A 72,089-nucleotide genomic window follows, 5' to 3' on the forward strand; every position below is an offset into this window, starting at 1 on the left:
GTACCAAAGGCAGCAGTATGATGATGTTGTGTGTGGATACATGCAAACAATTTAGCTTGCTAAGCTTGTTTGAATCTGTAACTGCTTTCTGAGTTGTTAAATCCTGCAATGATGTCTCCAGCATTGGAAGACAAAACATTAGGCATAGGATTATCCTTCGGACCATGGCCTAATGCCCATAAAAGACATATCAGTAATATCACAATTACCAGACCAGCTGTGAAAACCTGCATTCTATGATAAAACTGAAAAGAATCATATCACAATATAATACTAATTTTTGCCACAGGGCCCACTTAATCATTTTCTCAAGGTATGTAATTGTCTGTCTTCAAGATGAGACAGTATCATGGTAACTTCACAAAAGGAAGTATCAGTACAGATGTGAATACAGGAGGTCCTAGCATCACTGGACCACTTTATATGTATTTGTCACAGTAGTTATGATACTTTCTCAGATAAACAAACTGTAAATGAATCATCAAGCATATATATTTGTTCTGTGGATAGGTTTCTATGTAGAGGTTTCATGTTGGATTTTATGATTTGATAGAAGTTTGATGTTATCTGGATGATATTTTATATGTTTATGCACAATATATGGTTATAAATGTGAAAGATCTTCATACGAGGGTCGGAACTTTAATAGTGGCAACTATTTATTTACGAGCTCGTAAAAAATAGATACATGTTTCAAAGTAGTCACCAGCATTGTGTATAACCAGTTGCCAGCAATGTGGAAGTCGTAGGAGACTCTTAGCAGTGCCAGTTGTGCTGACAGTTTGAGCGGCACGGTCTATTGCCTAACAAATTTTTAGCAGTTCTGAAGTGAATGCCGTGAAGTGTTTCCTTCAGTTTAGAAATCGAGTTGAGTACACAAGGGCTTCAGTCAGGGGAGTGAAATAGGTGGTATAGGATGTAGCAACCCTATCAGTCAAACAAATCAGTAACAGCTTGCACTGTACATGCTTAAGCATTGTCCTGCAAAATTATGGTCAGGTCCTGCAGAAAGTGTCATCACTGCTGTCTCTAAGCTAGGTTGTGTTCCAAAAATGAACAGTAATGACACTTTCTGCAGGACCTGACCATCATTTTGCAGGACAATGCTCAAGCACATACAGTGCAAGCTGTTACTGATTTGTTTGACTAATGGAGCTGCTACATCCTATACCGCCTACTTCACTCCCCTGACTGAAGCCCTTGTGAGTTCAACTTGATTTCTAAACTGAAGAAAACACTTCACGGAATTCACTTCAGAATTGCTACAAATTCGTCAGGCAATAGACTATGCCGCTTGAACTATCAACACGACTGGTACTGCTAAGAGTATTCTACGACTTCCACATTGCTGGCAACGGGTTATACACAATGCTGGTTACTACTTTGAAGGTCAGTAACACTTTGAAACACATATCTATTTTGTACGAGCTGTAAATAAATAGTTCTCAATATTAAAGTTCCAATTGTATACTGCTGAAGAGAAGTTAGACTAAAATACTGAATTTCGTTACAGGCATAACTATACAAGGAGGAGACAAATTCTGTCATAACCACACATAAGGCCACAGTCAGGCAACTAAAAGATAAGGAAGAAACAATACTAAATCTTCATTAATTAAATCATGCAATGAAATGCTACACTCCCTCTGTCCCCCTCCTCCATCCCAGCCCCCAGCCTCCCTCTCACATCCCACACATCCCAATCATCTCAGTCAATTCCCTTTTCCTTATTATGTAGGACTTCTTTTCTATTAAAATAGATGACACACAGTGTACAATGAACAGTAAGCAGCACTCCTACACTGCAATGTAATAATCTGATTTTCTGCATCTTCTGTACAATTACACAACACAAGTTTCACCAATCATGTTAGATATTCTGTCAAATTGTGGAGTGCATTGTAAAGTTATGGGTATTGTTAAGTCTACAGTCATATTTCTCCATTTATAACCTAGGTAAAATAAGGAAAGACTTTTCCGTAGTGAACACAGTCAAGAAAGGAAGAAGGAAGGAAGGAAGGAAGGAAGGAAGGAAGGAAGGTAAAATAGTGAAAACTGCCCCCTAAATGACAAATGATATTCTCAGATTGGAGAGATGTGGGGTAGAAAACTGGACATTTACTTCTCAAATAATCAGTCTCAATATTTGCCTTAAGTGGTTTACGAAAAAGTACAGAATATTTAATCTTGAATAGTAGGATGTGAACTTTAACTCACCTACTCCCAGTTGTGAGTCTGGTGTCTAATCACTAAATGATATCAAGAGATGATATGTTAATGGAGGTAGTCATTGAAAGAAGAATGTACAGTGTTTGCACATGTAATATAGTACTTCAGTTATACATTATTACCCTCGAGAGACCCCACCTTGAGAATGATATCTTTAATGTAATTTTGTACAGCACTGTTTGATTCGTACAATTTTTTTTTGCTTAGTGCAGTATGCCAGTTATCAAAACATGCTTCATGCTCATCCATTTCCAAACAATTTTTTTTTGAAAGAAAGATATTTACTTTGTGTAGTATGCTCTAGTAGATGTAACTCATTTATTGAGTCATTCACACATTTGTACATTGATTTCCATAAATACTGTCATGAAGTTGAGACTTCAGGCACATGGAACTAGTCAAGTTTTGCACCAACAGGCACAAGAAACCACTGCTGGCTACTTCTGTACAGTATACAAACGAAAAATTAGTGTGACTAGTGCTAATCTACTCAAACTGATAATTCTACACCTCCATTTATGTACATGATCCACAATCGACTGTAAAGTGCATGGCAGAGGGTACTTCACATTCTACCAAATGTGCATAATCTTGTCTTCACAGTCCTTATGCAAGAAACTGAAAAATATATCTATACTCTACACTTTCATAATGGTTGTAAATAAGCTTTCATATGATAACTGGTGCCTATCTTCAAGTGTCTGACAACTCAAGTTTTCTCCTTGACACACACCTGTAAGTCATACAAACATACGAAAAGCTTATTCATACACATTTGATATCCCTTGTTGCTTCTATTTCATATATGCCCACACACTTGAGTCCGCAGCTTGTGGTCTTGCAGTAGCATTCTCTCTTCCTGCGCACGGGTTCCTGGGTTCAATTCCCAGTGGGGTCAGGGATTTTCCCTACCTTGAGATGACTGGATGTTGCTGTGTTTTCTTCATCATCATCATTAATCCCCATTATGGTTGGAGGAAGGCAAAGGCAAACCACCTCCATTACAACCTTGCCTAGTCGGCAATTCGGGTCTCCCACATCGTTCCCTATGCTCCTTGGAGTATGGGACCTCATCATCATCATCACACACTTGAGCAATATTCTAAGATGAGATGCACAAATGATTTTTAAGCAGGCTCCTTTGTAGATTGTGCACATTTCCACCGTATCCTGCTCATACACCAAGTCTGCTACCTGCCTTACCTATGACTCAGCTTATGTGATCGTTCTGTTTCACATCCCTACAAGTTTATTACATCCAGGTATTTGCATGCGTTGACTGATTCCAATTGTGACTCATTGATATTTCAGTTATAGGATACTATTTTTTGCATTTTCAAATGGCCACACTTTTAAATTTCTGAATATTTAAACAAGTTGCCAATCTTTCCACCATGCTGAAATCTTACCTTTCTTCAGGTAGTTCTTTGTTACAGATAATTGCATCATATTTCTGGATTACTTTATATGCACCGTTTGGCAAAAGAAGTTAAACACCCAGAAAGGGAGGAGGAAATAAAATGAAACTCCATGCCTTAAGAAGGTTGTGACGGAGCAAGCTGGAATATTTTTACTTCCCCTCTAGTTTTACCATCTGCATATTTAAATTCAATTTTTCAGTTTTAACTAATTACCATTAATATATGTGAATATAATCTGCATTTCCATAAAAGAGAAAGGTTGGCCCTCAGTTCTAAAGAATATAACACCAGATTTAATTTTGTGCTTAGTTTTATGTATGTAATTGATTTTCTAATTTTTTTGACTGTTCCTATTTAGTATCTTTTGTTATAGGGTGAAATCAAAAATTGTTTCATAACTTAAGTTCTATTGTTGACATATAAACAAATATAAATTCTGTTCTAATTATAAACATTTGGAGGTACAACTTATAGTATTCTTAAAGGATCAGTTTGGCTCTATTCGAAAACATGTTAGCAAAGCCAACCCTTAATTAATTCCAGAGTAATTAACAGTTTTGTCAGAAGTATTGTTTGCATTATGATATTTGTTAATTTCATTAGTTAAACAAATAATTTGTCCTAATTCTTGTAGTAGAACAAACTGTTATAAAGAACCAATTTTTTGATGTATTCAGTTAATTTAATGAGTTAAGTTTTACTTATAGTTTCTGTAAATTTAACTTCAAACAATGTGTAGTTTCAGTATCTATTATTGTGAGGATATATAAGGGCCCTATTTTTGGTCATGAGACAGTCAGTCCATGCCAAGTTTCAGACAAGAAACCTGTGTTGGTTAGAACAACAACAATGCTTCAACTTTACTGTGAAATAAATGTTACACAATTAGGCCTTGTGTTAAAACAATGACAGCGTCTGCTCCACATGTACCTTTCTATTCTTCAAGAACTGTGAACTTTGTGGTTAGGTTTTTACTGCCCATAGATGTTCAATAGTAAACAATTGCAGCAGTATGTGGAGGTTTTCCTGCAAACTATTAATGAGGCTTATGGAAAGTTAAAATAATAGTGCACTAGCCATCTAAAACTGTGTATTATTGGTGGTTGTGAACAGTGAAAGTAAACTATTGTGGAACACAGCTGTGTACCTGTTGGCTACATTATTTAAAGTAGTCAGCATTTTACTTCCACACCCCATTTTTCAGCCAATATCACAATGCAGCACCTCAACACCGAGGACAACAAATGATGAAATAAAAGAAAGTGAACCGTCACTAGGTATGTGAGGTTATTTCAGTTAGTACAATATTGAGTCAAATTTACGAAGAAATTGGCAGTATGAGCCTCCTTATCAGTATGACATTGCACTCTCTCTAACCTGGGTGCATGCAGTGATTCAGCTAGAAAGGATACCATAAAGCCACTGTATCCTCTTCTGAGGCAAGATGGCCTACAACTGTTGTAACTGGTCTGTGATATCCTGGATACTGACACTAGTATGGAATTATTGTATGAGCCGATCCCATACATGTTCTGTTGGAGACAGATCTGGGGATCTTACTGGCTACAGAAGTACCTCAACATCATGCATACAGTTCATAGAGACACATTCCATATGTGAACAAGTATTATCCTGTTGAAAGAAGGCACCACAATACTGTCACATGGGAGATAATATGTGAGGGCGCAGGATGTTGGTGATATACTGTTGTGCTGTCACAGTTCCCCCATTCACTACCAGTCATGACCTGAAGTTGTATCCAATGGCTCCCCACACCACAACACTGGGAGTAACACTGCTGTGCCTACCATAAACATTGGAAGAATGGGACCTCTTCCCTAGCTGCCATCATACTTACTATGATGGTCATCCAGGGTAGTACAGAACCACAATTCACTGCTGAACACATTGAAATGCCATTCATCAGCAATCCACACTTCCCAGTCATGGAACCACTTCAAATGTAACCATTTGTGTTGTTCTGTTGATGGCATCCTATGCATGGGGCTGTAATTCCCAAAAACAGTTGTTGCTAGTCTGTGACTAATGGACTCATACAGAATGTTGCAGGAGGTCCGTTCTTGGACAGTGGGTGCAAATGTGTAGGGGTTATGACGTGCTTGGTGCACACTATGGTGATTCTGACTTGTGACGGCCAGACGTGGTTGGACAGAACCTTGATGATGAGAATGCCTGCCCTCATGTTCCTGTGGAGTGCAAACTCAGGCAATTGTCACATCTGAATGCCCCACAAATATGGATATTGCACAATTCTAGCAGCTGGCCAAATGGAGATGCACAATGAGGCCCCTTTCAAACTCTGAGGTGCTCATAATGCCATGTCACAATAGTGGCAGTTCTACCTGCCATAGAGAGCTCTTAATCATTTACGCACCTGCTTATGGTGTGTTTCAGCTAATGTTGTTATGTAAGACTTCAAACAAAGCATTTATTTTTAAAAAATCTACTCACCACGTGGGAGCAGGGGAACACACAAACAAAAGGATTTAACTTTCACAAGCTTTTGGAGTCAGTGGTTCCGTCTGGCAGAAGAGTTGAAGGGAAAGGAAGAGGGGTGAAGGAAAAGAACTGGAGAGGTTTAGGGAAAGTGGTACAGTTCAGAAAAGTTACCAAGAACCACAGGACAGGGGAGACTTAACGGATGGATTGAAACTATTACAAAACACCAATGATAATTTAAAGAAATTTTTTAGAATTTATAAAGGGGTCTTGTTTTTTTTCATAGTGCTTTAATGATTCTAAGAAAATATGTATAGTCTTTTTTCTGTATTGCTGCTCAAAGCATTTACTGTGTACATTTTTTTATAACTATGTACTCAATGTCTGTATATGCTATAATATTATCAAATTGTATTTGTAAAAAACTGACACGTTCCATGTCCTTGTGAACCCAATACAGTTGGACCTATGGAACACGAAATAAAATCAATCACCAGATCAAAGCCAGTGGTGTATTTATTTAACAGAAGACTATGTGAACGATTTTATATTGCAATATTTGGGATCACTATGGCATTTACAAGTGCACTATTGCCCACTTCACATAGGATGTTGCTTCCACGCATAGGTGCAGAGTGATAGGGAAGTGTGGAGGGGATGAGGTTTGTGCATGAGTGGTGGCAGAGAGTGAGCAAACAAAATCCATGTTGCTGAATTGTGTTGCAGTGGACAACAGTCATATTCATTTGCCTTCAGTACATTGTATTATACGTTCAAATACAGCAATTGTCTGTGCGAAATCAGAAGGCAAGAACAGCTGATACAGTTTTGTGAAGACATGAAGCACAATTTTTCTCAGAACGGAAGTTGTATAATGACATGATCATCGAAAATAATTGCCATTTATTGTGATTTGAACTATATTATAAGTAAAAATGTAACATGTAACAAAATAAACTTCAAACTGAAATCATTATATCGATCGTTTGGAAATATCCATCCCCAAATTGCTTTTCAACAGTGTGAAGCAGGAGGGTCCTTAAAACATCAAAGTCAGCCTGTGCTATGATAGTGCCACACAAAACAGCAAGGGGTGCAAGCCCCATGAAAAACAAGACCACACCATAACACCACAGCTTCCAGATTTTACTGTTGGCACTATAGAAGCTGGCATATGACATTCACTGGGCATTCGCCATACCCACACCCTGCCATTGGATTGCCGCTTTGTGTACCATGATTCAAAACTCCACACAACATTTTTTCAATATTCAATCGGCCAATGTTTACGCTCCTTACACCAAGAGCGGTGTTGTTTGGCATTTAATGGCATGATATGTGGCTTACGAGCAGCCACTCGACCACGAAATCCAAGTTTTCTCACCTCCCACCTAACTGTCATAGTACTTGAAGTGGATCCTGATGCAGTTTGGAATTCATATGTGATGGTCTGGATAGATGTCTGCCTATTAGACATTATGACCCTCTTCAACTGTTAGCAGTCTCTGTCAGTCAACAGATGAGGTCGACCTGTACACATTTGTGCTGTACGTATCCCTTCACGTTTCCACTTCACTATCCAATTGCAAGCAGTGGATCTAGGGATGTTTAGGAGTGTGGAAATTTCGTGTACAGATGTATTACACTAGTGACACCCAATCATTTGACCACGTTCAAAGGCTGTGAGTTCCGTGGAGCACCCGATTCTGCTCTCTCATGATGTCTAATGACTACTGGGGTCACTGATATGGAGTACCTGGCAGCACAATGCTCCTAAATGAAAACCATATGGTTTTGGGGATGTCCGGATTCTTTTGATCACACAGTGTACATACTAGAGAGTGAAACAAAATCATGTACAAAAAAAGTGAATGATGTTTTATGGTCATTTGTCTGCACTTTACTGTGCATTCATAATTAATGTCTTTGTCGATTTTATTTATTTATTTATTTATTTATTGTTCCGTGGGACCAAATTAAGGAGAAATCTCCATGGTCATGGAACGAGTCAATACATGAAATTATAACACGATATTAGAAACAGATAAAATGAAATATAGAAAAAAAAAAAAAAACATATTCAGGTGACAAGTCATAAGTTTAAATGAAGACAATCAACAATGTAACACTGGAATTTGCTTAATTTTTTAGCTCTTCCAGGAGCTCCTCGACAGAATAGAAGGAGTGAGCCATGAGGAAACTCTTCAGTTTAGACTTAAAAGAGTTTGGGCTACTGCTAAGATTTTTGAGTTCTTGTGGTAGCTTATTGAAAATGGATGCAGCAGAATACTGCACTCCTTTCTGCACAAGAGTCAAGGAACTGCATTCTACATGCAGATTTGATTTCTGCCTAGTATTAACTGAGTGAAAGCTGCTAACTCTTGGGAATAGGCTAATATTGCTAACAACAAACGACATTAAAGAAAATATATACTGTGAGGGCAATGTCAGAATTCCCAGATTTTTGAATAGGGGTCGACAAGAGGTTCTCGAACTTACACCACATATAGCTCGAACAGCCCGTTTTTGAGCCAAAAATACCCTTTTTGAATCAGAAGAATTACCCCAAAAAATAATACCATACGACATAAGCGTATGAAAATATGCGAAGTAGACTACTTTTCGTGTTGAAGTGTCACTTATTTCAGATACTGTTCTAATGGTAAATAAAGCAGCATTTAGTTTCTGAACAAGATCCTGAACATGGGCTTTCCACAACAGCTTACTATCTATCCGTACGCCTAGGAACTTGAACTGTTCCGTCTCGCTTATAACATGCCCATTCTGTCTGATTAAAATGTCAGTTCTTGTTGAATTGTGAGTTAGAAACTGTAAAAACTGAGTCTTACTGTGATTTAGCATCAAATTATTTTTCACAAGCCACGAACTTATTTCATGAACTAAATTATTTGTTACTGTTTCAATATTACACACAAGATCCTTCACTATCAAGCTGGTGTCATCAGCAAACAGAAATATTTTTGAATCACCTGTAATACTAGAAGGCATATCATTTATATAAATAAGAAACAGCAGTGGCCCCAGCACCGACCCTTGGGGAACGCCCCACTTAACAGTGCCCCATTGGGACTGAACATCACTACCACTCTCAATATTGCGGATAATTACCCTCTGCTTTCTGTTCTTAAAGTAAGAGGCGAACCAATTGTAAGCTACTCCCCTTACTCCATAATGGTCCAACTTCTGCAGTAATATTTTGTGGTCAACACAGTCAAAAGCCTTCGTTAAATCAAAGAAAACACCTAGCGTTCGCAACCTTTTATTTAATCCGTCGAAAACCTCACAGAGAAAAGAGAATATAGCATTTTCAGTTGTTAAACCATTTCTAAAACCAAACTGAACATTTGACAGCAAATTATGTGAATTTAAAGGCTCCAGTAACCTTGTATATACAACCTTCTCGATAACTTTAGCAAACACCGATGGCATAGAAATAGGTCTAAAATTGTCAACATTATCAATGTCTCCCTTTTTATAAAGTGGCTTCACTACCGAGTATTTTAATCGATCAGGAAACCGACCACTCCTAAAGGAAAAGTTACAGATATGGCTAAGTACTGGGCTAACATACATAGAACAATACTTCAGTATTCTGCTAGATACCCCGTCATATCCATGAGAGTTCTTGGTCTTTAGTGATTTAATTATTAACTCAATCTCCCTCTTGTCAGTATCATGGAGGAGCATTTCAGGTAACAGTCTCGGAACACTTTTTTCGAAGAGCGCTATATGATTCCCTGTTGGAATTAGGTTTCTATTTAGTTCACCTGCTATATTCAGAAAGTGATTATTAAATACTGTACATATATGCGACTTATCAGTAACACGGACATTCCCACTACGCACTGATTCTATATCCTCGACCTGTCTCTGCAGACCAGCAACTTCCTTTACGACTGACCATATGGTTTTAATTTTATCCTGAGACTTAGCTATTCTATCTGCATACCACATACTTTTTGCCTTCCTAATAACATTTTTAAGCACCTTACAATACTGTTTGTAATGGGCTGCTGCATTTAGATTTTGATGGTTTCTAACATTTTGATATAATTGCCACTTTGTTCTACAAGATATTCTTATCCCTCTAGTCAGCCACCCAGGCTGCCTGTTTGTGCTAGTACCCTGTTTTAAACGTTGTAACGGAAAGCAACTTTCAAAGAGCATGAGAAAGGTCTTTAGAAAAGCATTATATTTATCGTTTACTGTCTCAGCGCTATAAACATCTTGCCACTCTTGTTCCTTTATAAGGTTTACAAAGGTCTCTACAGCAACCGGATCAGCTTTCCTGAACAGCTGATGACTATATTTAACACGAGTTGCAGCATAAAAATCTTTTAAAGTTAAAATTTGCGCATCATGATCTGAAAGGCCATTCACCTTTTTTCTAACAGAATGCCCTTCTAGTAATGAGGAATGAACAAAAATGTTGTCTATGGTTGTTCTACTGTTCCCTTGCACTCTCGTTGGAAAGAATACGGTTTGCATAAGATTATATGAATTAAAGAGGTCTACCAGCATCCTCTTCCTTGCACAATCACTTATACAATTAATATTGAAGTCACCACATATAACTAACTTTTTGTATTTCCTATAAAGTGAACCAAGAACCTCCTCTAGCTTTAGCAAAAATGCTGTGAAATCGGAGTCTGGGGATCTATAAATAACAACAGTTACAAGTTTAACTCCGTTAAATTTAACCACACCTGCACAACATTCAAACACCTTTTCAGTGCAGTACTCTGAAACATCAATTGACTCAAATGCGATGCCGTTTTTCACATACATGGCTACTCCCCCACACCGCAAAGAGCTCCTCGAAAAGCAGCCAGCCAACCTGTATCCTGGTAAAGGAAGCCTCTGAATTATCTCCTTATTTAAGAAGTGTTCAGATATACCAATAATTTCAGAGTCAACATCTATAAGCAGTTCACTAACTTTATCCCTAATACCTTGTATATTTTGATGAAATATACTAATTCCCTCATTACTCGGATACCTAAGCTTTGTCAAAAGTGATTCCCTTGTTAGAGAGACTTCCCTTAAGCAGGAATACCTATCAGCTGACTTCAATCTAAAAAAGGTGCAGCTCTAACACACACTACTGCAGGAATTTTCCCATGAGTGCTCCCACCAACCCCACCTATGCTGTCACCTATAAGCTTTGCCAACCTCCCCTTCCCATACCTGTTGAGGTGCAGGCCGTGTCTAGTGAAACCCGTCCTGCTGATAGACTCCACCGACACCACTGAAATGTGACCCATGCTTTCTGTCATCAGCGCACCCCTAAGTCTCATGTTATTACGCCTGACGGCTGTATTAAGATGAGGCCGATCGTGACGCTGAAACAGTTCCACTAAATGCACATTCGTGTTGCCAGTCTGAGTGGCTATCTTTTCCAGGTCACCATCTATGTTATACTCTTATAATCGGTTTTTGATTAGATAATTTTTTAATAAATTTTAACTTTAACATATCCGGTGGTGGGGGGCATCTTTCATCATGTACCTACACATTGCCCCCACACTGTAAGTTGACATGGTATGAGATGTACAGTGTTTTTGTATGCACCTAACTTATATTTACATTTGCTGATAGGGGTTGATGTCCTTTATTTGTCGGCTTCTCTTTTATTCAATGGAATGGATATGTCAGGTTTTCCTAGGTATTTTAGAGTTCTACAAGTAATTAAAACATTATATACATGATATGATAGTTCATTACATATTTGAATTTATTACACTGACAATAATGTTCAGTTTGCTTCGGCATCATTGCCAGGTTTGGCACCTGCACACTAGCATGTTTGTCGGCTAAGCATGAGCCGCTAATGGTCAACATGCTAGTTGCTACAGTAAAATGTGCATGCACTCATTTCTTAGTGTTAATTTCACATTGAGTGTCACACTTTCACCTGAGTATTACATATTAAAGGATTGCCATGGCGCCTGTCTTAATTCTGGGTGGAAAGAAAGAAATAGAGAGATAGAGAGAGAGAGAGAGAGAGAGAGAGAGAGAGAGAGACCTATGGCCGACATTCCATCCATTGCTTATACTATGGTCATAAATTTTTCATTAACTGGTTTCAGTTTCTACAGTTTGTTTGTTAGTTTCAACTTGTCTTCATTCACATCACACATACAAATTAATTACATAACACATTATTATGGTACAATACGTGCATATTATAAATTTATATTTCATTTTGCAGACATGCTTTTATCATTTATTTGAGCTCATTACTTCCTTAGATAGAGGAGGGAGGAAAAACATTCAAACATTATGCATTGCTGGCCTAACTATGCTTGGTGCCGCCTCCTTTGTTTGGGAGGGAAGACAGGAAATACTCACCTACTGGTTCAAGGATTTATGAGGAAATGTTACTTGTACAATTATGGACTAGTTGCCAAGGAACTCTTATTTAATGGAAATGATGTGTGCTGACTAATCATTCATGTACTATCACATTTCTTCATGTGCTAGTGGTGTTTACTTCTATTCACATGTAGCTTAGCGTTAATTATGAAGGAGTTTCAACCATCTTAGATGTATCTTTCTCGAATACATGGAAATGTCATTATTTATTTTTTCATGTGACATGATAAAAATTAATTGGTTTTTGTAAAATCACATGCTTAAATATTTGTGTGTACTTTGCAGCGAATAGGTACTGATAAATGTCATAGAGCTATACTGCAACAATGCATATTTTCATTTTTCATTTGCCTTATGACCTTTGTATAAATATCCTTATAACTAAATTGTTTACTTGAGGTGTGGTCCATTTCTTCATTTGGTACTTGCTATTCTTGATGGAATTCTCTTCTTCTGCAGTGTGACAACGCACTGGTTGCTGAAATAAAAAGCTTAAAACTAATTACATTACACAGCTGATACATTTGGTCATGACATCTGTCCACATATATTTCAATACTTTGGTTAAATTCATAGACATCCATTTATTCTGTTACCCTTTATGATCATCTACTCTGCAAAGAGAATTATTTGCCATTACCTACAGTATTTTATTGTATATTTCTTCATACTGCTTCCTTTTGGTTAGAAATATGTTGTATATAGCTTAGTATTTAATTAAATCCCTGTATACATATATCAATAGGTTTCCTAATTCTTAGCCAGTAATTGTAATTGCTTAGTATTTCCATTTACTTTGTATTTAAGTTAGGTACTTGTACATATTGCATTCCTATTTGATTGTGCCTTCTGCAAATGCACAGAGGTCAATGCCTCCTCTCCTACTACTGACGTCAGCATGTATTGTTGAGCGCGCACAGCTGAGCCATAAGCTCATTCTGTTTACACGTTCACTTCGCGTGAAGCAGTGTATTACTTCTCATTCTTGTTGATTTTATGCTTATGTGTACAAATCAAAAGAATTATTTGTAGCTATACACATTACTTTATCCTAAAATGTAATCCAGAAAAATTTACACTTAAAGATATGTACATTATGTACAATTACCTTGTGATAGAAAGAAAAATGTTACCTTGCTTCATCATTCTATAAAAGCTTTTATATCTTTGTGAGGGTGGAGACCCTTGTCTTTCCCTGTTTTCTCATAGACTAATCTGAACGTTCCAGGATAAGGTATTTTAGAAATTATATATGGTCCTGAATAGAGTAATTGCCACTTCTTATTTAGTTTGCCAATTTTTGTCGATTTAGGGCTGTAGGAGGACTCGTTGCCCTTAAAAAATTGTGTAACACATTTCAGTTTCTTACTATAAATTTTCTACCTATAGTCAGCCCTGTCTTTGAGTATAATCATAGCTTCTTTGACTTTGTCTTGTAGTGGCATTTCTGTAGTGGGTACTTTTGGTATCAGTTACTCACACTCATCCGTTTGTTTTGTCTGGAAAAGTAATTCATTAGGTGTGACACCTGTTGAAGGATGTGTAAGGTCATTGACAACTTGCATGAAAGGAGTTACATATTCTACCCATCGGGTGTGTTTGTGGAAGGTGTATGTCCTATTATACCAGTTAAATTCTTTAAAGACTCATTCTACTGGACTTGCTTCCAGGTGATAAATACTTACTAATACATGTTTTATGTCCTGTGAGGTCATAAATTGTTTCCAATTTTGCCCAATGAAATATGAAGCATTATCCATTAGTAGTACTTTTGGTTTACCTATTCTTCTCAAATAGTGTTCCTCAATTCTTTTTCTGATATTTGTGGCTATTACATTTTTAATGGCATACATTTTGATATGTTTTGAGAAAATATTGCATAGTGCCACTACGTATCTTACACATCCTTTACTTCTTGGATATGGACAAGCTATGTCCAGGGATACTATAGCTAGAGGGTTTTTTGCGAGTATTGGGTGTAGTTCAGTATTTTTTGACGTATTGGACTGTTTTGATTATTGACATATTGCACACTTTCTTAATACCTTCTTGAATATGGAAAATAATCAAGTGTTGCAATTTTTTCAGTACATTTGCCTACTCCATAATGTCTCCATACTTCATGTGTGTGTCTTATAAATTCGCTGATATAATCTTAAGGAATACATACACACCACTGATCAGATATTTCGTGTTGCCTTTGAAACAGAATGCCCTTGTACTCCTGATACCATTTACTTACCTTTCCACCTTCATCCTGATTAAGGTTTTCCTTGGCTTTACTCCATCTGCAACCTTGCTGTTGTATAATTTTCATTTGCTTACAAAACTAGGGTAATCAGACTGTTCTGTTGTACCTTGCATTAATAACGCTTTGATTACTGCAGCTTGCTCTGTTAATTCACTAAATTCATCTAAACCTTGTTGTGATCTAGACAAAGCATCTGCAATAACATTTTGATTTCCTTTAATATAAATGATCTTGAAATTGAATTCTTGTAAATATAGACACCATATAGCTGATCTATGGTGCAATAGCTTACATGTTAAAAGAAATGACAGTCATAGTAAACTTTGGTATTCTTACCCCACAAAAAATATTTAAACATTTTAAATGCCCATATTACAGCTAAAATTTACAATTCTGACACAGAGTAAGATCTTTCTGCTCCTGATAATGTTCGACTAGCAAAACTGATGAACTGGGTACTTCTTTACCTTCTTCTTCTTCTTCTTGCATCTGGAACAAGCATGCCCCCAGCCCCTGAGATGAGGCATTTGTGCATAGTCAAAAATCCTTGGACATTTCAGGGTGGCTAAGAATGTTTTAATTGACTAATGCCTGCTTAATGTTATTAAAGTCCTCCTGACACTTATCATCACATAACCAAGACCTATTTTTTTGTAGCAAGTTGAGTAATGCATCACTGTTCATCAGATGCTGTGGTACGAATTTATGAAAAAAGGATGCTAGTCTTAAATAAGCTTTAAGTTTTTTTTATTCCTTCGAACAGGACAATTGCTTATGGCATCAAGTTTTTTTTCAGATCAGGTAATAGACCTTGTTCTAACATATGTCCTAAAAATTTGACTTGCTCCTTGCCAAAACATGACTTTTTAAAATTGGCTCTAACTCTGTATTCTGCAAATCGTTGAAGTACATGAAACATCCAGGCAGATTAAAACTGTGTGCTGGACCGAGACTTTTATTGAAGCACCTGTTCAATCAGCCTGATATGTTTTAATCAAGTGAGTGTGGCTATTAGCATGTCATCTACATAAGCCATGACCTTGCTAAGCAATTCTAGTCGTAGGACCTTGTCCAGGGCAGATATAAAGCCACCTGAGCTGATGTTCAGTCCGAAAGGTAGAACACTGAATTCGTAACTTCTGCCACCACAAACAAATGCTGTATATTTTCAACTTTGTTCATGGAGCTTTATTTTCCAGTAGGATATCTTAAGGTTGAATGTGCGGAAGTATTTGCTATTGTAAAACTTTAAAAGATGTTCATCCAAGTTGTCTCGTCTTATGCGTACAGGTACTAAATCTTATTGATACCTGTAGCATTGAGAACTAATCTTACAAATCCATCTGGTTTACCTACTGGTAGGGTGAAAATGAAGGTTGTATAATTCCCCATTTAATTGTATTATTGATCTCTTCCTTTACTGCATCTCATTTTGCCCATGGAATAAGATATGACATTACACAAAATGTTTCATGTAGATTGACTTCAAATTTATATTCACAGTCTTTGATTACTCCTGGCTCCTTATTGAAAACATTTGCATACTTAAACAACAAGTTGGGAAGTTCTTGTCATTGCATATCAGTTAGTATCTGTGATTCACTTAGTTTCTGCTCTGCAATTTCGGATCTAACATCAGTGTTTGCTTCTTGTTCAGTATCAAATTTGTCTGTGAAATATGCAGTTGGAAAGGAATATTGTACAATTACATTTGACTTTGGTTTGTTTTTGTTACTTTTATAACATATTTTGACTAAATCAATGGAAAGAAATCTGATCCTTTATGTAAAAAGTGGCATTTACCATTACCTAAGTAAATCTGTGTTTTTTATGTTCTAAATGTGTCCATTCCAATAAGACAATTAGATATAAGTTTGTCAGTTAAAAGAAAATTGCACCTCACTGTAAAATGTTCAGGTTTAATGGCATAAGTGCCTGATGTTTTACCAATTTAGTCTTACTGTCTGTAGCAGTTCATACCTTACAATTCTGGACAGGAAATGTTGGAAAGTTGCTCCTCTTCTTCAGTTCACAGAAAAGTGCATTTGACCTGAGGTTGGTAGTTGAACCTGTATCTAAAATTAGCTGTGTGTCAATATTAAATACACTACTGGCCATTAAAATTGCTATACCAAGAAGAAATGCAGATGATAAACGGGTATTCATTGGACAAATTTATTATACTAGAACTGACATGTGATTACATTTTCACGCAATTTGGGTGCATAGATCCTGAGAAATCAGTACCCAGAACAACCACTTCTGGCCCGAATAACGGCCTTGATACGCCTGGGCATTGATTCAAAAAGAGCTTGGATGGCGTGTACAGGTACAGCTGCCCATGCAGCTTCAACACAATACCACAGTTCATCAAGAGTAATGACTGGCGTATTGCGACGAGCCAGTTGCCCGGCCACCATTGACCAGATGTTTTCAATTGGTGAGAGATCTGGGGAATGTGCTGGCCAGGGCAGCAGTCGAAAATTTTTTGTATCCAGAAAGGCCCGTACAGGACCTGCAACATGCGGTCATGCATTATCCTGCTGAAATGTACGATTTCGCAGGGATTGAATGAAGGGTAGAGCCACGGGTCATAACACACCTGAAAGGTAACATCCCCTGTTCAAAGTGCCATCAATGCGAACAAGAGGTGACCGAGACATGTAACCAATGGCACCCCATACCATCATGCCAGGTGATACGCCAGTATGGTGATGACAAATACATGCTTCCAATGTGCGTTCACCGCGATGTTGCCAAACACGGATGTGATCATCATGATGCTGTAAACAGAACCTGGATTCATCCGAAAAAATGACATTTTGCCATTCATGCACCCAGGTTCGTCATTGAGTACACCATCTCAGGTGCTCCTGTCTGTGATGCAGCGTCAAGGGTAACCGCAGCCATGGTGCCCGAGCTGATAGTCCATGCTGCCGCAAACGTCGTCGAGCTGTTCGTGCAGATGGTTGTCGTCTTGCAAACGTCCCCATCTGTTGACTCAGGGATCGAGACGTGGCTGCAAGATCCGTTACAGCCATGCAGATAAAATGCCTGTCATCTCGACTGCTAGTGATATGAGGCCATTGGGTTCCAGCACGGCATTCCGTATTACCCTCCTGAACCCACCGATTCCATATTCTGCTAACAGTCATTGGATCTCGACCAACGCGAGCAGCAATGTCGCAATACGATAAACCACAATCACAATAGGCTACAATCCGACCTTTATCAAAGTTGGAAACATGATGGTACGCATTTCTCCTCCTTACACAAGGCATTACAACAACGTTTCACCAGGCAACGCCAGTCAAACACTATTTGTGTAAGAGAAATTGGTTGGAAACTTTCCTCATGTCAGCACGTTGTAGGTGTTGCCACCGGCGCCAACCTTGTGTGAATGCTCTGAAAAGCTAATCATTTTGCATATCACATCATCTTCTTCCTGTCAGTTAAATTTTGCATCTGTAGCACATCATCTTTGTGGTGTAGCAATTTTAATGGCCAGTAGTGTATTTTCACCTTTATGATTGCTTGTACTTGTTCTTCCTGGATATTATTCGTTGTATCTAACTCATGCTGATAAAGATCATCCTTGATGTCACCTTGTTTGTCAAATCTTATGAAGCATGGTTGTAGTTTTGCTTTGCCCCACTCCCTGAGAGGTCAATAGCCTGGGCTTTAACTGCGACCGTTTGGGGTTTTCCGATGGTGTAGTGTGACTTAATTCATTACTTGGAGTAATACAGTTAGTTACACAGTATTGGTACTTCACCATTTTGTGTCATTGGCTGCTCGTGCAATTCCTTCATGAGTGCTCATGTTGTTATTAGTAAAAGCTGCTGTGCCGTTATTTTGCTGCCCAAAGGATGGCTGCGGTACAGCGTAAGGCATGTAAGGCATGGCATTGTTGCCAAACGTCAGCCACTGCTGCAGATGACTGTTTCTGTTTATGTTCAGCATATGGCCTTGTGATGCTGGATTGTAATTTGCTCGTGCATTGAAATTACTCCTGTTTTGAAAATTTCTTTTAAACCATTTGTTTTTTCCGTTACCATACTCGTTACCTCTGGGTATGTAACTTTGCTGTTGCAAGTACCATCCCTGCTGTGTGTTTAGATCATGTTTCACTTACTGAATTACATAACTATGATTTTCGGTTTTTTTATTTGGTACAGGTCTTTCCTCATAGATTAAGTAGATAGAATCAAGCACTGGCAGAAAGTATTCAGTCTCGTGCTCTGGTGTTGTGACTAATTTTTCTCTAATGTGCGATGGTAAACAACTTTTCAAAATTTTAGTATGTCTACCTATGATATTGGGTTTATCCAGTAGCATGTCTTGTTCAGGTATTTTCCAAAGTACCCGTGTAGGCTACTGTATTTGCCATTGAATGGTGCGGGGTTGGAAACCTCGCATCTGAGTCTTTCTTGTACTGCCTCAGACCAGTATTTGTCGAAGAAAGCTTGTTCAAATTGTGTATAAGTGCTGCAACTTTCGTCCATTTCAGTTACCCATAAAATAATGTCATTTTGTGTATATCACATGACAAATCTGATTTTCTGTGTTTCCGTCCAGTTGTGTGGAAATACATGATGAAAAGCACTGATAAATACTACTGGGTTCAGTCTTTTACCTTCGGTAGTGAATGTAGGAAACTGTCAATATCTCTGCAAACCTTCGTTGATAGACACATGGCATTGTCTGTTGTATTTATGTTGTTATTGTAGTTACCTGTAACTCCGGTTGGTAATTGCTCAAGTGTTGGAGTTATGGGTATGTTTACACTTTGCACTCTACTGCTGTCACTGGTCTCTGCTGTAGGACTCGTGACAATTTGTGGATAAATACTGATAGGTTGTGGTTTGTTCGCTGTAGCCTGTGTATTATTCATATGCATATTTCAAGATCTGGTAATATTTTCTTCTAAAAGACTGCGGATCCTACCTTCCGCGGCTTGTAGGTTAATGTTTACCTTGTTCACTATTTCATTTTCTTTTTTCTGAATAGCTTTTTCTACTACATCTGTGTATAACTTACAATCAGTTACTAACTTCTCTGCAATTGTATTACTCTTCTCTAATGTACCTGCTTCAGCTTGACTAATGATATCACTTAGATTTTCATTTATCTTCTCTCTCCCCTTCTTAGAAACTTCTAATGTTGCTACCCCCAAAGTAAGCTCTTCTACAGCTAGAGGTACACCTTCACAGTCTTTGTTTAGTTTGTTAATGACAGTGGTCACCATTTTTACTGTCGAACACAACTGGTTCCGTGTGGCTTCAAAGTTTGTGTTCGTATCTGTGATTCTCTTTGTCTGTTGCTCTACTAGATCATGATGGACATTAAAAGCATCTGCATCCTGTTTTAACTCTGTAATGTTACTGTTAACTTCAGAAAGTACTTCATGTTTTACTTGTTTTTGCATATCATTTAATTTTTCCGCGATTTCAGTGCGAAATGGCGTGGACTAACGCGCCTGGGACGAAAGCACAAAGTAGTGCAAAGTGAGCAACGTTACCTACCAGACGGGATCGGATATCTGACTTCACTAGCCATGAACCACATGGGTGGAGCTTAACACAGGCTCCCCAGCATCGCGTATTCCAAATTAATTGGTGCCGTTCATTCGTTGTCTCGCGTCCGCCAAACGCACGGTGATCTTCACACGTTCCCGCTTCAGTAGCTTCATCAGTGAGTTGAGTGCGTCTGGGCCTGTAAGAACTACGGAATTACAGGATGTCATTCAAACAAAGCAAAATTTCTGATTTCCTTAAGAGCAGATTCGAGGTGCTGGAACATCCACCATACAGTCCAGACCTGGCTCCAAACGATTTTCACATGTTTGGACCCTTAACAGAAGCACTACAGGGAAGAAGATTTGAAAGTGATGAAGACGTCATTGCTCCGGTGCAAAATTGGTTACGGATGCAACCTAAAAACGTATTTTATGATTAAATAAAAAAAACTCTTAAAACGTCGGGAAAACTGCATTGAAGTCCAGGGAGGTTATGTAGAAAAATAACGCATGTTTCAGTTTTCTATCATCAGAATAAGCACAGCTTTTCACAAATGTGCCTTTACTTTTTGAATTCCCTTCGTATACCTGTATGTAGATGATTTTGTAAATAAGCTTTACCTATAATATATTTTTAAAGATATAACAAGGGATAGCTTTTCTGATAGTGCATAATTTATTTAATAAAATTGCAGCCAAATAGCCATATACAGTAACTTTGCTTAATATTTTACATTTTTGCATATTCATTTATCGATTTCACTCTTTTACTGCACAGTTCTATGTGATATCGTTCGCAGGCTTCGTTACACAGTTCACATACACATGTTGCGGTTGGGTCATGATAAGTTTTGTTCTTGCAGATTAGATGATGAAAGCCGTGAATAGAAAGTCTAGTTACGACATGTCGCTGTTCGAAGTTTGGTGCTGTCCATGAGCGGTTCGTCATTGCTTCGGTGCCATAAAACTCTGGCCATATTTTTTCTCGTTTGTCCTCCATGATCTTCAGTTGCTTTCTGGAAGCCCTGGTGTGTGGCATCATATATCGAAGTCTGATGTCTTCAATTAGGAATGTCTCTCTCGCTAGCAGGTACACTAGTCTAGATCTTGTTGTCTTTGAGAGACCTAGTGCTCTTTTTAGATAGGTCGATTTTACCTTTTCTAGTGTTTCTAGATTTTTTTCTGTCAGGTGGTCCCATATAACCTCCATCCCATAGGCCAGGATTGGCAAGATTTTTGTGATGAATAATTTCATGGCTGTTTCTAGACTGAGTAGGCGGATGTTTTTGATGTCCTGTATTGCTATTATTGCTTGGGCTGCATGTTCTGTTGTATGTTTTGTGAAGCATTTGGCTGTTGGTTGCAATGTCACTCCTAGGTATTTAAAGTCTGATGAGATTTTTATTTTTTGTCCTCTGATACTGATTTCCGCATTCTTGGGTGTTTTGCCTCCTTTTCTGAAAATTACCATTTCTGTCTTTGTTATGTTTATGTGTAGTTTGTGTTCACTGCACCATCTGTCTATTTTCTCAATGATTCTCTGCAGCTTCTGTATATCTGTTGAACCTACGGCTATGTCGTCAGCGTATGCATATACATACACATCATCTTCATTTTCTACAATTCGGAGTACTTCTTCAGTGGCAAGAATGTACAGCAAAGGGCTCATTGGGTCACCCTGTAAGACTCCGTTCGATTGCAGAATGGGGTTCGAAAAAGAGAGGTTGTCTGATATTGTAATTAAGTTGTATTCGAGGATTGATTTGATTATTCTTGCCCATACGCTATCTTCTCCCATTGTGTTTTCCAGTTTTTGGACTATGAGCTCTCTTTCCAATAGGTCAAAGGCTTTGGTAAAGTCTATGACCACTGTGTAGAACATTTGTTTCTTTTGTAGTGCATCATCGATGTTGTTTAGAAGAAGCGTGACTGCTGTAAGTGTTGATCTTCCAGATCTGAAACCCATTTGTCGTTCTGGGAGATGACTGTCCACAGAGGCTTGGATTTTTTGTGTTATTATTTTTGAAAACATCTTGAATTGAGTATTTTCTAGGGCTATGCCTCTGTACTTGTTTGGGTCCATTGGGTCTCCTCTACCTTTGTAGAGAACTTTTATTGTCGAGTGTCTCCATTGTGTCGGAATTCTTCCAAGTTCCAGGCATTTGTTAAACAGTTTGGTCCATATGTGTTGGAGGGCCTCTTTTGCATCTTTTATATGTTCATTATATATATTATCAGGTCCTGCTGCTTTCTTATTCTTCAGTGCTTTTATTACTTCTTTCACATCATCTTCATTTAGGGGATCCCATGTATTGTCTTTTTCCTTAGTTTGATGTTGCTTCTCTTTCTTTGGGGGTGTTTTGAGTCCTCGTTTGTTCAGTATCTTACTGAAGTGGTCTTCCCATTCCTTCAGGTCTATATTTGGTGTATGAGCCATTTTTCTTGGTCTTGCTGCTATGTATGGGCCTTTCTCTGCTTCATCTGCTTCTCTTTTTGCCTCACTTTCTTCTCTTCTATTAGTTTTTTGTAGATTCTCCTCTCTTCTGTGTACAGTTTGTATGCTTCCTCGTCATGCTGGTTTCTTAGTCTGTGGAGGATTCTTAGAACAGTGTTCCTTTTGCTGTAGCATTCAGCATCGAACCATCTTTTGGCCATCCTTGTTTTGGAGGTTGTTTGTATCACTGAATTTTTTAGGACGTCTTCTATTTGGTCTGTTGCTTTTTCGAGGTCTCCTTCCTCTATGAAAGTTTCTATTTCTGTTAATTGTTCTTGGTCGTTTGTTAATTTTTCTATATCAATTTTTCTTTGTGTGATTTGGTGGGTCTTTCTTGCTGGCGGTGACGTGACGATATTTATTTTTATCTTCATTGGAATGTGCTTTCGTATAGGAATAATGGAGTCATGCCATATTGGTTGAATACTTCCTTCTATGTCTCCTCTTGTTAATGCAATATCAATGGTGCTCTTCCCATTGTGGCATATGTATGTAGGTATCTGTCTATCGTTAAGTAGGGTGAAACCATCTTCTTCTAGGGTTTCAACGACTAGTTTTGTTTTATAGTTTTCTGTGTCTATTCTGCAGTTGAGATCGCCTGCAATAATGGTGGGTTTGCTGTCGCATTGTTTGATGAGTGTGACTATTTTGTCAATTATCTCTACAGCATTTGTGTGCGGTTTAAAATAGGCTGCAATTATATTTATGTTTGCCGCTTCTATTAGCATACTATTTTCTTGTTTTATGATTTTTTTGGTGGGCGTCATCCAGGGTTTCACTAGGATAGATATTCCTCCCATGGGTCGTCCTCTTTCTCCCTTCTTTGCCATTAGGTGATAATTATAGAAATCTTTATGTTGTCAGCGGTCTATCAGGAAGGTTTCTATTAGAATTGCAAGGTCCGAGTTTTGCAGAATGTCTGTTGGTGCTAGGTTAAGAGCACTTTTTACTCCCTCTGTATTCCACAAGACTGCTTTTATTTCTTGCTGTTCTGGTTTTCTTCTTAGTTTAGTTGAGCTCTGCTCCCTCTTCCATTGATCATCTTGGGAAACGAAATTGACGTACTTTTATGTTTTCTGGCCAGAATTCTGGTTCTTGTGTGATTTGTAGCTTTTCAAACGGAATGCCTACTTTGAAAGCTTTTTTGTCGCCCTGTGTGCGCAGTTCTTCACATTCTAGTTGTCCCAGTATTCCGTTCTTGTTAAGGTATTTCACTACTGTAGCAGTTGTGGTGGTTCTCTTTAAGTTACCGATGTATAGCCACGCTGTCATTTCTGCTGCTTGCATTTCTTCGTCTTTTTTGATACCCATTATGGTTTTATAATTACTCTTGTTTCTTCTGTACCAGCTCCTCCCTGCCACAGTACTCCAAGTCGGTTCCTCTAGTTCATTAACCTGATTTCGGGTTTTATTATGTTGCTCATGTGCATTGATTTGGACTTGTAACTGATTTTGTTGCTGGAGCAGAGGATTTCTGTATATTGTCGTTCCCTCTGGTTTAACTTTGTTGTTGTATTTAGTTTGTGTGTTGTTTCCATCAGTTTTGGTTTTCTCTGCGTCTAGGTGGCTTTCCTTTTCTAGAGTTTTCTTTATTTGCTCTTGTATTAATATCCCTAGTTGGTTTTTTAGGAAATCAGTTATCTCCTCCACTTTATGCCTCAGTTCTCCCATTTCCGTCTTATTTCCGTCTTTTTTTGCTTTTTCCAGAAAGCTACCCACACCGATGTCTCCGTTGAAGTTCTTATCAGATCCCGTAGGTGTCTCTTCCGTCTGTCTCTGTGCTGTTTCCTGCGTTTCGCCAATAGATGTCGCTAGGTAACTAGCAGTCCACTGTCCGCTATGTGCTGTGTCCTGTGTTTCGCCAATAGATGTCGCTACGTGCCCAGCAGGCCACTGTATGGTATGTGCTGTTTCCTGAGTTTCTCCAGTAGATGTCGCTAGTTGTCCACCAGTGAAGCTGTCTTCTCCCGCGCTCGTCTCTTGTTGGATGTTCCTAACCTCTCTTGTAGGATTCCTATTCTCCACCTTATTTGCTTTTCTTTCATTTTTCAAAGATTCTAAACAGTTTCTTATTTCACTCACCGCCTCTAGTAAGTTGTTCTTCATTTCCTTCTTCATATATCCTCCTTCTTCTGCCACTTTTCCGATCATCATAAGAGCGTTCTCAATACGATACACTGCACTGTCCGCCATCTTTCTGTCTTTTCTCTGATAGTGCATAATCGTGAATAGTGAGTTTCGGCATTAACATCTATTTATAAATAACTGTTTAACCATGGGCAACACCACGGTCCAAGCTAGTAACATATATAATTATACTAACCCCCTAAGACATCCCCCCCCCCCCCTCTGGTAAAAGCACAAATTGCACACTGCCAAGAGGCAACCACATTAGTAACTGAATTGATAAAACTGGTGGAAATTTTACTTTGGGCATTGTGTCCATGACATTTGGTTAATGTAGCTTACTGTATTTCAGTCTAGTCCTTGCCGTTCTAGGATATCAAATGGAGACTATCAATCAATCAGGATATGTCTTCTTAAATTTGATGATGGTGTGACTGAGCTGTTGAGCTTATTACTTCAGTTGTAAGAGTACAGAGACATGAACTAATGATTTGGGAGTTCATAAAACACCTGCTCTAAAATAGCTGATAAATTGAGAATTTATGGTTATTTGGTAGGCAATTAAGTATAAGTTACATTATTGGGGTTAGAGTATTGCACTGATTCTGGGTTCATTGTGTTTGGATTTTTTGTTAGGGGTGCTCTTGGGGCATCACTCAGTGGAGAAAGACTGTCTTATGACAAAATCTGATAATAATAATAATAATAATAATAATAATAATAATAATAATAATAATGTTTATTTTTCCATGTTAACTTTACAGTCTTGGACATCATCATTTTTTGTACAATTATATCAATATCATGTCATTCCAAGAATGAATATATACATCAAGTAGCACATTGTATATCATTACATGCAATAATGTTATAAACACATTAGCACATTGTATATCACTCCATACATATAATGATCGCAAATAGCCACAGTGGCTACAGTGCCGGTGTGTTGAACCACAGAAGCCCTCCATGATGCAGTTCCCTGATGACAGTCAACGTTGACCTAAGAGTGTTGAATGAAGAAAAGGAGGAGTTTTCCAACAGCCTTAGGACAGCTCAGCCATGTTTGTATTACTAGTGAGTCATAAGTTGAGTTGTGAATTAAAATCTGCTTGTAATCTGCCAAATGAAACCAGATAATCTTCCAGAAAAGTTGAATAGTTCTTCTTTGTTTAAAAGCAATTTTCAGGAATAAATGGGGAGTTTTGCCAGCTGAAGGTCAAAATTGTGCATAAAGATGGCAGAACCCTTGCACATAGTGAGTGTAGTTCTTTGATGAAGAGAAAAAGTCAGTACATAAATGAAGTCTCAAACTTGACATCATGAGACAAGAATATTGCACAGAAACATATGTGTGGCAGCTGACCAAGAGGCATCCACATTAGTAACTGAATGGATAAAGTGGTGGAAATTTAGTAAAGTGAATAATTTGCAGGGTGGACATTTGGTAAAGTGAATTAGTTGCATGTGAGACAGAGTTGACCTGAAGAATATAAGTAGGCACAAAATATGAAATGTTTCACATAACAGTGGTAATAAACAATGTTTGCAAGCGCATAAACAAAAATACACACCACTGATATGACGTGTCGAGAAGAGATTATTCAAGATTAATTCATTCAACACAACTGAAAACTCATATTGTAGCACAATACTGTTACTGCCGTATTCGGGAAACTACAGTTAAACCAACTGATTACAAATTCACCCAATCACTACTATAATATGCAATTATACTGGTAATGATTGAAAACATTTATTGAGGGGTATACCTCAACAACAATCAGTTAACAACAGCAAAGCAGCCAAATGCAGTAGCAGAGGCTCACCTCTTCACCAGCAGGCATGCAGCCAAACATGTAAGCAGTTACACACCTCTACAACAACAAGACAGTCGGATTCTGTAGCATCAATCTATCACCCTGCCAAAAAGGGGGCTGTCATACATGATAGCAGCAATGAGTACCAACAATATTGAGTTATCTAGTTGGTCACACAATGTTCTGTTAATGGTCATTAGTGCGTTACATAAAGTGTTGGTAGTAACAAACCATAAAATCATTATTTGTTTCAGATTTATTGCACAAATGAATAGTATTTGACATAGTTAATATCAACTGACATATAATTTTTGGACAACATATTTTATATTTAGTTAAGTGTGTATGTCAATAAATATTAATTAGTAATTGGTTTTGGAGCGAAATGCTCAAATGGAAAATCAGTTAACAATTGAAGCATATATGGAGAGTTTAATGAGCAAATTTACTCAGTTAAATTCTAATGTAGATACAAGATTTGATAAAACAGGTAACAAACTAAGTTATATAGACAACAGATTTAACTAAGTGAACACTAGAATCAATCAGATTGATGAAGCAGTGTTCCATATCGGGGGACAGGTGTGTAGGTTAGAACAATGATAGGATGTGGAATTAAAGCATGTTATGGAAACGGATACCCAACTGAAAATAGTAGAGGATAAACTAGAATGTGAGCTAAAACATGCACATGCAATTAAGTGGTAGGAAGAACTACTTCAATGCATTAGTGTGTTAGGAAAAGAATTACTGAAAACTAAAAACAGTTTATAATAAGTGACCAACACAAAAATAGTGACTGTATTGGTGGTGATTAATGAATTAGAACCCATGGTACGATGGCAAGAGAACTAAAAGAGATAAACTGAAAGTAGAGTATAATTTCATTACAAGGTTTCAGTGTTAGGCTACTCTTATTTGTTGTTTAATACAATCCCCCCCTCCTCATCCTCGAATTCAGCATCAAATAATACAGAACATGCTTTTAACATTAATAGACATATAAACATATAATGCCTATAAGCATGAATCCACCTATGGTTGACTGCTCAAGTCAGAATGAAAAAGATAGATGGGAGCAAGAATGGACGAACATTAAGCTAGATTTTGTGTCTATATTTACCAATGGTATCAACCCCAAGTTTGCAAAGTTCTCACCATCAGGTGATTTACATTAAATATTTGTTTTGAAAGCATTTCAGTGAATGTTACCAAATAGTTGGTCTGATCATTATAAGACTATGTTTGTAGTGAATCATCTTACAGGAAAAGCAGCACACTAGTGAATGCTGAGATTAAACTACTTCAAAATACACTCCTGGAAATGGAAAAAAGAACACATTGACACTGGTGTGTCAGACCCACCATACTTGCTCCGGACACTGCGAGAGGGCTGTACAAGCAATGATCACACGCACGGCACAGCGGACACACCAGGACCCGCGGTGTTGGCCGTCGAATGGCGCTAGCTGCGCAGCATTTGTGCACCGCCGCCGTCAGTGTCAGCCAGTTTGCCATGGCATACGGAGCTCCATCGCAGTCTTTAACACTGGTAGCATGCCGCGACAGCGTGGACGTGAACCGTATGTACAGTTGACGGACTTTGAGCGAGGGCGTATAGTGGGCATGCGGGAGGCCGGGTGGACGTACCGCCGAATTGCTCAACACGTGGGGCATGAGGTCTCCACAGTACATCGATGTTGTCGCCAGTGGTCGGCGGAAGGTGCACGTGCCCGTCGACCTGGGACCGGACCGCAGCGACGCACGGATGCACGCCAAGACCGTAGGATCCTACGCAGTGCCGTAGGGGACCGCACCGCCACTTCCCAGCAAATTAGGGACACTGTTGCTCCTGGGGTATTGGCGAGGACCATTCGCAACCGTCTCCATGAAGCTGGGCTACGGTCCCGCACACCGTTAGGCCGTCTTCCGCTCACGCCCCAACATCGTTCAGCCCGCCTCCAGTGGTGACGCGACAGGCGTGAATGGAGGGACGAATGGAGACGTGTCGTCTTCAGCGATGAGAGTCGCTTCTGCCTTGGTGCCAATGATGGTTGTATGCGTGTTTGGCGCCGTGCAGGTGAGCGCCACAATCAGGACTGCATACGACCGAGGCACACAGGGCCAACACCCGGCATCATGGTGTGGGGAGCGATCTCCTACACTGGCCGTACACCACTGGTGATCGTCGAGGGGACACTGAATAGTGCACGGTACATCCAAACCGTCATCAAACCCATCGTTCTACCATTCCTAGACCGGCAAGGGAACTTGCTGTTCCAACAGGACAATGCACGTCCGCATGTATCCCGTGCCACCCAACGTGCTCTAGAAGGTGTAAGTCAACTACCGTGGCCAGCAAGATCTCCGGATCTGTCCCCCATTGAGCATGTTTGGGACTGGATGAAGCGTCGTCTCACGCGGTCTGCACGTCCAGCACGAACGCTGGTCCAACTGAGGCGCCAGGTGGAAATGGCATGGCAAGCCGTTCCACAGGACTACATCCAGCATCTCTACGATCGTCTCCATGGGAGAATAGCAGCCTGCATTGCTGCGAAAGGTGGATATACACTGTACTAGTGCCGACATTGTGCATGCTCTGTTGCCTGTGTCTATGTGCCTGTGGTTCTGTCAGTGTGATCATGTGATGTATCTGACCCCAGGAATGTGTCAATAAAGTTTCCCCTTCCTGGGACAATGAATTCACGGTGTTCTTATTTCAATTTCCAGGAGTGTATATACAGATTTTGAATCTCAGCTTACATCAAAATACTGGAGCAAGAGGGTCCAGAAAACCTTTGTTTAGAACTGTTATGGGCAAAACCTTATAACAATAATGACTGGAAAGGATACAGAGACTCTATTGAGTACTGAAAGAATAAAGCCAAATACCTAGGCCACCATCTTCAACAATAACACCTACCAGGAGTAATTATAAGTCATCTTTCATGGAGAGTGCGAGATGTACTTGTCAGATGCGACTGGGGGAAATTAATAATCTATTAGAATACCTAGATCAAATAGATATGCTAGATCATCAATTGGACCACATTCTCTAATAGAAATAACGATAGTACAGGACCAACAAATACTAGAAATGACAACAATAAGCAGCAGCAGAGAATCAGGGGAAGAGAGAGGGGGCAACAACAGAGGGCAATTTAATAGTACTTTTGTTAATACTTTTAATAATATGGAGAGGGAATACTAGCAAGCTTCTGAGGAGAGGCTTATTTGCCAAAAGCATATGCTAATGAGCCATCTGGCATACATTTGCAACAATAAAGATATAACAAATGGATCTTGTATGACAGAGGACTTGTTGGAAGCACCAGAACTACCGATTAGGAGATGTATCAGACCAAAACTCAGTGGAAAGATAGAAAAGATAGCTGTTAATACTATTTTAGATTTGGGAAGTGAAGTATGTGTAATAAATCAATACTTTCTGGAGCAGCTGTAAAATATTATGCTTTTTCTGACTTTTCCAGTAACTGGACTGAAAATAAAAAGAGTAACAGGAACAACTAGTAAACCTGTACAATCAGATGTGCTTGTGAAGTTTGTCCTTTATGATTATATTTTTGAATATCCAATGCTCATAGTTTACAGATTAAACGTTCCCGTGATTTTTAGTACAGAATGTTTGTCTGAACACGGAGTTGTATTGGATTTCAGGAAGGGGTTGATAACTTTCTCTTATAGAAACAATACGGAACAGGTGACATTACCATTTGAAACACCGAATCACATGATTCTCGCATGTCACTGGCAGTCGAAACAACTCTAGTTAATTGTGGATAATAGTTTGTATATGATTATGATAAGTGTGTGAGTGATGGCAACTTAACACACAACATTATTAAATCAACAGGATAAGGACAGAGAGAGAAGGTAAACGTAACAACCCTACTAAAGAAACATATAAAAGTATTCTCCATGAGGTCTGGACTAACAGATGACGTTGTGTGCAACCTTAAGATACAACCACATAAACCATTGTTTGTCAAACCATTATCAAATACCAGTAGCTACCAGTCAGTCAGTAAAAACAAAATAAACAGAATGGTTTCATGGAATGTTATTGAATCTTCAGATAGATGTTACTATAATCTATTGGTTATGATTAAAAACCTGAAGGGTCTATACAGTTAGTAGTGGATGCTCATTTATTAAATAGGATTATCAAGACAGAACAAGAGAGGCTTCCCCTTACTGAGAAATTACTGATAAAATTCACAGGGAGTAAGTACAGTGGAACCTCAAATAGCAAGCATAATTCATTCCAGAATCTTACTCACAGTGTGAAACACTCGTTAAGTGAAACAATTTACATTACTAGCCATTAAAATTGCTACACCACGAAGATGACGTGCTACAGATGTGAAATTTAACTGACAGGAAGAAGATGCTGTGATATGCAAATGATTAGCATATCAGAGCATTCACACAAGATCGGCGCCGGTGGCAACACCTACAACGTGCTGACATGAGGAAAGTTTCCAACCGATTTCTCATACACAAACAGCAATTGACCGGCACTGGTGAAATATGGTTGTGATGCCTCATGTAAGGAGGAGAAATGCGTACCATCATGTTTCCGACTTTAATAAAGGTCGGATTGTAGCCTATTGCGATTGCGGTTTATTGTATCGCGACATTGCTGCTCACGTTGGTCGAGATCCAATGACAGTTAGCAGAATATGGAATTGGTGGGTTCAGGAGGGTAATACGGAATGCCATGCTGGATCCCAACAGCCTTGTATCACTAGCAGTCGAGATGACAGGCATCTTATCTGCATGGGTGCACAATTGGCAAAACGTCATTTTTTTCGGATGAATCTAGGTGCTGTTTACAGCATCATGATGGTCGCATCCGTGTTTGGCGACATCGTGGTGAACGCACATTGGAAGCGTGTATTCGTCATCGCCATACTGGCGTATCACCTGGCGTGATGGTATGGGGTGCCATTGGTTACACATCTCGGTTACCTCTTGTTCGCATTGACGGCACTTTGAACAGTGGACATTACATTTCAGATGTGTTACGACCCGTGGGTCTACCCTTCATTCGATCCCTGTGAAACCCTACATTTTAGCAGGATAATGCACAATCGCATGTTACAGGTCCTGTACGGGCCTTTCTGGATACAAAAAATTTTCAACTGCTGCCCTGGCCAGCACATTCTCCAGATCTCTCACCAATTGAAAACATCTGGTCAATGGTGGCCGAGCAACTGGCTCGTCACAATACACCAGGCACTACTCTTGATGAAGTGTGGTATTGTGTTGAAGCTGCATGGGCAGCTGTACCTGTACGTGCCATCCAAGCTCTTTTTGACTCAATACCCAGGCGTATCAAGGCCGTTATTACGGCCAGAGGTGGTTGTTCTGGGTACTGATTTCTCAGGATCTATACACCCAAACTGTGTGAAAATGTAATCACATGTCAGTTCTAGTATAATATATTTGTCCAATGAATACCTGTTTATCATCTGCATTTCTTCTTGGTGTAGCAGTTTTAATGGCCAGTAGTGTATCTCATATAAATTAATGTAAAATATGAGAATGCATTCCACGCAGAAAAAGTACTAAAACTTTAATCTTATTCATGTCATTTATTCAAAGAAAATTATACATATAGTATTATTTACTTTATTACTCACAATACATAACTAATTCTTTTTTACTAGGAAGCTATCTGTAGTTGGGTGAAAATAAAAACAATGTTTCCAGCAATCAAGAAGATGGAAAATGTGACTAACACAACAAATGCTGCTGGATGAAAAGTGTTTTTACAGAGTGATAGTCACTTTAGAGGTGTTGCTCATAAAAAAAAAAAAAAAACGTTAACAAAGTGTTAAGTGCCCCAGGTTATATCAAACCAGGTGCTCACATTGACCAAGTATTATCAACAGTAACAGATACTTCTTAAAAGCTAACCAAGAAACACTGCATTGTGATCTGTGGTGATTCAAATGATGTTGCTCAGAATGAAGGTTTGCATGCTGCTAATGTGTTAAGAATAGCTCTAAACCACCTGAAGCATTCGAACGTAATTGTAAATGATATTCCATACAGGCATGACTTAATACATTCCTCATGTGTGAACAATGCAGTAATAGCTACAGATAGACATTACGCAGAAATCAGCAGCAGTTTTGTGAATATTCATAGGATTGAACCTCACAAATTTGGCAGAGAACTTTCCACTACTCATGGCCTTCACCTCAAGTGGTGTGGGAAAAGTGATTTAGTAATTATAATTTGTGACATAATTGCAAATGCATGGAACAACGTGAACCCAGTACTATCAGATTTGCACAACGACTGAACCACTACACAAGGTAATTGTAGGACTGGGTATAGGCTGACTATATTGGACAACGGGCTGGTGGGAAAAAAAAAAGGTTTGTGTGGAAACAGACCAAATTGGAGAAATGGGTAGCGAAAACTACCTGGCCCAGATCTTCAACAGAAACTTCTGTTCTAGAGAAAGCAATGTAACTGCTTCCACTAATTAAAAACTGGCAATTTATCACTAACACATTAGAGGCCTCTGCAGTAAGAACCATGAACTTATAATCAATATCCATGAGCCACAAGGTATAGATAAGGCCCATGTTCTGTGCTTGAGTGAGTACCATATTAATTGTGGTATAGAAAAACGTGATAAATAGCATCATCCTTTTGTTGAAAGTATAAAGAGGTGAGATTGCCATTTATGTTAAAAAAAGTGTCACATGTAGAGCAAATGATGTGCAAAATTATTGTTTAGAACAACATTTGGAAGTGTGTGCCATAGAATTACCTTTGAATAACTCCTATACATCAGTAGTTACGGTATAAGAAACACCTGCAAGGAATATATGAAGATAGTAACTGTTCTCGAAAGAACAGATACTATTGATGACCATACATCTTCTCTAGAATAAATGATAATTAATTGAAACCCTCAGTTGTGACAGGTGTTGTTGATATACCTTGATGGGGACAGCTGAAAATGTGTGCCCAAACTGGGACTTGAACCCGGGATCTCCTGCTTACATGGCAGACGCTCTCTCCATCTGAGCCACCAACGGATGAATAGTGCGATTGCAGGGACATATCCCTTGCACGCTTCCCGTGAGACCCACATTCTGAACCGTCCACAATCTACATACATAATGTTCCTAATAGATATTTACCCATCCACTCATTACTCGCACCAACTAAGGTGACGATTCCTGTAAGAGTTCGGCTGACCTGTGCTCATTCGCACAGACAAAGGTCAATGGCCGGGTATCCATTTAACTGTGTATGAAGATGGTAACTGTTCTCAAAAGAACAGATACCATTGATGACCGTGCAGCTTCTCTAGATGATAATTAATTGAAACCCTCAGCTGCCGATAGGTGGTGTTGATATACCTCGATGGGGACAGGAAGCATGCAAGGGATAAGTCCTTACAGTCGTGCTATTCATCTGTGTCCTTGGTGGCTCAGATGTATAGAGCGTCTGCCATGTAAGCAGGAGATCCCAGGTTCGAGTCCCAGTCAGGGCACACATTTTCAGCTGTCCCCATCGAGGTATATCAACAACACCTGTCAGCAACTGAGGGTTTCAAGTAATTATCCTTTGTATCTTCAAGGAACTTTAATCTCTTTTTGAAGAAGTTATATGCTCGCCTAATATACTTAATTAAACAGAAAAAGGGGTGTTTTAGTGCTTGGGGACTTCAGTGTAAACTTTCTAACAAATTCCAGAGACAGATCAGACCCAGAAAATCTGATGTTCACATATAATCTTGGTTCTGTAGTTAGCTTGTCTACTAGAATAACTTCATGTACAAGCACAAGGATTGATAATATATTTACAGACCAGAACAAAACAGGCAATACAACTAACATGTAAGTCCTGAATGGTCTCTCTGACCATGATGGACAAAGACTCACCATAAATAGTACAAGTATCTATGAGAAAGACAGTGGCCCTATTTGAAAAATAGCCAGGACAATTAATGATTATAAACCACCCACCCAGACTCTTAAATCACATCTCCAAGCCAAGACCAGAGACATGTGTATAATTTAGAAAATGCCAATTCCAAGTAAGTCTTTCAGTAATGAAGTGGCACTGATATCTGAAAATAAATTCCCAAAGTATATATATAAGACCCAAACTACAAAACATACCAAAAAATCCCTGGTGAACTACTGGTATCAAGACTTCATGCAACTGGAAACAATAGCTCCCAACATCACCTCAAACAATTCAGACAACCACAACTACCTAAATAATGATAAAAAAGTTACTGTAAAACAGTAAGTACATTTATTCAGAAGTCAAAAAGTTTGTATCTGTGCTCCAAAATTAATATATTTAGCAACAAAATTGAAACATTATGGGAGGTGATAAAGAATTAGACTCGTAGAAATTGCCCCAGTGGGTCATTGTTCTCAGTAGTTAAGGTAAATGAGTGCAAAATCAAGAGATTGACAAAAATTTTTAATCAGCACTGCTGAGAAAACAGGACACAATGATTCCTTTAGAAGAGGCCTTAAAATATTGAAAGGTTATTTACCAAATTTCATAGAGCAGATAGGTGTAGCCCCTATAATAGTACAGGAGCAAGAAAAACGATTATTTCTTTAAAAACAAAAAATTCAATAGGTGTCAACAACATCTCCAGCAAACAGCTAAAAGCCCACTGAAATCAGTTCAGTGACTTCCTAGGTCATATATTCAATGCCTCTCTGAAAGACAGTATCTTCCCTGACAGGATGAAGTATGCTTTTGTAAAGCCCCTCTACAAAAAAGGTGGCCTCAGATGTTACAAACTATCATCCTATTTCTCTTTTGATTACATTGTCCGAAGTCCTCCAAAAAATTAATATGCACCAGGATATCACCTGGAAAACTTTGCAATAATTACTAAAATGAGTCTGGATTCAGAGAAGGTATCTCCAAAACCAAAGCTACATTTTAATTTACCAATAACGTTTTGGAATGCCTTGACAAGAGAACATTGCCTGTGGGCATATTTTGTGATCTGTCGAGGCCTTTGACTGCATCTGTCGTAGAATGCTTATAGAGAAAGTATGCCACTATGAACTCCGATGACAAATGGGCAACTGGCTCAGATCCTATCCACAGGGCAGAAAACAGAAAATAGTGTTAGATGGTAACAATATGCACGTGGGAGGGGTAGAGTCTGGCTGGAGAACAAATAATTGTGGAGTTCCACAAGGTTCTGTCCTTCATCCCTTGCTATTTCTCATGTATATATCAATGACCTATCTTTGTTCTCAAACAAAGCAAGCAACTTCAGAATGTTTGCAGATGACACAAGTATAGTGATAGACAATAAGACATCACCTGACCTAGAATTAAATTCCAAACAATTATTTTTTTGGGACATTCTGAATTGGTTCACAGTAAATTCCGTATCAATAAACTTCATCACAACCAATTACATTCATTTCCATTCAAGTCACGAAAGCCATAGGCGATAAATGTTGCACACGAGAGCCAGAGGGAGGATTGTTTGAAATTCTTTGGCATACATATACAGTGTGAGTCATGAACTATTGCCACCTAGAATAACTCCAAAACTATGATAGGAGCTGAAAAGTTTGTGAGTCAAACATTGAATGGGATAATTGTGCTAGATGGGGTCACATCAGAGGTATGAATGTCAACTTTTTTTTTTTTTTTTTTTTTTTTTTTGAACTGGGATGCTATAGTTTGGTACTTATTTTCTGACAGCAGCTATTGAGACAGATCCAAAGATGTGTAACAGTAAGGTCTGTGAAGGTCAACGAAGGTCAAGAAGGTGGCATGAACATCCATTTACGGAAGGTGTTCGAAGTGGTGACCATTGGTATCAATGCAGTGCTGCAGTCTTCTCATCATGGACTGAGTGTATTCCTTATCACTTCGGCACTTATTGAAGCACATACTCTGACAAATCTCTCTCCTATATCGTGCAAATAGTAAATATTTGCCGAATATGGCATATCCATCTAATGTGCCACTGACATGTAAACACCATTCGACGGTTTCGCAATACGACACTAATAGGAATGGTAAGACTAGTATCATTGAATCGAGCAAATATGAATGATGTATTCCTTCGAAGAACAAGTTGATATGCTTCTCATTTACAGAGAATGCCAATGAAATTCAGTGAGAGCTAGAGATATCCTCAACGTACTCACTGAACACATCATACGTTTAAATATGTGTATGATAAACTGAGAACAACTGGCTCTTTAATGCATCAGAAACATGTCCGGCAAAGGAAAGTTACAAATGAGGAAATGGAAATTGATACCATTCCCACTGCGGTTCGTGATCCTTGTGTTAGTTCGCGTCAAATCACAAGGGAATCAGGAATGAGCCAGTGTAGTGTTGTTCGTGTTCTGCATCGCCATAAATATCATCCTTACTATATCAGTCTCCACCGAGAATTAACTGGTACAGATTGTGTGTGTCACATTGAATTCTGCCAATGGGCTCAACTTGAGATTCAGAGGGATGACACATTTATTGATTTTATTTTATTTATTGACGAGGCTATATTCACGAACCATGGAAATGTTAATTTGCATAACATGCATTACTGGGCAACTGAAAATCCTTGTTGGCTGTGGCAAGTTGCATACTAAAAACCGTGGTTGGTGAATGCGTGGTGTGGGATTCTGGAGGACAGAATTATACCACATTCCTGCAAGAAACATTAGGTCTGTTATTGGAAGAAATACCTTTAGGAACAAGGAACATAATGTGGTATCAACATGATGGGTGTCTGGCACATTTTTCGCTGATGACTAGAAATGAGTTGCAGAGACAATTCTCAAATTGTTGGATTGGATGAAGAGGAGATGTGTTGTGGCTGGCTCGTTCGCCAGACTTGATGCCTCTGGATTTTTTTGTGTGGGGCTGCATAACAGACATTGTTTATAAAGATGTTCCAACTACACCTGAATATATGTGAGAGAGAATTGTCAGAGCATGTGCTCTGATAAGTGCTGATGTGATAAGATATACCACTCAATCTGTGATAAGAAGATTGCAGCACTGCATTGATACAAATGGTCATCACCTCGAACACCTTCTGTAAATAGATGTTCATGCCACCTTTGTGACTTTCGTTGACCTTCAAAGACCTTACTGTTGCACATCATTGCATTTACCTCAATAGCCGCTATCAGAAAATAAGTACCAAACTATAGCATCCCATTTAAAAAAAAAAAGGTGACCTTCATATCCTTGATGTGACCCCACCTAACAACAAAAAATCAACGTCACATTATGGCCCACATTGTCCTGTGCAACTTTTGCCCCACAAACTTTTCAGCTCCTTTCATACTTTCAGAGTTATTCTTGGTGGCAATAGTTAGTGACTCACCCTGTAGATATTAGGCTTAAATGGGAACACCATGTCCACTAAACCCTGAAAAGGCTTAGTTGAGCAACATTTGTCATCTGGATAATCGTCAAAATCAATGTTTAAAAATCTGCTTACTTTGGCTATTTCCCTTCACTATGTGTTATGGAATAATGTTCAGGGGCAATTCACCACTGTTGAAGAAAGTCTTTACAAGTCAGGAACAAGTTGTCCAGATTTTGTGTGGAGTGCCTCCAAGAACATCACCTCACCAACTTTTTAAGCAAATAGGAATATTAACCACTTCTTGACAGCATCTCTTTTCAATCAAGACATTCATGTTTCACAATCCCTCTCATATGAAATGAACGAAACATACCATCATCATAACACAACAAGGAAAAGTCACATACACTGTGACCTAAAAAATTTTTCTCTGGTGCAAAAATGTGTAAAATACACAAACACAAAAATCTTCAATGCACTTCCAAGTAAGATTATGTGAATATGAGGTAATAATGCACTATCTTCTGGTAAACCTTCCGGGATGTAAGGTCGTGGTCCATGAAACTCTTCAGCTCCTAGCGTTTCATGGACCACGACCTTACATCCCGGAAGGTTTACCAGAAGATATGTCATCCAGTCATGAAAGCCTTCTTACTATAATAATGCACTGTTTAAAAGTAAGCTAAAGGAGTTCTCGGTTGAAAAAACTTTCCATTCTCTAGAAGAATTCTATAGCGAATATAGTTAAGATTACTTACCATGTTGTTGTTGTTGTTGTTGTTGTTGTTGTCTTCAGTCCTGAGACTGGTTTGATGCAGCTCTCCATGCTACTCTATCCTGTGCAAGCTTCTTCATCTCCCAGTACTTACTGCAACCTACATCGTTTTGAATCTGCTTAGGGTATTCATCTCTTGGTCTCCTTCTACGATTTTTACCCTCCACACTGCCCTCCAATGCTAAATTTGTGATCCCTTGATGCCTCAGATCATGACCTACCAACCGGTCCCTTCTTCTTGTCAAGTTGTGCCACAAACTCCTCTTCTCCCCAATTCTATTCAATACCTCCTCATTAGTTATGTGATCTACCCATCTAATCGTCAGCATTCTTCTGTAGCACCACATTTCGAAAGCTTCTATTCACTTCTTGTCCAAACTATTTATTATCCATGTTTCACTTCCATACATGGCTACACTCCATGCAAATACTTTCAGAAACAACTTCCTCACACTTAAATCTATACCCGATGTTAACAAATTTCTCTTCTTCAGAAACGCTTTTCTTGCCATTGCCAGTCTACATTTTATATCCTCTCTACTTCGACCATCATCAGTTATTTTGCTCCCCAAATAGGAAAACTCCTTTACTACTTTAAGTGTCTCATTTCCTAATCTAATTCCCTCAGCATCACCCAACTTAATCCGACTACATTCCATTATCCTCGTTTTGCTTTTGTTGATGTTCATCTTATATCCTCCTTTCAAGACACTGTCCATTCTGTTCAACTGCTCTTCCAAGTCCTTTGCTGTCTCTGACAGAATTACAATGTCATCGGCGAACCTCAACGTTTTTGTTTCTTCTCCATGGACTTTAATACCTACTCCGAATTTTTCTTTTGTTTCCTTCACTGCTTGCTCAACACTCAGATTGAATAACATCGGGGACAGGCTACAACCCTGTCTCACTCCCTTCCCAACCGCTGCTTCCCTTTCATGCCCCTGGACTCTTATAACTGCCATCTGGTTTCTGTACAAATTGTAAATAGCTTTTCGCTTCCTGTATTTTACCCCTGCCACCTTTAGAATCTAAGTCTACAAATGACAGAAATGTAGGTTTGCCTTTCCTTAATCTAGCTTCTAAGATAAGTCGTAGGGTCAGTATTGCCTCACGTGTTCCAACATTTCTGTGGAATCCGAACTGATCTTCGCCGAGGTCAGCTTCTACCAGTTTTTCCATACGTCTGTAAAGAATTCGCGTTAGTATTTTTCAGCTGTGACTTATTAAACTGATAGTTCAGTAATTTTCACACCTGTCAACACCTGCTTTCTTTGGGATTGCAATTATTATAGTCTTCTTGAAGTCTGAGGGTATTTCGCCTGTCTCATACATCTTGCTCACCAGATGGTAGAGTTTTGTCAGGACTGGCTCTCCCAAGGCCATCAGTAGTTCTAATGGAATGTTGTCTACTCCTGGGGCCTTGTTTTGACTCAGGTCTTTCAGTGCTCTGTCAAACTCTTCACACAGTATTGTATCTCCCATTTCATCTGCATCTACATCCTCTTCCGTTTCCATAATATTGTCCTCAAGTACATCGCCCTTGTATAGACCCTCTATATACTCCTTCCACCTTTCTGCTTTCCCTTCTTTGCTAAGAACTGGGTTTCCATCTGAGCTCTTGATATTCATACAAGTGGCTCTCTCTTCTCCAAAGCTCTCTTTACTTTTTCTGTAGGCAGTATCTATCTTACCCCTAGTGAGATAAGCCTCTACATCCTTACATTTGTCCCCTAGCCATCCCTGCTTAGCCATTTTACACTTCCTGTCAATCTCATTTTTGAGACGTTTGTATTCCTTTTTGCCTGCTTCATGTACTGCATTTTTATATTTTCTCTTTTCATCAATTAAATTCAATATTTCTTCTGTTACCCAAGGATTTCTACTAGCCCTCCTCGTCTTTTTACCTACTTGATCCTCTGCTGCCTTCACTACTTCATCCCTCAGAGCTACCCATTCTTCTTCTACTGTATTTCTTTCCCCCATTCCAGTCAGTTGTTACTTTATGCTCTCCCTGAAACTCTGTACAACCTCTGGTGTAGTCAGTTTATCCAGGTCCCATCTCTTTGATTTCCCACCTTTTTGAAGTTTCTTCAGTTTTAATCTACAGTTCATAGCCAATAGATTGTGGTCAGAGTCCACATCTGCCCCTGGAAATGTCTTACAATTTAAAACCTGGTTCCTAAATCTCTGTCTTACCATTATATAATCTATCTGATACCTTCATTTCTAAGGTCATTTTCTTTCCCTTATGGTTGTCTTCTTGTGACTTTATCTTCAGATACATTTTTTAGTGGCTCCACATGTTTTTATTTCTTCATTTGTTTGTCCTCAGTGTTGACGTACTGTGTCGCTACACCGGCTGAAAAATGAGGTTTGTAATTTGGACAATGACTACGGTAAATAATGTAGTCGACTGATGCTCAGTTGCATATTACTGTCTTTTACTTTCACTTTTCACAACTCCCCATCTACACATTTATATGGCCAGTGCACTATTGTTTAACTTTCCATAAGCCCCATTTTGTTATTCTTACCAATACAGGTTTCTTGTCTGAAACTTGGCCATGTACTGATTGTCTCATGATCAAAAATCGGGCCCTTATATATCATCTCAATGATAGGCCCTGAAACTACACATTGTTTAAAGTTAAATTCACAGAAATTACAATTAAACCTTAACTCATTCGATTAACTAAATACATTGAAAAATTGGTCCTTTTTTACAGTTTCTTCTACTGCAAGACTTGAGCTGAATTATTTGTTTAAATCATGAAACTAACAAAATGTAAGTACGCAAGCAATACTTTTGACATAACTGTTAATTACTTTGCTAACATGTTTCCGAATATAGCCAAATAGATACTTTAAGATTACTAATATTCTGTCTTCCAAATGTTTATAATTAGTACAGAATTTATATTTGTTTATACATCAACAATAGAATTTAAGTTACAAAACAATTACTGATTTCTCCTTATAATGAAAGATACTAACTAGGAATAGTCAAAATAAATTATAAAATCAATTACATACCTAAAACTAGGCACAAAATTAGATCTGGTGTTACATTCTTTAAAACTGAGGGCCAACCTTTCTCTTTTATGGAAATGCAGATGATATTCACATATATAAATGGTAAATCAGTTAAAATTGAAGAAAATGAATTCTAAGGAGGCAGATGGCAAAACAAGAGGGGAATTAAAATTATTCCAGCTTGCTTCATCACAATTTCTATGAACATTATTAAAATTTGCAACCAAAAAAACATTGTGTGAAAATAAGTTTAGAAAAATGTGTGATCACAAGCCAGATGGTAGTAGAAAGAGAGCAAAACCCAGAGTGCAGTACGTACTAAAGACATTGTTTATATGCCACTGCAGACAATGAAACGCGTTCATGTTGTTGAACATTTCCCCTACCATGCATGCATGAACAGCTGGTGATGTCACACTAAATCATCATCACTCGTTATGTGAAACATCACCCATTAAGCGAATCAGTTTTTTTTACAATTCGTTTCACTCATTAAGCGAATTGCACAAAATGGGAGGTGCATGTTAAGCAAGGTTTCCCTGTATATCACTACAATGGATTTTGCAGCATGATATCGTCAGACACCATTGCATAGGGATTCAAGAAAATATGCAGCATTCCTCTTCTAGGGAAGGTCATATCAATTGAAAGTCAGAGCCTTGGACAAAGCAATAGGTGACACACTGCGACCAAAGATTCTGATCTATGTGGTCGGTACATTTGTCGTTTCAAAGGACTGTAAAGAGCACCTTGAGACTTTGTTTCAGGTTTTTGAAAGACTGTATTCACAAGGCTTAACAATAAAACTGGGAAATTTCAATTTGGTAGTAGCTACATCAAGCTTTTATGATTCATAGTGGGTACATATGGGATCAGACCTGACTCAAATCAGTTAGACACTATAAAACATTGCCCCACACCAACAAATGACAGGTAACGTAAGTCATTCCTTGAAATGGTAAGATTTCATAGAAAATTCTTATCAAATAAAGTAATTAATGCAGCACACATTATGAACTTTCTAAGGACTAACACTCCGTGGAAGTGGACAATGGAGTGCAGTAAAGCATTCGTACAGACCAAAGAACACATAGCATCAACACACTTATTGGTACATCCTTCCATTTAGCCACAGACGCCTTGCACTACACTCTCATAATACACCTGTACCAGCAAGAGGATACTTGATATGTGATAGAACAATACACAACAGTATTTGTAAGCCACATGTTAACACATCATGAATGTAATTGTGGAGTAACAGAAAAAGAAATGTCGGTGATAGCAAGGGTGTTTAGAAAGTTCAGATGTTTGCTAACAGGACACAGATCCTTAATCCACAGGTACCACAAATCACTGACATTCCTATTGAAAAGTAAACTGTTACATACTACACTGACACAGTGGGCCATGACCCTACAAGAATTTAAGTTTTCAATCCAGTATGTAAAGTGACAGGAAAACATAGTACCTGGACCATCAACATGCTTACATTCCAGCTGAAGATGTGAAAGATAGAGGTAATTTTGTGATATATTTTCTGAAAGTCCATTAATATGAAAAGGACATTAGAATGTTATGTCGAAATATAGGACATGACCAATGCCAATATGATGTATATGAAGTATATATCCAACAATTAGAATGAAACACAATGGATATTAACACAATATGGACACTGCATAAAGGAGTTTTATTTGATAAGAATTACAAAACAAACAGATGGTTATTATGTATACATCACAGTAACATTATCTTATTCATATGGTATGTACACCAGTGCTATGCACATTTCAAGCCAGATACGTGTTTCTGGCACATGAGAATATTTTCTCATCTCAAAGATATGTCAAGAACAGTTGAAAAGTTACTTAAAACATGTGAAATATGTCAAAAAGTAAAAGCACATACTTCCAACATACTCACAAAACTTCATCCATAATGTCAGAGGATTTATGGGATCTAGTAACTGCAGATTTTTATGGACCACTGCCTAGAGGGTGGGGAGGCGTAATGTATACCTTCATAGTTTTAGAATGCTTGTCAAAGCTAGTTAAACTATACCTGTTAAATATGACCATGACCAGGAGTATAATAAATACATTGAGAAATGACTACTTCCAATATGTAGGGAGACCAAAAAACGTACTTTCAAATAATGGCACACAGTTTACCATCTACTAGTTTAGGGAGTTCTTAGCTTGGGAAAATGTAAATTACATTTTAATGTCCAAATACCATCTGCAAGCAAACCTGCCAGAGAGAGTAATGCATGAATTAAGTAGATTGTGCATGACATACTGTGAGAACAAGTATTCTAGATGGGCAGAATTAATGGAAGAATTTGAAAGGGTAATAAATAAACTATCTCATTCAACAACACAAGTTTCCCCTATGGAAGTAACAGTAAGAACACTGGAAGGAGAACTTATGCTAAAATATACTGAATGGCCCCAAGAAAATGAGTGTAAAAGATTTTTAAAAGGAGGATATCAGAGAGTCATTAATCGGAGAAAGGGGGAAGAGAAACAAGGGAAAGGGAAAAGATATGTAAATACAATATAGGATAGGAGAATTGGTACTGGTTAAAAGTCACAAGCAGAATTCTAAAACCAAGTTAACAATTGGGTTTCTATTACTTGTATCAAGCAACATATATAATTTCAAAGATGCCTCATCAAAAGCCGTAGTTCTAGTTGACCCAGTATCAGGAAAAGAGGATAGTGCATACATTGTAGAAGGTTTGTGGCCTTTCATAACAAATCAGCATCAATAATTTATATTAAGTTAGAATTTCAGGTAAACAATGTACAGAGAATGTTGGATTAATATAAATATTGTTCTCGTGAGACAACACTGATTGGTATGCATTTATAGTGGATGGCATCAGCTAAAGGGCTAATCTAGTGTAATTGTTACTGGGTTCTGTAGAAGCAGGTCCACTAGCTGAGGGGTGAACCTTATGAGGTGAGTTGAGAGCTCCTGTGGAAGGACGATAGTAGCTTGATATAACATTAATTGGGTTGAAAACCTAGAAGGTGTACAGTTGGATGATATGGTAGAGAAAAGTGTGGTACATTGAGGCTTGGTACACAATCAATATAATAGATGCAACTACCATTCTCAGGGGAGAAAGACGAAGTTGTTTATTACAACACAAGTTCTCTCATTGGTTGAAACCAGGATTCAAGGGTGAAAATCTGAAGATTACTGGGACTTCCTGAGGCCATGAACTGTGTTTATGACCATCCACTGTAAGATTTATGCTTACTCTGGAATGGTTGATCTTTTACTGTCATTTTGACATCTGGGTTAAGACAACAGTAGCATGAATGGATGATTAAGGTACAAGAACCAGGCTGTACTTATTGGTGAGGCTCTTTTATGAAGTGAAGGATTTTTATGTGTTACAAAATTTTAACCTCATGGCTGGATTTATATAGTTTTCTAGGGGATGGTTATTGTAAGTACCCAAAATACATGGATTCTTTTTACCAAGTTAGGTACTAACTGAACCATAAAAATGTCCAGCAAATTAGTGGTCAGAAGTTTTTGGTCGAACAACTCTACTCTTCATAGCCTCTTCATAATAGGGTACTAGGACCAAACTTTTTGGGGCCTTTTAGGATGAAGCTGGTGGTGTCTGTTCTGTAAAATTGATGGTCATCACTAATCTCCGGCCCACCAGGGAAATACTCCCTAGTAAGGAGTCTGGGGTGGGGTGAAGCTTATCTCTCTTTTGGGGCTGTCTTCTTTTCCTTCAGTCCTAGCATTCCTAATGTCCTTTTCCTTTCTTACTTCCCCTGTTGATGAACCAGTCTGTCTTCCCCTCTTTTCAACATTCAATAGCTCCATTGCATGAGCCCTTCCATTTTTCCATTTGTCAAAAGTGTTTTCACAGGTAGCCTGAGGTAGTGTGGACCCAGGGAGCTTCTGCCATTGGCAAAGGACGGTACAGTAGTAATCGAGAAAATATGGTTGAAGTAAGGTTAAGGGGTTACCACACTATTAGTCTACACATGTTGGCTGCAAATGATAATTGTATACATTGGACTGTAATTGCTTATAGGTACTGATGGAAAATGTGTTGTGATAAGGCAACCCACTGGGTTTGATGTGGTTAGACAGTGTATTGAGTACTGTTGGTACATACGTGGTAGGATCGAGAATGTTCAACTATTGACCAAAGTAAAGCTGAACTTATGTCAGTGAGGGAGGGCACATAAACTGCTGATAAGTTACCATTTTAAAACATTACTTCTTTGTTATGTCAGAAGCCTATAAGATTCATTCGAAGATGGGTCCAGTTATTGAGACTATATGGTCAACACCCTAATTTATTATTGCACTGGTTACAATAATTAGTCATAAATTACCACAAATACTCAATTATAGGTGCAGCAGACAATTCAGGAGTTTGTGAAACACTTGCTCCATAACAGTTGATACAATTGAGAAATCTCATTTATTTGGTAAGCAAACAAGTTTAAGTTATGTTCTTATGATTAGTCAGAGTATTGAACCAATTCTGAGTCTGTTATGTTTCAATTTTTGGTTAGAGGTGCTCCTGGGGCATTGTGCAACAGAGAAAGACCATCTTATGATAAAACTGTATCATCACAAGTAGCCACAGAGTCTACAGCATCATGTTGCTGCTCTATGATGAAGTTACATGACGATGGTCAATGCTGACCTAAGAGTGTTGAATGAAGGGGAGGAGGATTCTCCTAGTAGCCTTGGAACAATTCAGTCATGCTTGTATTACTAACGAGTTATAACTTGAGTTGTGAATTCAAATCTGTCTGTAATCTGGCAAATAAATCCAAATAATCTTCCAGAACAGTTGAATAGCCTTTTTTAGTGTAAAAAGCAATTTTCAGGAATAACTTCTGGAAGAAGTGAGGAGTTCTGCCAGGTGAAGATAAAAGTGTACATCAAGATGGTGAAACTCTCACACAGTATTGTTTTTAGATTAAGGATAAGTTCCATGCACAAACACCATAGAAGAAAACTCACTTAGTATCTAGCAATCTTACGTTCACACTGTGCTTGTGTTCTCTGAAATAAACAAGCTAGGAATATCTTGCATGTGACATCAAATAGAGGGGTATAGAAAAAATGCAGAAATGTAGTTTTGTAGGGAGAGGGGTTGTTGTACTGATTTTTGCAGTTCTGCCGAAGGTGCAAGATCACCTCAGTATGGCTCTGTCTGCAACTGTCAAACAACAACACAGGTACAACCAACTCTTCCATTAAGTACAATGCCTCACAGAAACACACACATTTGGAGGATGGAGAACAATATGTTGCTATGCTTTCACTGCGGATACCCTGAACACACTGTATGTGACTGCAGAGAGAGAAGACAAGTCTTTGATCACCATTACACCACAAGACATCAACCAACATAACAGTTCTATCCACACAAGTCAACTCAGACAGTCATAGTCGATATGTGGGACAAAGCCAATCACTATGTCCTGGACAAGGTCAATTCCCCATAGCCATACAGGGGTACCAACCGCTCGCCTATCCGCTGAATTCAGGAAAACTAATTGAAATGACTGTCTATGGATATGACGCCACTACATTTGGAAATCCTCCATGTAAGACAGTCACCGAGATGTCAGGAAATCTCACTGGTGTCAGCATCTTCAACCAATCTGCCCAGGTGCTAGTAAACACAGGGGATTCCTTTGCTACAGTGCTGAATGTTTATTGTCATCAGCTAAAGAAGACTATGTTCTGTAACCCAAAAGTGATTGTGCTGAGGGTTTCCAATGGGAAATATGACCAGCTGACAGGAACATGTATTGCAAGAAAACTGTCTATGACAGAATGTAGTCCATCAAATTTGTAGTTTTAGAAAAATGTAGTCATAAAGTTATTCTCAGATGGGACTTCTTGGAGGCATTACAAACAGTCATAGATTTTGGAAGACCAGAGCTCCAGGCTGACGAAGCTATTCCCACAAGCGTACGCAACAAAGATCGCTCTGAGTGTTTCTTTACTGTTGAAGACATAGTTATCCTACTGTCATCAATGAGATGAGTTCGAGTCATCCATCAAGATGCTCAATTAAACTTTGAATCTTTTGTTAACTACAAAAGCTACTCAGACACACAAAAAAAATCTACCAGTCAGCAACAATCTCATGGTCAATGAGATCTTTGTATTGCTAAGTGTCACTCATCTCTAAAGGTATGTGCATAGGAACAGCCAATAGAGTCCAGAAAGAGCAGCTTAGTATCACTGACAAAGAATCATGATCTGCTACCATTACAGATGGTGCAGGGGTGGAAGCTTTTATCAAATTGTCAATAAGATCTGGCCTGACAGAGGAACAATGTTGGGGAGTGTTAGCTGTTCTGCACCAGTTTTCAGATGCTTTCAAATCCAGAGCGGAGAAATAACAGATCAAATGGTCCACGATAAAACATCATATCAATACTGAGGATCATTAGCCAACTAGCCAGTGCTCACATAATGTGTCACTGGCTGAACAACAGATATCCAGGAGGAAGTGTACGTGATGTTGCAAGATGACATCATTGAACCTTCAGCTTGTGCTCTTCTGTAGTCCTTGAGAAGAAGAAAAAGGGCATGTGGTGTTTCTGCATCAATTACTGGTGACTGAACAAAATTACAGAGAAAGATGTTTATCCATTGCTGTACATGATGACACTCCAAACTGCTTGAAAGGAGCTACATATTTTTCATCTATGGGCTGCAGAAGCCTACTGGCAAATCAATGCTGACAAGGCTGATAGCAACAAAGCTTCCTTCATAACACCCGATGGCTTTCAAACTTCACAGTTGTACCAGCTGGACTGCGTGGCACTCTTTCTCACATGTGGACAACCTGCTTCGACACCCTAAATAGACAATGTGTCTTTCCTATCTAGATAACACTGTCTTTTTTTGAAGACATTTGAAGAACATCTAAGCTGCATGACAACTGTGTTTAAGTGTGTTCAAACTGCAGGCCCCTGCCTGAATCTGACAAAGTGCCTCTTCACCACTCAAAATAAAAATCTTGGGGCACCTAGTGAATGATGATGGGGTGTCTCAGTTCAGACAAAATATGAGAAGTCAAAGCTTTTCCAACTCCTTGGCCCATTTGTGATGCAAGAAGTTTTCTTGGAAAGTGCACGTACTATTACCGATTCATAAAGAGCTTCTTGCAAGGGACATGCCTTGGTGCAGAACTATTGCAGGAAGACACCAACTTTTTATTTTATTTTATTTTATTTTTTGGGTGAGGTGCAAGAAACATGTTTCCTTGTCCTTCAGGGGGTGTTAAAATCTTCTCCAGTCCTGGCGTTGTAGGATGAGAGTGATGCTAGCCGTTATGGTAGAGGAACAGCTCCAGTACTAATTCAGGAAGGTGGTGAAAAGGTGGCAGCTCATGCTTTCAGAGCACTGTCCAAGCCTGAGATGAGTGCCTTACAGTTATTTGGGTCATCAACAAGTTCTGTCCACATTTATTTGGTAAAGCAATGACCATTGTGACAGATCACCATTCACTTCAGGAGTACATCGTCACGTTGGTATATGAAAGCTGATGCACACACATGGATGCTAACTGCCTTTCAAGGAATTCTTCGGTGGAATACAGCAACATGAAAGTAATATGTTGTTGCTGCACTAATTGACATTGCTGCTGAGCAGAGGGAAACCATAGAAGCCTTGAAGAAGGAAGAACAAACCAAAGGAAAATTCCAATTAATAAACAGAGCATTGTATATGTGGAACTATGATCCAATGGGATAGAAATGGTTGCCCATCATTCCAGCTCATCTACGATCAGCTATCCTGAAGTATCTCTGCAATGCTCCAACATTACGTCACCTAGGACTATCGAAGACTATAAACAGTGTCAGACACAGGCATCACTGGTTAGGTCTCTACTGACCCATTACACACTATGTGAACCACTATAAGGAATGCCAGACAAAGATGTACATGCCTTTAGTTACTTCTGAGGCATCTTGCACCAATTTTGCCAGCAACAGTACCATTCCACTGAATTGGGATGAACTTGTTAGGGAAATTCCAGAAGCCAATAAGCCAGAATCAATGCTTAACAGTCTACAGTGACTACCTCACCCGCTGAGGTGTCACCAAAGCTGTGCCAACTACTGCAAAACATGAACTTTATCCAACCCATTTAAACATTTTTTAAAAATTGTATTCTGCTTTAGTGGTTCAACCTACACCCAAAACGCAATCTGTAGCATACAATAAGAATTAAGTGAAATGTATAGATCTGTTACGTTACAATCTCTGTTATATACATTCCATTCTATCTTTAGCAAAAATGCTAAATCTACTGTTAGAAAGTTAAGACCTGCAAAGACAGAATTGCAGCTTGGACAAACCTTCCAAAACCACCACACTGAGGTGACAAAAGTTATGTGACAGTGATATTCACACATATACATATGGTGGTAGTATCGTGTACATGGGCAGTGCATGGGCAGAGAGGGCATTTGCACTCAGATGATTCACGTGAAAAGGTTTCCGACATGATTATGGCTGCACGACGGGAATTAACAGACTGCACATGGAATGGTAGTTGGAGCTAGCTGCATAAGACATTTCATTTCATAAATTGTTAGGGAATTCAATATTCTGAAATCCGCAGCGTCAAGAGTGTGCTGAGAATACTACATCTCCTCAAGGACAATGCAGTGGCCTACAGCCTTCTCTTAATGAGCAAGGGCAGAGGTGTTAGTCTACAGTTGTCAGCGTTAACAGACAAGGAACACTGCATGAAATAACCACAGAAATCAGTGTGGGACATATGACCCATAATGACAATACCACAAAATTTTGTGTTAATGGGCTATGGCGCAGACAATAGATGCGAGTTCCTTTGCTAACAGTATGACATTGCTTGCAGCACCTCTCCTGGGCTCATGGTCATGTAGGTTGGACCCTATAATACTGGATATCTATGGCTTGGTCAGATGAGTCCCAATTTCACTTGGTAAGAGCTGATGGTTGGGTTCGAGTGTGACACAGACCCTACAAAACCATGGACCCAAATTGTCAACAAGGCACTGTGCAAGCTGGTGGTGGCTCCATAATGGTGTGGGCTGTGGGTACATGGAAATGACTGGGTCATCTCATCCACCCGAGCTGATCATTAACTGGAAATGGCTACTTGGAGAGTATTTGCAGCCATTCATGGACTTCATTTTCCCAAACGTGTCACTTGGCCACAATTATTCACGATTGGTTTGAAGAACATTCTGGGCAGTTCGAGCAAATGATTTGGCCTCCTACATTGCCCAACATGAATCCCACTGAACATTTATGGGACGTAATTGAGAAGTCAGTTCATGCACAAAATCCTACACTGGCAACACTTTTGCAATTATGGATGGCTCAGTATGTTTGCAAGTGACTTCCAATGACTTGTTGAGTCCATACCACATTGAGCTGGTGCACTACACTATGCAAAAGGAGGTCCATTGTGATAGTACAGTGAATAATACCATTACAGAAAATGAAAGGGCAAGGGCAAGTAGGGTATCAGCAGAGGTATTATGCATATTACAACATTAATGGAAATTACTGTAGAACCAGTCAATAAAACAGAGTATCTCTATTACATAAAAAAAAAGGTTAAGTCCCAAACTCTACAGGTTAGTGAATATTGTACTGAACAGATCTTTGAGCAGTGGTGCTGCAACACTGAATTTCAAATCACACAAAATTAAAAAAACTTAAAAATGTATTAATAGTTTAAGTTTTGGAATTTTGCTTCCAGTAGGTAAGTACTGTAATTATAAATTTTTAATACCAATAATTTACAGGCCATCAATAAGGAAAAACTCACATTTCATAAACCAGTCAGAGATTGTGTTAACAGTGCTATGCAAATTTAGCTGGAGACTTACTCTCAGTTCTCTCAATCAACCAACCAATACAACTTTGCATTACGTAACAGTAGTATGCCTAATGATGGCTGAAGGTCATATTGCTACAGCCATAGACCATTTGCCTTTTAGATACATATACCTTCTGTAATCTGGATGTAAAAGTGACAGTAAATAGTTTACCTCATAATGATCATTAAATGTTGACAGTAAAACATACAAAGCATTTAGGTTCTCATTGCAAAAGAAAAATAATTTATAGCAGAAAAACAAAAAATGGGATGATCATGGCACTGAGAGAAAATGTATGAGAAGAACGCTGAAAAGAGATTTATAAAGCAGGTAGCACTGAAGAAAAGTTTGTGTGTTCTGAAACATATGGAGGAGGAGGAGGAGGAGGAGGAGGAGGAGGAGATTAGTGTTTAACGTCCCGTCGACAACGAGGTCATTAGAGACGGAGCGCAAGCTCAGGTGAGGGAAGGATGGGGAAGGAAATCGGCCGTGTCCTTTCAAAGGAACCATCCCGGCATTTGCCTGAAGTGATTTAGGGAAATCACGGAAAACCTAAATCAGGATGGCCGGAGACGGGATTGAACCGTCGTCCTCCCGAATGCGAGTCCAGTGTGCTAACCACTGCGCCACCTCGCTCGGTCTGAAACATATGCCTTGAACATTTTGAATCCTGTTTATCCCTAAAACACAAACAAGAAATATAAGACAGAACTAGTGATAACAAATGGATAGTACACTAAATTAAAGTATCTGGTGGCATGAAGAGAACTTCTACCAAGTCAGAGGATATGTTTTAATGAAACACAAACAATTTCTAATAAGGTACCTTGAACTGAAGGACCAATTCCCTGTCAACTAACACACATTCTGAAAATATCAGTCACGCTAATTTCAACTCTCACTTTTCTCATGTGGCATCGTGAAAACCATGGAACACGATAATTAGATAGATACAGGTTTTTTTACTTCCAAAATGCATTTGAATCAGTACCACATCAATCCTCATTATCAAAAGTACAATTATGTAATGTATCAAATGAAATCTGTTGGGGATTTTTTCGGTATGGAAGACACAGAATATCTTGGATGGAGAGTCATCAACAGATGTTCACGTAACTCTCAGTGTATCTCATGGAAATGGTTAGGACTCTAGCTGTTCATACGTGTCTTAATGGCCAAGCAGACAATAAGCAATAACCTCAATCTTTTTGCAGATGATGTAGTTACCTACAATGAAATACCATCTGAAAAAGTTGCATAAGCATCCAGTCGTATCTGAACAGAATTTCAAGTTGGTGCAAAGACTGGCAACTTTCTTTAAATATTCAGAAATGTAAAATTATATACTTCACAAAATGCGAAAAAATAGGGCCTCATCAATTCAATATCAAGTCACAGTTGGAATTAGCTCTTATGTCTACATCTACATCTATATTTTGCAAACCACTGTGAAGTGCATGGCAAAGGATAGTTCTCAGGTTTTTTTGCCATTCTATTCATATGAATGGCAAAAAAAAACCTGAGAACTGGTACAATGGGCCTTATCCTTTGCCATTCTATTCACATATGGCTACCCCCATGAACCATGGACCTTGCCGTTGGTGGGGAGGCTTGCGTGCCTCAGCGACGGCCGTACCATAGGTGCAACCACAACGGAGGGGTATCTGTTGAGAGGCCAGACAAATGTGTGGTTCCTGAAGAGGGGCAGCAGCCTTTTCAGTAGTTGCAGGGGCAACAGTCTGGATGATTGACTGATCTGGCCTTGCAACACTAACCAAAACGGCCTTGCTGTGCTGGTACTGCAAACGGCTGAAAGCAAGGGGAAACCACAGCTGTAATTTCTCCCGAGGGCATGCAGCTTTACTGTATCGTTACATGATGATGGCATACTCTTGGGTCAAATATTCCAGAGGTAAAATAGTCCCCCATTCGGATCTCCAGGTGGGGACGACTAAAGAGGACGTCGTTATCAGGAGAAAGAAAACTGGCGTTCTACAGATCGGAGCGTGGAATGTCAGATCCCTTAATCAGGCAGGTAGGTTAGAAAATTTAAAAATGAAAATGGATAGGTTGAAGTTATATATAGTGGGAATTAGTGAAGTTCGGTGGCAGGAGGAACAAGACTTTTGGTCAGGTGAATACAGGGTTATAAATACAAAATCAAATAGGGGTAATGCAGGAGTAGGTTTAATAATGAATAAAAAACTAGGAGTGTGGATAAGCTAGTACCAACAGCATAGTGAACGCATTTTGTGGCCAAGATAGACACGAAGCCCATGCCTACTATAGTAGTTCAAGTTTTTATGCCAACTAGCTCTGCAGATGATGAAGAAATTGATGAAATGTATGACGAGATAAAAGAAATTATTCAGGTAGTGAAGGGAGACGAAAATTTAATAGTCATAGGTGACTGGAATGCGAGAGTAGGAAAAGGGAGAGAAGGAAACATAGTGGGTGAATATGGATTGGGGGAGAGAAATGAAAGAGGAAGCCGTCTGGTAGAATTTTGCACAGAGCATAACTTAATCATAACTAACACTTGGTTCAAGAATCCTAAAAGAAGGTTGTATACATGGAAGAATCCTGGAGATACTAGAAGGTATCAGATAGATTATATAATGGTAAGACGGAGATTTAGGAACCGGGTTTTAAATTGTAAGACATTTCTAGGGGCAGATGTGGACTCTGACCACAATCTATTGGTTATGAACTGTAGATTGAAACTGAAGAAACTGCAAAAAGGTGGGAATTTAAGGAGATGGGACCTGGATAAACTAACTAAACCAGAGGTTGTACAAAGTTTCAGGGAGAGCATAAGAGAACAATTGACAGAAATGGGGGAAAGAAATACAGTAGAAGAAGAATGGGTAGCTCTGAGGGATGAAGTAGTGAAGGCAGCAAAGGATCAAGTAGGTAAAAAGACGAGGAGGGCTAGTAGAAATCCTTGGGTAACAGAAGAAATATTGAATTTAATTGATGAAAGGAGAAAATATAAAAATGCAGTTAATAAGCAGTGATGGCTAGAGGACAAATGTAAGGATGTAGAGGCTTATCTCACTAGGGGTAAGATAGATACTGCCTACAGAAAAAGTAAAGAGAGCTTTGGAGAAGAGAGAGCCACTTGTATGAATATCAAGAGCTCAGATGGAAACCCAGTTCTTAGCAAAGAAGGGAAAGCAGAAAGGTGGAAGGAGTATATAGAGGGGCTATACAAAGGCGATGTACTTGAGAACAATATTATGGAAATGGAAGAGGATGTAGATGAAGATGAAATGGGAGATACGATAGTGTGTGAAGAGTTTGACAGAGCACTGAAAGACCTAAGTCGAAACAAGGCCCCGGGAGTAGAAAACATTCCATTAGAACTACTAACAGCCTTGGGAGAGCCAGTCCTGACAAAACTCTACCATCTGGTGAGCAAGATATATGAGACAGGCGAAATACCCTCAGACTTCAAGAAGAATATAATAATTCCAATCCCAAAGAAAGCAGGTGTTGACAGATGTGAAAATTACCAAACTATCAGTTTAATAAGTCACAGCTGCAAAATACTAACGCGAATTCTTTACAGACGAATGGAAAAACTGTTAGAAGCCGACCTCGGCAAAGATCAGTTCGGATTCTGCAGAAATGTTGGAACACGTGAGGCAATACTGACCCTACGACTTATCTTAGAAGCTAGATTAAAGAAAGGCAAACCTACATTTCTAGCATTTATGGACTTAGAGAAAGCTTTTGACAGTGTTGACTGGAATACTCTCTTTCAAATTCTAAAGGTGGCAGGGGTAAAATACAGGGAGCGAAAGGCTATTTACAATTTGTACAGAAAACAGATGGCAGTTATAAGAGTCGAGGGGCATGAAAGGGAAGCTGTGGTTGGGAAAGGAGTGAGACAGGGTTGTAGCCTTTCTCCGATGTTATTCAATCTGTATATTGAGCAAGCAGTAAAGGAAACAAAAGAAAAATTCGGAGTAGGTATTAAAATTCATGGAGAAGAAGTAAAAACGTTGAGGTTCGCCGATGACATTGTAATTCTGTCAGAGACAGCAAAGGACTTGGAAGAGCAGTTGAACGGAATGGACAGTGTCTTGAAAGGATGATATAAGATGAACATCAACAAAAGCAAAACGAGGATAATGGAATGTAGTCGAATTAAGTCGGGTAATGCTGTGGGAATTAGATTAGGAAATGAGACACTTAAAGTAGTAAAGGAGTTTTCCTATTTGGGGAGCAAAATAACTGATGATGGTTGAAGTAGAGAGGATATAAAATGTAGACTGGCAATGGTAAGGAAAGAGTTTCTGAAGAAGAGAAATTTGTTAACATCGAGTATAGATTTAAGTGTCAGGAAGTCCTATCTGAAAGTATTTGTATGGAGTGTAGCCATGTATGGAAGTGAAACATGGATGATAAATAGTTTGGACAAGAAGAGAATTGAAGCTTTCGAAATGTGGTGCTACAGAAGAATGCTGAAGATTAGATGGGTAGATCACATAACTAATGTGGAGGTATTGAATAGAATTGGGGAGAAGAGGAGTTTGTGGCACAACTTGACAAGAAGAAGGGACCGTTTGGTAGGGCATGTTCTGAGGCATCAAGGGATCACAAATTTAGCATTGGAGGGCAGCGTGGAGGGTAAAAATCGTAGAGGGAGACCAAGAGATGAACACACTAAGCAGATTCAGAAGGTTATATGTTGCAGTAAGTACTGGGAGATGAAGAAGACTGCACAGGATAGAGTAGCATGGAGAGCTGCATCAAACCAGTCTCAGGACTGAAGACAACAACAACAACATTCACATATGGAGTGCAGGAAGAATGATTGTTTATTAAATGCCTCTAAGATTGCTGTAATTATTCTTATTTTGTCCTCACAGTCCCTATGGGACCAATACATGGGGCATTGTTGTACATTCCTGGCGTCATAATTTAATGCAGGTTCTTGAAACTTTGTAAGCAGATTTTCTCTGGATAGTTTACTTATATCTCCAAGAGTTTGCCAATTTAGTTTCTTCACCACCTCTGTAACACTCTCCCACAGGTCAATCAAACCTGTGCCGATATTGTCAATATCCCCTGCTAGTCCAATCTGATATGGGCCTCACACACTTGAGCAATATTCTATAACTGATCCCATGAGTGATTTGTAAGAAGTCTCCTTCGTAGACTGATTGCACTTCCTCAGTATTCTACCAATAAACAGAAGTCTACCAACTGCTTTATCCATGACTAAGCCATTGTGATCATTCCATTTCATATCCCTCTGAAGTGTTAAACCCAGTTTTTTGTGTAGCTTGATGATTCCAACTGAGACTCATTGATAATATATTTTTTCATTTTTTAAAGTGCACAATTTTACATTTCTGAGCACGACAAGAAAGTTGCCAATCTTTGCACATCTTGAAACCTTATCAAGCTCTGGCTGTATATTTTTGCAGCTTCTTATAGATAACTGCATCACCTGCAAAAAGTCTGAGGTTATTATTAATTCATTCCACAAGATCATTAAAATACAACACAAATGGCAAGAGTCCCAACACATTTTCCTATTTTCCTGGAGCGCACCCAAAGTTACTTCTACATCTGTCTACGACTCTCCAGCCAAGATAACTTGCTGTGTCTTCCCAACAGAAAAATTCACAATCCAGTCACAAATTATGTCCAGGAGGGGGTGACAGGAAGGGCATCTGCCCACCATCTGTCAGTAACACTATCAAATTCATTCCATGTAGGCTTTCACGGCCGGCGTCTTCATCAGTAAACACTTCCGGGCTAAGTTGCCGTGGTCGATCTGTAGAACTTCTTCTCCCTGATGTTTCGTTCTCAACTACGGAGAACATCTTACGAGGTGAGTCAAGATCTCTGACAGTCGTTGACTCACCTCGGAAGATGTTCTCCATAGTTGAGAACGAAACGTCAGGGAGAAGAAGTTCTACAGATCGACCACGGCAACTTAGCCTGGAAGTGTTTACTGATGACTATCAAATTCAGATTAACATGCTGTCCAAGTGCAGATACAGGATACGGCCAAGAAAAAGAAGATGTAATAAACAAAAGAAAAGAATCAAACACTCCATGAACAGAACAAAAAATGCTGTGAGCATGACTGAAAAAAAAATTAAAATGGTAAGGCAACTGAAGCTGAGTGTCCAGATACTAACTGCAGCTGAAATGACAACACAGTAAAACCATAGGCCCACCTGTTATGATAATTACAACGTAATCACAGCTGCTGTAATTACTGCTCTTACTAATAGATAGTCAAATGTAGGTACATAAGATTTACTCCAACAGACAGTGTAATATTAAAATCTGGTGCCGCACTGACAGGATTATCTTTTAATATTCAATGGTCCAATGACTATTTTCTGAAAGATTTAAATATGGACTAACGACATTTGTCTGTTAAAGTAGGGATAAGCAAATCACCACTAAATGCAGACCAATTTCACTTGTTCCACACACTTTTTCAAAATTTTTGAGAAATGTCCTACTACAGAATGCTGATCCATAACTTAAAACTTTCCCCTCAATTTGGCTTTGATAAAGAGCTCTCGAATAAGAAAGCCATGGTGAGCTAAACAAGAAATTTATATGCTGCTGGTATGTTCTGTGACCTTGCCAAGATCTCTGACTGGATGTAGAAAACTAAAATGTTGTGGCTTTTCACTTTATTGTACACACATAAAAAAAAGTTTAGCATCACCTTGGTTTTGAGAGTTCCGGAACATGTACAGAGAATTGGAATAGAGATCAACATAAACATCATTTCCGCCCTTTTTATTGGTCTTGAAAACCACACATTGCATGTTGTACCACCGTACAGCAAGCCCTTCAGAGGTGATGGTCCAGACTGCTGTACACACTGGTACCTCTAATACCCAGTAGCACATCCTCTTGCATTGATGCATGCCTGTATTCATCATGGCATACTATCCACAAGTTCATCAAGGCACTGTTGGTCCAAGATTGTCCCACTCCTCAATGATGATTCCACGTAGATGCATCAGAGTGGTTGGTGGACCACATCATCCATTAACAATGCTTTTCAATCTATCCCAGGCCTGTTCGATAGGATACATGTCTAGAGAACATGCTGGCCATTCTAGTCAAGCAATGTCGTTATCCTGGAGGAAGTATTCACAAGATGTGCATGATGGGGGCGCGAATTGTTGTCCATGAACACGAATGCCTCACCAATTTGCTGCTGATATTGTTGCGCTGTCGGTTGGAGGATGGCAGTCATGTATTGTACAGCCATTACAGTGCCTTCCATGACCACCAGCGGCATATGTCGGCCAACATAATGCCACCCCGAAATAGCAGGGAACCTCCACCTTGCTGCACTCACTGGACAATGTGTCTAAAGCATTCAGCCTGACTGGGTTGCCTCCAAACACGTCTGCGACGATTGAAGGCAAATGCGACAATCATTGGTGAAGAGAGAGTGATGCCAATCCTGAGCTGTCCATTTGGCATGTTGTTGGGCCCATCTGTACCGTGTTGCATGGTGTTGTGGAGTGATGCCAATCCTGAGCTGTCCATTTGGCATGTTGTTGGGCCCATCTGTATCGTGTTGCATGGTGTTGTGGTTGCAAAGACAGACCTTGCCATGGACATTGGGAGCGAAATTGCGCATCATGCAGCCTACTGCGCACAGTTTGAGTCGTAACACAAAGTCGTATGGCAACATGAAAAGCATTATTAAATATAGTGATATTGCTGTCAGGGTTCCTCCGAGCCATAATCCAAAGGTAGTGGTCATCTACTGCAGTAGTAGCCCTTTGGCGGCCTGAGTGAGGCATTTCATCGACAGTTCCTGTCTCTCTGTATCTCCTCAATGTCCGAACAACATCACTTTGGTTCTGTCCGAGACACCTGGACATTTCTCTTGCTGAGAGCCCTTCCTGGCACAAAGTTACAATGTGGACACAATCAAACCGCGGTATTGACCGTCTAGGCATGGTTGAACTACAGACAACACAAGCCGTGTACCACCTCCATGGTGGAATGACTGGAACTGATCAGCTGTTAGACCCCCTCCATCTAATAGGCACTGCTCATGCATGGTTGTTTACATCTTTGGGTGAGTTTAGTGACATCTCTGAACAGTCAAAGGAACTGTGTCTGTGATACAATATCCACAGTCAACGTCTTATCTTCAGAAGTTCCAGGAACCAGGGTGATGCAAAACTTTTTTTGACGTGTGTAGAAATCAGAAACAACTCTGTGGGGATAAAACAAAACTTAAAATGGGAGACATGAAATATCAGGTTCCACAAAATTATGTATTCAAGGGCCCAAACTCAATAACACGAGGTACAGTCCAGATAATACAGTATAAGACCTGCAACTGTTTCATGGGGTATACTTTAAATCTTTTTGTCATAAGAACTTATATTATGTGATTTCAAACAATAAGAAGTAGACATTAGAGTTCAACTCCTTTGCAAATGTTAACATACAGTGGTGTCTCATTACCCATGTGCCAGAGGCCAGTTTACTGGCACTGCCTGATCAACCTATGAATTCTATGGATTTTGTTTTTTCTTTCAAGATGCATTGCTACTCACATGCTAATGTGCTGTGGACAAGTTAATATGCACAGCCCCATTTCTGATCTGATCTCTCTCAGTTGCTATTTAAAGTTGAGGTTGTTTATTTGGAGTTAGTTAGTGTCTGTGTATGCTTGCTCTTCTAGCCTCATGTCGATATTTTTTATTTTTCTTTATACCTCTGACATGCCAAGTAAAACAAAAACAAAACATACATTGCATCAACAAAGTAAGAAAATTAAATAAAAATTAGAAACTATCATTTACTTCCAATATGCAATTTTTTTTTTTATATCATGAAAAAGCTTCAATCATCCTGTGTTTTTTGCTTTGGAAGTCTCCTGGGTACAGTGTGTTGCAAACATGCACTTCCAAAATCTGTTTTGGCATCCCAATGTTCTGATATTGAAGTCTTGTGGTACACTGGGTACTTTTGGTATTACAATGTTTATTTTGTCAAGTATTTAAAAGAACTAAAAATTGATGTTCACAGTGTGAAATAAAAAACTACAAATTGTAGACATTTCAGTGCACAAAAAGTTATTTGAAATTTGAGAAACACACCCATAAGTTACTAAACAGGACAATCAGAACTTTGCCATCACATTTTTACACAGTGCGTATATTACTCATATAGCATTGTCCCACCCTCCTGAGACTACTCACACTGTGTGGCATAGAGTAAGAAATAAATTTTAGTTTTCGTAGTTCAGAGTCAAGAGAAATGGTAATTCAAAATTGTTACTATAGTCCATAAAGAATGCCCAAATACTACATAAAACTTCGTAGATTGTCAGCATTTATCGTTCAATAAATGACGTATATTTTTGGTTACAAAAACACCCTATGTTATGCCATGATATGGAAAAAGAATCGCTAAATGAAACCCATTTAGTTGTCAAGAACGCAACATGTGAAGCTTTTAACCAGTACTACAACAGAACCTTATCAAAAGACCCAAAGAAATTCAGGTCACATGTAAAGACTGTCAGTAGCACCAATGTCAGTGCTGACAGGCTCATATATGATAAAGGAATTGAAATTGAGAGTAGCAAAGCAAAAACATAAATGCTGAACTCAATTTTCAAATGTTCCTTTATAAAGTAAATTCCAAGAGTATTGCTCCAGAATTCTTGCACCATTGCAAGGTGAATAATATAGATTAGTGTCACTGGAATTGAGATACAGCCGAAATTACTATAACTGGACTAAGTTCCAGGGCTTGGTGAAATCCTATCAGAATCTAAGCAGACTTTAATGCTTATTTGGCCCATCTTTTAACCATAATATACTGTAAATTACTTAAACCAAAATCTTTGCTCAATACTTGAAAGAAATCTGATATCCATTTGTTGTAGAATCTTATAACATATTCTGAGCTCACACACAATGAGGTACCTCAAACAGAATGACCACCTCCTTGCCAACCAGCTTGGATTCTAATAACACTGGTCATGCAAAACTCAACTTGCACTTTTCTCACATGATGTTTTGTAAGCTATGGATCAAGCCAAGCAGGTAGTTGAAGCATTTTTTGACTTCCAAAAAGCATTTGACTATCAAATCAACATTTCTTAATGGAAGTTATCAGAATACCGACTATCAAATGAAATTTGTGAATAGATTAAGGATTTCTTGGTAGGCAGGACAGAGAGTGTTATCTTTGAAGGAGAGTAATTGTCATGTGTATACGTAATTCCAGGTATGTGGCAGGGAAGTGCATTGAGACCCTTGATTTTGTTGTATATTAATGAACTTGCACCCAATATTAACCTCTCACTTTTTGCAGATGGTGCAGTTACAATGAGGAACAGTCTGAAAAAAGCTGCACCAATATTCACTTAGACCATTATAAGATATCAACATGGGACGTAGAGTGGCAACGTGTTTTAAATGACCAGAAATATAAAACTGTGGGCTTCAAAAACAAAAAAAGTATGTGCCATCCTATGACTGCAGTATCAATGGACCACAGCTGAAATCACTCAGTTCAAACAAATACTTGAAATGCAATGGAATCATCACATAGTTTCAGTCATAGGTAAAACAGGTGTAATAATTCATTGGTCCTTTATTGAAAATATGCATTAGTCTGGAAAGGAGATTACTTACAAAACACTTGTACCACCAGTCCTAGAATATTCTTCAAGTGTGGCATCCAAACCAAATAGGACTGACAGTGGATGGTGAATTTATAGAAAGAATGGCAACCTTTATGGTCACATGTTGGTTTGACCCATGGGACAGAGTCACAGAGATACTGAAGATCTTGAACTGGAAGAAGCTTGAAGAAAGGTGCCAACAATCCTGCAAAAGAATGTGGTTCCAAGAACCACCATTAAGTGACGAATCCAACAATATACTGTAATTCTCTACATATTCATCCACGAAGAGCTACAAAGATAATATTAGGCTAATAACAGCACACATAGACGTATTTGAGCAATCATTCCTCCCATACGCCTTATGTTAATGGAACAGGAAGCAGCCTTGATAGTGGAACAATAGGAATTATTCTCTGCCATGCACTTCATAGACACTTGTAGGTTATAGATGTACATCTGGAGTTAAGCTTCCATACCTCAAAGGCAATGCAACTATATCATATGCACCCCGCCAAATAGTAGCCGATGATGAATAACCTAAAAAGTTTGTCTTCAATACTAGGATTTTTATCATTTCTTGAGTTAGTAAAGTGAGGAATGTGCACAGAACACTAGGTGTTATTAATGGGTTGCTAAGAAAAAAACAGTGCAACTACTAAACTGAACTGGAACAGATATACAGGGTGGTCCAGTAATAGTGACCGGGTCAAATCTCTCATGAAATGAGCATCAAACGAAAAAACTACGAAGAACGAAACTCATCTAGCTTGAAGAGGGAAACCAGATGGCACTATGGTTGGCCCGCTAGATGGCGCTGCCACAGGTCAAACGGATATCAACTATGTTTTTTTTTTTAATAGGAACCCCCATTTTTTATTACAAATTCTTGTAGTACGTAAAGAAATATGAGTGTTTTAGATGGACCACTTTTTTTTCTTTAAGATAGAAGGTGCTGTAATTGTCACAAATGTATAAGTACATGGTATCACGTAACATTCTGCCAGTGCGGACGGTATTTGCTTCATGATACATTACCTATGTTAAAATGGACCGTTTACCAATTGAGGAAAAGGTCGATATCGTGTCAATGTATGGCTATTGTGATCAAAATGCCCAACGGGTGTGTGCTACGTATGCTGCTTGGTATCCTGGACAACATCATCCAAGTGTCCGGACTGTTCACCAGATAGTTACGTTATTTAAGGAAACAGGAAGTGTTCAGCGACATGTGAAACGTCAACCACGATCTGCAACAAATGATGCTGCCCAAGTAGGTGTTTCAGCTGTTGTTGCGGCTAATCCACACATCAGTAGCAGACAAATTGAGTGAGAATCAGGATCTCAAAAACGTCGGTGTTGAGAATGCTACATCAACATCGATTGCACCCGTACCATATTTCTATGCACCAGGCATTGCATGGCGACGACTTTGAACATCATGTACAGTTCTGCCACTGGGCACAAGAGAAGTTACGGGATGATGACAGATTTTTTGCAGGTGTACTATTTAACAATGAAGTGTCATTCACCAACAGTGGTAACATGCACTATTGGGCAACAGAAAATCCACAATGGCTGCGACAAGTGGAACATCAGTGACCTTGGCAGGTTTATGTATGGTGCGGCATTATGGGAGGAAGGATAATTGGCCCCCATTTTATTGATGGCAGTCTAAATGGTACAATGTATGCTGATTTCCTACGTAATGTTCTACCGATGTTACTACAAGATGTTTCACTGCATGACAGAATGGCGATGTACTTCCAACAGGATGGATATCTGGCACATAACTCGCATGCGGTGGTGGTGGTGGTGGTGGTGGTGGTGGTGGTGGTGGTTGTTGGGATGTTTAAGGGGGACTAAACAGCTAAGGTCATCAGTCCCCCATTCAAAAAAAAAAAAAAAAAAAAAGGCAAGACATAGTCACAAAGCAGGTAAAACCCCAAGGGGAAGGAGACTCCCCCCCAGGCACTAAAAGAACACAAATGCAGCAACGAACACTACAGACAAGAAGAGTACAGACAAACACCAGACAGAAAGAAACAGAAGAAAAGAAGATGGCTGGAAATGGGTTGACTGACCACGAGAACAAAAAAAGGGAAAGAGTCAACCAGCCGACGACACACTAAAACTGCAACCAAATATGAGAGACACGAGGACAAGAGACGCAGAAAGGGAAAGGTGCAAGACCTCCCTAAATGGAACCATAAAAAGGACTACCACGGATAAAATTTAAAACGTCATCAGCCATGGAGGCATCGTCACATAAAACCAAAGGCAAAGTGCCCGGGAGATTAAAAGACCGCCGGAGTGTGCGCAGTTGGGGACACTCCAACAAAATGTGGGCGACCGTCAGCCGGGACCCACACCGACACAGGGGGGGGATCCTCCTGACGCAAAAGATGGCCGTGCGTCAGGTAAGTATGACCGATGCGGAGACGACACAGGATGACAGAGTCCCTGCGAGAAGCCCGCAGGGAGGAGCGCCACACATCGGTCGTCTCCTTGACAGCCCGCAGTTTATTCGGGGCCGTCATGCCACGCCACTCAGCAGACCACATCCCAAGCACCTTACGGCGCAACACCAGCTGCTGATCATGAGCCGTGAGGCCAATCTCCAAAGCTGGGGCGTCGATCGCCCCTTTGGCCAGCCTGTCAACACGTTCGTTCCCCGGGATGCCAACATGACCTGGCATCCAAACAAAGACCACCGAACGACCAGAACGGGAAATGGCGGAAACAGACTCCTGAATAGAGGACACCAGAGGAGAAGAGGTACAGCAGCGGTCGATGGCCTGGAGGCTGCTCAGAGAGGCACTGCAGATGACGATGGACGTACCTGAGCAGAAACGCATATGCTCAAGAGCGCGCAATATGGCCACCAGCTCTGCAGTAAAAATACTGCAGCCAGCCGGCAAGGAGCGCTGCTCAACATGGGCAGCGTGAGCAAAAGCGTAGGCAGTATGACCATCAACCAGGGAACCATCAGTGTAGACAGCCTCACAGCCCGAAAATGAGGCGAGGAGCGCAAGAAAACGGCGACGGAGGGCCACAGGCGGAACCGAGTCCTTGGGTCCCTGTGCCAAGTCCAGACAGACAGACGGCCGGGGCAAACATCAGGGAGGCGTAGGTGCACGGACCCGGAAGGGAGGCAAAAGAGGGAAGGACCCCAGTTCCGACAGCAGGGACTGGACGCGGACAGCTATGGAAAGCCCAGACCTAGGTCGCCTTTCGGGCAGATGGAGGACCATGGCAAGGAAAAGCAGGCGATGATTGGGATGGCCCAGCGAGCAGTGCACGTGGACAGCATAGTCGGCGAGCAGTCGATGGCGGCGAATCCGCAGCGGGGGAACCCCGGCCTCCACCAGTAGACTATCCACGGGGCTCGTACGAAAAGCGCCAGTTGCAAGCCGAACCCCACAGTGGTGTATGGGGTCTAACAACTTCAACACTGAGGGTGATGCAGACCCATAGGGCAGGCTCCCATAATCAAGCCTGGACTGCACAAGGGCTCTGTATAATCGCAACAGCGTGCAGTGATCCGCACCCCAAGATGTGTGGCTCAGGCAGCGGAGGGCGTTGAGCAATGGCGGCAGCGTCCGTGCAGACAGCGCCGTCCAAGGAGGTCCCAGGGACACCCAGAGGGGTCTGGTATCCATAAATCCACCGGATCCGGGACCACACGAGCGAGGGGGAGACATGGGAGCTCAAGGAAGAGACATACCTCACCCAGCACTCCTCCTTACGCCGTGCAATAAGACGACGGGCCAAGGCACGGAGCCTCTTAAAGGCGATGAGGGTCTCTAGAGACGGGTGCCGCCTATGACGCTGGAGAGCCCGCCTACGGTCGTGAATAGCCTCAGCAATCTCCGGCAACCACCAGGGTACAGCCTTCCTCCGAGGGAGTCCAGAATAGCGGGGGATGGCAGCCTCGGCCGCCGAAATGATGGACGTGGTTAAGACACGGACCACCTCGTCAATGTCACCCTGTGGGGGAGACTCAATGGTTGCAGCGGAAGTAAAAGCCGACTAGTCAGCCCTGTGGAGAGCTCAGCGGCGCAGGTGCCCAGAAGAATGACACTGGGGCAGTGACAAATAGATGGGAAAATGGTCACTACCACACAGGTCAGGATGCACCCTCCAGTGGAGGGACGGGACAAGTCCAGGGCTGCAAAGAGAGAGATCGATGGCCGAGAACAAGCCATGGGCCACAATGAAATGCGTGTGAGCACCGGTGTTCAAGAGGCTAAGGTCGAGCTGAGCCAACACATGCTCCACGGCCCGACCGCAGTCATTGGAGACAGTTCCACGCCATAGAGGGTTGTGGGCATTGAAATCGCCCAGAAGCAGCAATGGTGGCGGGAGTTGAGCCAGCAGCGCAGCCAAGACATGTCGGGGGAGCTCCCAATCCGGAGGAATGTAAACAGAGCAAACAGTAATAGCCGGCGAGAGCTCAACCCTGGCAGCGACTGCCTCTAAATGCGTCAGAAGGGGTACTGGCGAGCTACAGACAGAGTGGTGAACAAAGAGGCAAACCCCACCTGACGCTCGTTGACAGGCAGCCCGGTTCTTATAGTATCCCCGATAACCGCGAAGGGAGGGGTCTGCATTGCTGGAAACCAAGTTTCCTGCAGAGCAATGCAGAGAACAGGGGAAACACTCAGAAGCATCCGGAGCTCAGGCAGGTGGCGGAAATAACCGCCGCAGTTCCACTGGAGAATGGAAGCAGGAAGGGACTGGGAGGGCGTGAATGCGACTAAGAGGCAGACGGCGCCTCAGAGCCAACTGCCGCCACCGGGGGAGAGTCAGCTGTGTCCATAGGAAAGGCCCCCAAGGGTTCCGTGAGGGCGAGATCCGCGGCAGAGGCGACGATCTCCACCTCATCCCCGGAGCCAGGACTATGTACAGCAGGCGGTACTGAAACCGCCGGAACGTCCTTCTTCTTGGACACATTCCGTTCCTTCTTCTCGCGTCGGCCCTTAGGGTGAGAGGGCTGGGAGAGCTTCTCTGAAGGAGCATCAGAGGCTGACGACGACGCAGAAGCCCTACGACCAGCAGGTGGCGGAACCTTCAGCCACTGGCTGACATCTGGCTGGGTAGGAGAAGAAATGGAGGAAGGGAGAGCCCCGAGGGACCCCTTCCGCGAGAGAGGAACCGGCAGAGGCAACACCGGCGGAGAAGGAGGGGGAGGGATCGAGCCCCCTGGTTTCGGAGGAGATGTCACCCCCGAAGTAAGCGTGGGGGGAGCGACAGAAGAGGGTTTGCCCCCAACCGCTAAGGGGGCAACAGAGGAAGGCTTGCCCCCAGACACGAGGGGGGGCAGACAGAGAGGCACGGCCCCGAGGGCCCACTGAAGGCGGCACAGATGAGGCGACAACCGTCGCTCGCGTGGGCGACGATAACGTGGCTGCAGCATAAGATGTTCGAAGGGAAGCAGGATACAACCTTTCATATTTCAGTTTTGCCTCTCGATAAGTAAGCCGGTCCAGGGTCTTAAATTCCATTATCTTCCGCTCCTTATGAAGAACGGGGCAATCCGGCGAGCATGGAGAGTGGTGCTCCCCACAGTTGACACATACAGGCGGAGGCGCACTTGGAGAATCGAGATGAGAGGGGCGTCCGCAATCTCGACATGTAGCGCTGGATGGGCAACGGGAGGACATATGCCCAAACCTCCAGCACTGGAAGCACCGCATCGGGGGAGGGACGTATGGCTTGACGTCACAACGGTAAACCATTACCTTGACCTTCTCGGGCAAGACATCACCCTCGAAGGCCAAGATAAAGGCACCGGTGGCCACCCTGTTAGTCTTGGGTCCTCTATGTACACGACGGACAAAACGTACACCACGTCGTTCCAAGTCGGCTCTCAGCTCGTCATCGGATTGTAACAAGAGGTCACGATGGTAAATAATCCCCTGGACCATATTTAAGCTATTGTGGGGACTGACGGTAACAGGGACGTCACCCAGATAATCACACAAGAGCAACGCTCGTGACTGAGCTGGGGAGGACGTCTTGAGGAGGATGGACCCATTCCTCATTTTAGACAACCCCACCACTTCCCCAAACTTATCCTCCAGGTGTTCCACAAAAAACAGAGGCTTCGTCGTAAGAAAGGAGTCACCATCAGTCCTGCTGCAGACAAGGTATTGCGGTATGTAAGGCTCCCGCTTGGCACTAGATCTGCGTCCCTCCCATGGCGCAGCCAACGAGGGGAACGACTGAGGGTCATATTGCGCAGCATCAAACTCAACTCTGCCTCGCTTAGAGACGATGGTGGCCGTGCGACCACCAGCTTGGTGTGATTTATTGCGCTTCATTGCGCCACATCCGCCCAGATGCCACCTACTCTGAATGAGGGCTCTCCCCAAGGGCGCCACCCAGCCAAAGCAACGGGTACCTGGCCGATATCCCGTTGCCCGGAGTCCCCGTGCCCCAGACAAGATGGGCACATACTCCTTGGCATGCATGGGGAGGAAACAGCTCTGGCATCTGTAGTGCGATCCCTGCGTGGTCAGGGGGCTACCACCAAGAGGGTACATGACAACCCCACCACAACGGACTGGCTACCATGCTGGATTTTAGGTGTTGAAAGGGTCCACAGTTGTCGTGGGCGCTAAGAAGGGGATTTCGTACAAGACGAGAAGGAGGCAACCCAGAAGACGTTGGGTGCAAATCCCGCCACACGACAATAGGTAACATGCAAGATGGTGGTGCATGATGGACCAATAGAAAAACACCACGTAAGGTGTCCTTCCCTAAATGGCACGCACTAACAACGGAAATTTGGAAAAAAGGAGGTCAAACCCAAGAGGGGACCATCACAGAAGGCCGAAACGTTTGAGACTCCTTTTAGTTGCCTCTTACGACAGGCAGGAATACCGCGGGCCTATTCTTACCCCCGAACCCGCAGGGGGGTAACTCGCATGCGGTTGAAGCGGTATTGAATAGCATATTTCATGACAGGTGGATTGGTCGTCGAAGCACCATACCATGGCCTGCACGTTCATCGGATCTGACGTCCCTGGATTTCTTTCTGTGGGGAAAGTTGAAGGATATTTGCTACAACACCTGACAACATGCATCAGCGCATTGTCAATGCATGTGCGAACATTACGGAAGGTGAACTACACGCTGTTGAGAGGAATGTTGTTACATGTTTGCCAAATACATTGAGGTTGATGGACATAATTTTGAGCATTTATTGCATTAATGTGGTATTTTCAGGTAATCATGCTGTAACAGCATGCGTTCTCAGAAATGATAGGTTCACAAAGGTACACGTATCACATTGGAGCAACCGAAATAAAATGTTCAAAAATAGCTACATTCTGTGTTTTAATTTAAAAAATCTACCTGTTACCAACTGTTCGTCTAAAATTGTGAGCCATATGTTTGTGACTATTACAGCGCCATCTATCACAAAGCGAAAAAAAGTGGTCCAACTAAAACATTCATATTTCTTTACGTACTACATGAATATGTAATAAAAAATGGGAGTTCCTATATAAAAAAATGCAGTCGATATCAATTTGACCTATGGCATCGCCATCTAGCGGGTCAACCATAGCGCCATCTGGTTTCCCCTTCAAGCTAGAAAAGTTTCATTCTTTGTAGTTTTTTCGTTTGACGCTTATTTCGTGAGATATTTGGCCCGGTCACGATCAATGGACCACCCTGTATAAGTTTGACTACATGTTATTAAAACAGCATCAAAAACTGCTTAAAAGGGGTATTTGGTAGTTCAAAAGAAACATCTCTTTGGATTAGTATGGACAGAAACACACAGATGGAAACAGACTTGGTTATTTTTACATTCTAAGTACTTATGTCATCTTGGTGATGATGAAATTAAGAGAGACAAAAAGATCAAATGCTCTGTATGTATTTAGCATAGGGTGAGGTAGGCTACACAGAAGGAAAGGGGCACAAGGCAGTCAGTGCAGACAAGCACAATGTATGATGGTGGCATACACTAACTGACCAAAAGTACCTTGATATGCCTATGTAATGTGGAACTGACCACTAGATGCATTGTGAGAGAGACCAACTGGTGTAAAAGGAGGGAGGGTGTAATGCGTTGTCAGTAGAGAAGCCGTACCAGCAGAATCAGTCAGTCGGAAAAGGTTAGGAACTTTGAAAGTTGGCTAGGCACTAGATGTCATCTGAGTAACAAATCCATCAGAGACATTTCAACCCTTCTAAAGCTGTCCAAGTTGACCATTGTTGATGACAGTATGAAGTGAAAATGTGAAGAAACAACCACATCTAAACCAAGATCAGGCAGATCTCATGTACTGACAAACAGGGACATCTAACAGTGCTGACAGTGGTGTGGAAAGTCACATGAAACCAGCAGAAGGAACCATATGTAAGTTACAAAGTGCTACCATCAGTTCAGCTAACATGATAATTGTTAATAGGGAGTTAAAGAAAAGGGGTACAATGGTCAAGCAGCTCCTCATAAGGAACCCATGTCTGTAGTCGATGCTAAGTGACACTTGTGGTCATGTAAAGAGCGATGCCATTGGACAGTAGAGGACTGGAAATGAGTGATGTGGAATGATTAAAGCCCTGGCATACCCTGTGGCAATCCATTGCAAGGGTTTTGGTGCAGGGAATGTCTGGAAATACATTACCTGTCATCATGTGTAGTGTCAACAGTTAAGTGTGCAGGGGCTGGTGTTACAGTACAAGGACGTCTTTCATGGTTAGTGTGTGGTCACCTTATTACAGTCAACAGAATGTTAAATGTGGAGGGATATGAACACATTTTACAATATTGTGTACTGCATATATTAGAGGAACTGTTCAGAGACTATGTTTGATTATATCGGTATGACAATCTGACCTGTTACAAAACATCATCTGTGAGGCAATGATCTTGGGAGAATAACATTTCTGAAATGGGCTGGCCTGCCCCAAATCCCAACCTAAACCAAATGGAACAATTTCAGGATGAGCCACATCAACAACTTTGCCCAAGACCTCAACATCCAACGTCATTACCTTCTCTGGCTTTGGATCTCGAGGAAGGATGGGCTGCCATTCCTCCATAAACATTCAGACACTCCACTGAAAGCATCCTCAGCAGAATTCAAGGCTTCATAAAGACAGAGTGGACACACCCCATAATATATGTCCACTAATAGATATCTGGATACTTTTGAACAGATAGTGTACAACTCAACATATTATGGGCAAGCAAGCCTGTAGCATGTAAATGATTAATAACCATACACTAAATGAAGCACTGTGTGTGAACTTCATTAGGACCAAGCTGTATGAAAAGCTACAACAGAATCTACAAATTGACAACTAAGGAGGAACATTTGCTTGCTATATTTTACACCTAAAAGTAGGGAACCGAAATTTTTTCACTGGGGAAATTCAAGAAATATAGTCACATTCTGAAGAATTTCACAAAGCGTCTTCAGCAGTGTTGAGTTGTGTTGTCCTCTTGTGACCGGGTATACAAAACAATATATTGTTAGTAAAAGATCTACCTTCTAGAAGTGTGATTATCAGATTGAGAGGTGTATTGTGTCAAGGTCTATAACATGTTCGTTAAGTTTCACATATGGACAATTGAAATTTTGGTTAATATGAAAACCCTATATTTACAA

The sequence above is a fragment of the Schistocerca nitens genome, chromosome 1 (assembly GCF_023898315.1).
Source record: "Schistocerca nitens isolate TAMUIC-IGC-003100 chromosome 1, iqSchNite1.1, whole genome shotgun sequence".
NCBI lineage: Eukaryota > Metazoa > Arthropoda > Insecta > Orthoptera > Acrididae > Schistocerca > Schistocerca nitens.